The sequence below is a fragment of the Dasypus novemcinctus genome, chromosome 6 (genome assembly GCF_030445035.2).
Source record: "Dasypus novemcinctus isolate mDasNov1 chromosome 6, mDasNov1.1.hap2, whole genome shotgun sequence".
Classification (NCBI taxonomy): Eukaryota; Metazoa; Chordata; class Mammalia; order Cingulata; family Dasypodidae; genus Dasypus; species Dasypus novemcinctus.
This window is the reverse complement of record NC_080678.1, coordinates 107,937,925-108,008,542: the sequence shown is the minus strand read 5'-3', so window position 1 is coordinate 108,008,542 and position 70,618 is coordinate 107,937,925. Positions and strand designations below refer to the sequence as shown.

General features: G+C 47.9%; 1 protein-coding gene, 2 long non-coding RNA genes and 1 pseudogene across 3 annotated transcripts in view; 2 read left to right on the top strand and 2 right to left on the bottom strand.

Annotated features, from left to right (window-relative positions):
• Nucleotides 1-1,532, bottom strand: part of LOC131279016 (uncharacterized) — a 3,246-nt gene extending 1,714 nt beyond the window's left edge. Inside the window, exon 1 of the long non-coding RNA XR_009186358.1 lies at nucleotides 1,482-1,532. This is a non-coding gene — a long non-coding RNA (uncharacterized lncRNA). The remainder of the gene's footprint in view (nucleotides 1-1,481) is intronic.
• A 3,157-nt stretch (nucleotides 1,533-4,689) lies between these two features.
• On the bottom strand, nucleotides 4,690-5,505 carry LOC131278923 (E3 ubiquitin-protein ligase RNF146-like; annotated as a pseudogene).
• Nucleotides 5,506-37,717: 32,212 nt separating this feature from the next.
• On the top strand, nucleotides 37,718-54,330 carry LOC139439123 (uncharacterized). The gene is made up of 4 exons (XR_011648957.1): nucleotides 37,718-37,859; nucleotides 51,821-52,093; nucleotides 52,556-52,627; nucleotides 54,254-54,330. It is a non-coding gene; the product is annotated as an uncharacterized lncRNA (long non-coding RNA).
• Nucleotides 54,331-54,447: 117 nt separating this feature from the next.
• Nucleotides 54,448-66,891, top strand: LOC131279015 (anthrax toxin receptor 2-like). The gene is made up of 7 exons (XM_058299634.2): nucleotides 54,448-54,477; nucleotides 55,458-55,537; nucleotides 55,615-55,683; nucleotides 56,021-56,098; nucleotides 65,752-65,823; nucleotides 66,484-66,555; nucleotides 66,808-66,891. Exons 1-5 carry the CDS (start codon nucleotides 54,450-54,452, stop codon nucleotides 65,812-65,814), a joined length of 318 nt encoding a protein of 105 aa, XP_058155617.2. The 5' UTR covers nucleotides 54,448-54,449; the 3' UTR covers nucleotides 65,815-65,823; nucleotides 66,484-66,555; nucleotides 66,808-66,891.
• Nucleotides 66,892-70,618: the final 3,727 nt, after the last annotated feature.

Sequence of the window (70,618 nt, the reverse complement as noted above, 5' to 3'; positions counted from 1 at the left end):
TGCTAGAGGAAGCAGCAAATAGGCCTAAGAGGGTTCCTGGGCTGCTGCGGGAGAAAGGCCGAAAGCTGGGAGGAGGGTGGGCTGTGGGCAGAGGGGGGGCAGTGGGGGCGGCCTCACAGGCCCGCCCAGCCCAGGAGGTGGGGCTGGGACCCCTGGAGGCTGGTGTGCAGGTTCCGCCTCCCTGGGTAAGCCCCTCCTCCTGCAGGTGCCTCTTCCGCTAGGACCCCCCCTCCCTGGTCTCACTCTCCTGACACCCCAGCAGGGGCCACCCAGTCCCTGAGCTCTAGCCTCTGCCCCCACAACAGACCCTCCAGGACCCTGCACCTGCTGCCTGTAGCCACACGCTCTCCACACACCCCCAGGGGGTCGGGCTCCCTCTGCTCTCAAGTACAGGGACCCTGTAGGTCCTACCCCGCCCCTCTGCCCACCCTCCTCAGCTCAGGCAGGGAGCACCTGTGGGAGCACCAGTCCCAGGCCGCCCCAGCTCTGCTGCAGGCCATGCGCACCCAGGGCTGCTGCTTGAGGACTCGGGGCTCCCTGCATGTGTCCTTCCTGCATGGCTCCCACAGCCGCCCTGCCTGGGGGGGGCTTCCTACCGCAAGCCAGCTTCCCCTGGACACCACGGCCCCACCCAGGGGCCTTCCAAGACTTGCTTCCTTCCATCTCTCCAAACCCACAGGACACCCACTCCCCCTCCACACTCTCACCCCTGCCCAGAGCATCAGCCCTTGCAGCTCCTCCTGGAGCACCATGGGGAGGCCTGGCCCCCCCCACAGCACCCTCCCTTGGGTACTGCCTCCTGCTTCCCCTGCTGCCCTGACTTCCCTACAAGGTGCGGGCAGCGCGCTTCTCCACCCCCAGGTGCCACCCCCAGGCTGACATGTACCCAAGGCTCCTTTGGGCTCTCCACTCAGGATGGGGCCCCAGCACTGGCGCCCCAAGTGCCTGGACCCTGTGGGCACCAGGCACTTTGCCAGCCCCATTCCCAGGCTTTGTGACCCTATTCAGGCCACCACGTGCCCCCAGCTGTGCCCGCCCCATGCCTGTGGGAACCTGCCCTTGGGCTCCTCTTTTTGGCCCACTCTGGCTTCCCCGGACCCTTTGCTCCAGCACCCTGACTGCCCCCATCATCCCGCCTGGTTCGGACCCTGCCCCCCCCCCCAAATCTAGAGGGGGACGAGCAGGCACAGAGCTGGGCTCACAGCACAGGCAGGGCTGGGACAGGACACCCACGAGTCTCCACCAGCCCCCCTGGGTCCCTGGACTCTTCAGAGACTTTGATGAAGGGACATGCTGCCATGGGTGCCCGGGACAGAAGGAAGACAGGAGAAGGGGTGAGGAGAGAACACTGGGGGAGACAGTGCCAGGTGCCAGGCATCCCCAAGGAACCCGGGTCCTGAGTGAGGGCCAGCCTGATGCTGGGGCTCGCTCCTCGCTGCCCTGCGGGGCCTCCAGGTCCACTGAGGGCAGGGGGGTCTTACTCATCTGACGTGAGGTCCATGGACACGTAGCCCTGAGAGTCGAAGGTGATGAAGCAGATCCGCATTTTCGGGCTGTGAGGAAGCACCTTGTGAGAGCCACTCACAGCTGGAAGCCGCACACCCAGGCAGCCAGGCCAGGCCCCCACCCAGCCGCCCCCTCTCCACCACATCTCACATCTGGGCCCACTCCCCACCAGGCAGTTCCAACAACTTGAGTGAAGGACTTGGAGGCTTCACACAAGAGCGGGTGTCAAGATGGCATTCTGCCCACCCCTAGAGCCCAACACCCCAGAAGATGCACGCACACACCTGTGCACACCTGTGCACACCTGCACACACCTGCACACACCTGCAGTGACATCAAGACCTGCACTCGCATCTCTGAGGCGTCTCCCTTCTACTGTGATATTCTTGCAACTCTGTCCCTCCTTCCCCTCCCCCATCTCCCTTCCCCCATCACCCCTCCTCCAACAATTAGACCTCTCTGGGGAGCTGGTCACCACTTCCTGTCCTGGCCATGGATGGACTTTACTGAGCTCCCCCCCTTGGCACCACCCCTTGGCCACCACAGGGGGCATCCACTGGCATCTGTCCATCTGTCCTCTGCCCTGGTTCAGAGCCCTGGGCTCGGGGCTCCCACCCGAGGGACATGCAGGCCCCTGGAGGCTCCAAGGGATGTGTGCTCTGCCTGGCCTGGGCTGACCTCACACACCCCAAGGGGCCCGCAGCTCGGAGAAGCCATACTTCTTTAATTTATTCGTGATGTCTGCAACAAAGTTGTAAATGTAGTTTTTTTTTTGCCTACAGCTATTCATAGTATTCTCCCATTATCTCAGTTATTTCTGCAGGGTCAGTAGTAATGCTCCCATCTCATTTATTTATTTGTGCCTTCTCTCTTTTATTCTTTGTCAGTCTAGCTAATTGTTTGTTGATTTTGTCGATCTTCTTAAAGAATCAATGTTTGGTTTGATTGATTCTCTCTATTGTTTTTTGTCCTCAATTACATTTATTTCTATTCTGATTTTTAGTATTTCTTTTCTTTGGCTTAATTTGAGATTAGGTCGCTGTTCTTTTTCTAGTTCCTTCTTCGACTCACTGATTATTTAAGAGTTGATGTTTATATATTTATTGGTTTCCAGCTCCATTCTATTATATCAGAGAAAGTGTTTCATATAATTTCAATCTTTTTAAATTTATTGTCTTGTATTATGACCCAAGATATGGTGTATCTTGGAGAAAGATCCATTAGCACTTGAATGAATGTGTATTCTGCTGTTTGGGGGTACAATGCTCTATGGCTGTCTATTCTGTTTTGTTCCTTTATCATATTATTCAGGTTCTCTGTTTCTTTATTTATCCTCTGTCCAGATGTCCTATCCAGTACTGAGAGTGGTGTATTAAATCTCCAACTATTATGGTAGAAACATCTGTTTCTCCCTTCAGTTTTGGCAATGTGTGCCTCGTGTATCTTGGGGTACTCAGGTTAGGTGCATAAATATTTACTACAGTTATTTCTTCTTGGTGAATTTTTCCTTTTATCAATATATATTGACCTTCTTATCCCTTATAACAATTTTGCCTTTAAAATCTATTTTGTCCAATATCAGTGTCATGACTCCAGCTCCCTTTTGGTTGCTATTTGCATGGAATATCTTTTTCCAGCCTTCCATTTTAACCTCATTGTGTCCTTACATCTGAGGTGAGTCTCTTGTAGAAAATAAATAGATTGGTTATATATTTTTTGTGCATTCTGTCAGTCTGTATTATGACTAGGGAGTTCAAACCATTAACATTCAATGTTATTACCATAAAGACATTACTTATTTCATCCATTTTTCCTTTGATTTTCTATTGTCATAGCTTATTATTGTCTGTCTATTGATCCTTTAATTTATCCTTCCTGATCATCTTCATTTCTATACTCTTCTCCAAATCTCTCATCCTTGTTTTTTTCCTTTCAGGCTGCAGCTTTCCCTTTAGTATTTCTTGTAATTCTCATCTTTTGGTAACATATTCTATCAGTTTTTGTTTGTCTGTGAAGACTTTGAACTAACCCTCATTTTTGAAAGACAGTTTTACCAGATATAGAATTCGTGGCTGGTAGTTTTTCTCTTTTAGTACTAGGTACATCATACCTCTTTCTTCTCACATCCATGGTTTCTGATGAGAGGTTAGCAATTAATCTTATCGTGTTTCCCTTGTATGTGATGCTTAGGTTTTCTCTTGCTGCTTTCAGAAACCTCTATGTCTGATATTTGTCATTCTGAATAGTAGGCATCTCAGGATAAGTCTATTAGGATTTACTCTGTTTGAGGTGCACTGTCCTTCTTGGATATTGATGTCTTTCTTAAGGATTGAGAAGTTTTGGTGATTATTTCCTCAAATACTCTTTCTGCCCCTTTTCCATTCTCTTCTTCTTCTGGGATGCAGATATTGCATATGTTTGTGTGTTTCCCATTATCCTTCAATTCTGTGAGATCCTGTTTCATTTTTTCCATTCTCTTTCTATTTTCCTGTCTTTTCCAGTTCAGATGTTCTGTCCTTGAAATCACTAATCCTTTCTTCAAGCAAATTAAATCCACTCATATGTGCCTCTAATGTATTTTTTAATAAACTGTGGAATTTATTAAATTATAAATTTCATAATCAAAAGAATAATGCAGATTGAGAGAAACCTCAGAACTACAAGGACTAGACAGCAAAGTCTATGAGAATGCCATGAAGTGTATTACTGACAAAATCCCAAAGCATAAGGTATTAGCACTTTACTTTACATTTACATTTCAGTAACTTTTCTATAAAATGGTTGTTAGTCATCTATTTTAAAATCCCAAATTCACATCTATTCTCACATTAAGTTAAGCTTCCTGCTCATACTCTTACCAAATATCTCAAAGATACCAAATTTTATGAATGATTTTATGTCAATCCAAGCAAAAAAATAACACACAATGCAAGAGTCAGATGAGGTCTCTTAATGCACAGATAACAACACACACTGGTCAAAAGAACTGAAGAAAAAATATTTTATTCTTATAAAATAAGCAGACCTCAAGAAAACTGGGTTATTACCAAACAGCTCTCAACTATTAACACCCAAATTCCTTACATTAAATAAATTTTTCAACAGAGACATGTTAGACATTTTACTTATAGGTCTATCTTCCCATCCCCACTCCCAAAATATACTATTAGGTTGATTATAATGTTACATGGGCAGAAATTTGCAGATAACCATATCAGCTTTGAGCATGGGGCTGAAAGCTATATTTATTTTAACTTCAGTTACTGTGCACTGTCCATCAGGCATTCTAGATCTGACTCTGACACTCACTGTTGCACCCCCCTGCTACTGAGCAATCAGTTCCTGAATGATCTGATTTACCAATTACTATCTGATTTATATTAGAAACCAAAAGTTTCTGTTGGTTCAAGGGGTGCTATGCATCAAGTGCAGATGCATGCTCACTATCACTAATGGCATCTGATTCGATTTCCTTAGTAGGGGTGTTTGGAGCTGGTCCCCTGCTTGAAGATGTTGATTCTTGATCTTCTTCTCCTTCTCCCCTATGGCTCCTTTCAGCTATGCTGTCTCCTCTCAGTTGCAAATGAGCAAAAGAGTTGTCCAGAGAAGTGCTTGCATCAGAGGATGCTGCTGCAGGGTTTGTTAACTGACCATCTACAGAAGTTAGGAGCAGTAGCTGATCAGTTAAGGAAGCCTGCAGCACTACCTTTTGATGCAAGCACTTCTCTGGACAACTGAGGCTGAACTGAAGCTCCCCTCTGTGCTAATATACTGTCCTTTCTATCAGCAGAGCTCTCTCTTGCTAAGTTTGCAGTGGGAAAGTCACAGTCCAACCCAAGTCCAGCTACACCCTTTGGCATCTATGATATCCTATTTAATCTTCCTGCAATGCCCATGTTCATTTCTCCTACACTGAACCAAATTTTCAAGATCAGCAACATAGAGAAACCCAGAAATCAGCATTTCAGTGCTCTTTTTATCTTTGGAGAAAGCATGCATCCCTTTCATAATACCACACATTTTCACCATTTCCTCTTCTTGTAACAACAAGGTTAGTTTGTAAAGGAAATCCTTAGGAATTTATTTTCAGCACAGATAGAAAACATGTTTGCAAGGCAGACTGCCTGGGTGAACACGTTTGCAGACAAAGGACACATTCAGGGGCAGCTAGAGATAGTGTGGTATTAGAACAGGACTCGGCTTTCCTGTTAATTGGAAATGTGTTTACTGAGTGGTCAATTTCACCACAACCAGCCATCATTTCTATTACAGATCCCACAGATTCCTGCCACAAAAATACAACATCTTCTTCCCCAGTAGTCAGTTTACAGTAATTTCCCTTCCACTGCTTGTTGATTCTTTCTCTCTCCTGCCATGGCCGCAGCCACCTCACAGTTTTTTCTCTTCAGCCTTGGAACCCACGGCTGCCAGAGACATGCGCAATCATCATGTGACTGACCATAGGACCATAGGTGCAGAGGCTCACACTAACACACTTTTATCTCATCCATCGTGTCTTTCATTCCCGTAAGGTCTGTTACTTTCCTTTGCAGGCTTTCAAATTGTTCTTTGTGCTCTCCCAGTGTCTTTTTAATACCATATCTCTTTAGTAATATTTTCTCTCAATTCTTTGAACTGATTTAGGAGAGTTTATGATTTTCGCTGATTATCTTAAACCCTGTATGTCTTCAGGATTCTTGGTATGTTCCTTTGACTGGGCCATCTCTTCCTGTTTCATAATATGACTTGTAATTCTTCTCTGATGTCTAGGCTTCTGAAAATGTTGGTGAATTTGCTCTGATGACCAATTTCTCCCTCTTGCCTATTGTTTTTTTTTTCCCCCACAGCTCTTCTTTGATATTTCATTCAACTTATTCTAAGTCTTTAAAATTGCCCAGCTTAAGTTATCAAAATAGGGCCATGGACTCACTAATGGGGCACAGACTTTCTCTCAGGACACAGAGAGAAACAAAAGTAGTTTTTGTCCATATAATTTCCAGACTGGCCAGCAGATGGCACTCGTTGGTGTTTGTCTTGGCTTTCCTGTGTTTTGGTCTGGCCACAGCTGAGATTCAATGTGGGCTTTACTGGCCGAATTCCTGAAGAAAAGCCCCCTGGTTCCCCATCCCTTTTCACTTAAAACAGCTGACAGGGAGGAAGATGTCTGTTCCCTCTCAGTCACTACAGTGAGCCAGGGTTTTGCCCCAGCTTAATATACTGGAGTGGGGGAAGGGAGACCTTCCCAGCTGCTGCGGGGTTTTGGTAACTCATGTTTCCTGTTTCGGCTTCTTCATCTCTTTGTCCCTCACCCTGTTAGGAGTTGCACAGCACTGTCCTGGTCTGCTGATCTCCAAAGTAGGTCCCCCAGAGAGTTGGTGGCTCTTTCCCCATTTATTTTTGTGAGAAACTTGAGCCCTGCCTTCCTAGTCCAATGCCATCTTCGCACAATCCTCTCAAAGCATTGGAGGTTTTTCCCTCCTGAGTGGTATTTAAAATAATGGAATGTCTTAAATAAATGGTATATGCCCATTTTTGAAATCTGACATATTTCCCTGTGAGTGGTCTCTTGGTTCATATCCAATGTCATTTTTTTTTTAAGATTTATTTATTTATTTAATTCCCCCCCTCCCCAGGTTGTCTGTTCTTTGTGTCTATTAGCTGCGTCTTGTTTCTTTGTCCGCTTCTGTTGTCGTCAGCGGCATGGGAAATGTGGGCGGCACCATTCCTGGGCAGGCTGCACTTTCTTTCATACTGGGCAGCTCTCTTTCTGGGTGCACTCCTTGCGTGTGGGGCTCCCCTACGCGGGGGACACCCCTGCATGGCAGGGCACTCCTTGCGCACATCAGCACTGCGCATGGGCCAGCTCCACAAAGGTCAAGGAGGCCTGAGTTTTGAACCATGGGCCTCCCATGTGGTAGACGGACGCCCTAACCACTGGGCCAAGTCCGTTTCCTCCAATGTCATTCTTAATGTCATACTTTAATAGTTTGGCGTACATATTGGACGTCTCATTCATTGGGTCTTAACCAGCATTTCCCTAATTTCTGGTGGGAGAGGTCATCTGTTCACATGATTTGAGGCCTTTGTGTTTCCTTCTCTGTGACATGCCTGATCATGTCTGTGTCCATTCTTTGATTTGGGTGTTTCTTCTATATACTGATTCTTTAGAATTAGCATTTATTATGGATACAAGTCCTTTAGCTATCATTGCAACTATCTTCCATTTTGTGGCTTGTTTTTTCTCTTTATTTGTTGTGACTTTTAATAAGCAGATATTCTTTATTTTAACACACCTGAATATGACCATTTTTATAAACTTTAAGCTTTCAGCTGTTTTGTAGTGTATCTTGTTTAAGAAATTCTCCCCTATTAAAGGTGACAAAGACAGTTTCCCACCTTTTAAAGGTTTTGAAGACTTGCCTCTCACACTGAAGCCTTAGATTCACGTGGGGTGAATTTTTAAGTGTGAGATGTGCTCTGATCTGTTCCACCTTTCCCCATGGAGGTAGTGAATGGCAGCCCCCATGGTGGCACTTCCTCCTATCCTCATTGAGCTGCCACTGCCTCAGGAGTTTCCAGCTCCAAGCTCCTGGCTCCAGTCCATGTTCCGGGTCCACTGGTTTAGATTGATAGGCTCAGCCCCAGGAGGTCTGTTATCCATGTGGAAAGTGGTCGGGGGTCTTGCTGGCCCCTGCCCCTCCCCTCTTAGGGGAGAATCTCAAGCCATGTCCCCCTGGAGTCCATGACTCCCTTCAACCAGTGACATGCTCTTAAGTACCAGGCGCTGTAACATGTGGCCAGGAGCTGTCAGGGCCAGTGATGGACCGGTGGCCCCACTGCCTGGTGCCTGAGGGAGGCTGAGGCGAGAGTCCCCAGGGACCCGGGATGAGTACATGGGGTGAGCGGGAAGGAGCATGTGTGTTTTGAAGCTGATCAGCTTTGGGATGGCTTGTTACCAGATGACATAACCCAGTTAATTCTGACACGTCACGACTTCTGTAGCCAGCCCTGATATTTCTGTGATTTCATACATTTTTGGAATCAGCTTCTCAAGGCTCCCCACCCTCCAGGCCTCTCAATGATGGATTATAATGGTATTAATTATAGAGGTTCATCTGGGGGAAGGGGGTCCTTGCAGAACCATCCTCTGTGGGCACCTGGCGTGTCTCTACATTAGATCTTCATCGGTGCCTTTCACAGCCTCTTCCCCAAATACCCTATATTTTTGCTGCTTTTGTTATGGTAGTATTAAATGACGTTTGCCTACTCTTTATTGCTGTTGTGACATAATTTGTTTTATTTATTATATCTGGCCACCTTGCATACACCTTCTAAAAATTAACTGCTGAATCTTGGGTTTCTATGTAAGTTGAAAGGAAAGATCAACAACCGTGCTCTCCATCCTCAGTGAATTTTTAAATAGAAGCTGTGATAGAGGCAGGCTTGATTTTAGGTGGCGTGCTTCTCGCATGTTACTGTCAACAACTATGAAGAAGGCTATTGGCAGAAATCCTTTACCAGGGTAAGGGGATTCCCAGACCTTCTACATTTGCTACAAATGATGAATGAGTGTTGAATTTTATCTAAACTATTTTATTCACATTTTGTGACCATATTTTTTCTCCAGTAGTCTATTAATATGGTTAATTATATTAATCCATTTTTGAAAGTAAACCTAATTTAAATTTTTTGGAAATAAACCCACCTTGAATGTGATGATAATTTTTTTTAATTCTGAAGGACTGAGCTTTACTAATAGTTTAGAATTTTTATGGTCTAGGATCATGCATGAGGGATGCTGGCCTGTAATCCCCTATTTTTGTGCCATCCTTAACTGACCTTGATATTATGGTAGCCTCATTCAGTGCATCAGGGAGTGTAATTTCTCCTTGGAAAGATTTTGGGTGTGATCAATATAATGTGTTCTTGAATATTTGCTATATACCATCTGAGCCTAGTGTTTTCTCTGTGAGAATATTGTAAACTACGGATGCAGTTTATTTAGTAGCTCCAGGCTTATTCAGTATTTCCTTTTGTTTTAAAGTCAACTCAGTTTATATACTTTGGAATTTATTCATTTACTCACATTTGATCATTTATTGATATAAAGTGGTTCAGAATGTTTGACTTTTTAAAATATTTCTGTTTTATTTATAGTTAAACCTTATTAATTACTATTACTGCTTAAATTTGCCTTCTCTTAATATATGTATTCTCAACAAGGATAATATCAACCAAAGGTGGTGTATTAGTCAGCCAAAGTGGTGCTGATGCAAAATACCAGAAATTGGTTGGTTTTTATAAAGGGTGTTTATTTGGGGTAGGAGCTTACAGATACCAGGCCATAAGCATAAGTTACTTCCCTCACCAAAGTCTATTTTCATGTATTGGAGCAAGATGGCTGCCATCATCTGGAAGGGTTCAGCCTTCCTGGGTTCCTCTCTTCCAGGGTCTTGCTTCTGTTTCCTCTGTGAGCTTACTTCCCAGGGCTCCAGCTTAAGGCTTCAGCATCAAACTCCAACATCAAAAACCCTCAACTCTGTCCTGTGCCATGCATTTTATCTGAGTCCCCACCAAGGGGTGTGGACTCAACACCCTAATGCCATGGTCTAATCAAAGCCCTAATCATAACTTAATCACACCCAGGTACAGACCAGATTACAAACATAAATCCATATCTATTTTGAAATTCATAAACATATCAAACTGCTACAGGTGGCAAACATTGGTTTTTGCAGGGAAAGGAATCTTATTCTTTCTATGAATAAAGCACAGATGCACAAAAAGCACATAAGAGATAAAGAGCATACCTATGGTATTAAAACCCCATGGGAGTACTTACAGGAAAAAAATTGAAAAATGGTTCTTATGAGGGCACTATAATGAAAATAGAAAGGTTAATAAACACAGTTTGCTTTATCTTGAATTTCACCAGAATATTTCCTGTGTTAGGTTACTTTTCAAATAAATTTTGGCTCTTTTGTTAATCTCTATTGTGTTTTTTATTTATTTATTTGTTCCTTCTTTAATATCACCCTCTTTACTCTTTTGAATTCTTTGTTACATAATTATTTATGTGTGATTTAAAATTTTCTATTCAGTGTGTTTTCTCCAAGGAATTCTTTTAGGCGTTGATTTCCAAACTAATTGCACTGCCGTTGAAGAACATGATTTGTCTGGTAGTGTTTCTTTGATTTTTACTGATATTTGTTTGATTACATCACTGGATGGAAGATAATTTATAAGCCCATTAAATCAAGTTTATTATATTGTCCAAATCTCATTTTTTACTTATATTTTAGTTACTTGACCAGATTTGTGTTGAAATTTCTCACTGTAATAGTGGGCTTGTCAATTTCCCCTTAAAGTTCTCTCATTTTTGCTTTATTTTATGGATTTTTATAGGTGCATGTGAGTTTAGAAATTTTGTAACTTACTGACCAATGAGACTCTATTAGATACGTATTCTCCTGAAATCTGATCATGTGTGTGTTTGTGCGCGTGCGCTGAAGAATTTGTGCAGTTGCAGCCTCCACCACCACTGTGTGCCACCTCCCAAGCCTTTTGTCATGTTGAGGAAGTTCCCTTCTATTCCTATTTTTCTGTTTTTTTGTTTGTTTCTTTCCTTGTTTTATCATGAAAGGGTGTTGGATTTTGTCAAATGCCTGTTTTTTTCTTTTTTAGTTACCAGGGGCAGGGGATTGAACCTGGGACCTCACATGTGGGAAGCCAGCACTCAACTACCAAGTCACATCAGCTTCCCTGAGCTGGTTTATCATCTGTTTTGCTTGTTGTTCACTTTTGTTTTTTTTTCAGGAGGCACCAGCAACCGAACCCCGGACCTCCCAGGTGGAAGGCTGGAGCTTAACCTGTTGAGCCACGCCCACTCCCCTCAAAATAGCTTTCCTACATCAATTGAGATGATCAAGTGATTTTTTCCTCTTCATTCTATTTGTGTTGTGTATCACATCAATTGATTTCCATACGTTGAACCACACTTCCTTTCCTGAAGTAAATCCTGCTTGGTCATGGCATACCCTTCTAATATACTGTTGGATTTGATTGGCTAGTATTTTTTTGAGGATTACTACATCTATATTCAGAAGGAAATTAGTTTAATTTTTTTCCTTGTGATATCTATCTGGCTTTTATTTCAGAGTTATGCTGGCTTTATGGAGTAAATTAGGAAAAGTTCCCTACACTTTAATTATTTAAGTATGTTGAGATATTCTATTTCTTTTTCAGTTAGTTAAGCTGTAAATTTCTAGAAATATATCCATTTCCTCTAGGTTATCTGATTTATTGGCATACAAAATTTGCTCATAGTATTCTCTTATAATCTTCTTAATTCCTGCAAGATTATTAGAATGTCCTCTCTTTCATTTCTGAATTTGGTGATTTGCTGCATCATCTCTCTTTTCATTCTGTGTGACAGCAACTAAAGTTTTGTCATTTTTTTTGTCTTTTCAAAGAAACAACTTTTTGTGTCATTGATTTTCTTGATTGTGTTTCTATTTTCTCTCTCTGCTCTGATAGTTATATTTCCTGATTTCTGTTAACTTTACATTTACCTTACTTTTTTCCAGTTCCTCATGATGTGTAATTTATGGATGGTCTCTTTTTTCTTACATATAGGCATTTATAGCTATAAACTACTTTCAAAGCACTTGAGAAGACTTTGTATTCTGATGATGTTGGGTCATGTTTTATATATGTCTAGGTCTAGTTGGCTTATGATATTATTCAAGTCCTCTGTTTCCTTACTGATCTTCAGTCTAGATATTCTACCCACTTATGAAAGTGGTATATTGAAATCTCCAACTGTTATTGTAGTACTATCTCTCCCTTCAGTTTCATCAATGTTTACTTTAAATATTGGGGCTCTGTTATTAAGAGCACATATGTTTATATTTGTTATATCTTCTTGTTAGATTGATCTTCTTATTAATATATAGTGTCCTTTTTTGTCTCTTATAACAGATTTTAGCTTAGAGCCCATCTTACTTTCCTGGCTGCTGTGGCAAATGCCATACAGTGGGTTGGCGTAAACAGGAATTTATTGGCCCATAGGTTCAGAGGCTAGGAGGCTGCTTCCTCCTGGGGTTGGTATTGTTCTGCCTGGTTGGTAATCCTTAGGTTACTTGGCTTTCCCATCACATGGTGATTTTCTCTCCTTTCTCTTCTGGGGTCTACTGACCCAATTTCCAGCTCCTCCATGTGGCTTTTTCTTTTTAATAGGCCTCCAATAATAGAATTAAGACCAGTTCTGATTCAGTTGGACCTTAGTTTAACTAAAAATAACATCTTTAAATGGTGCTTTTTACCAAGTGTTCTCCCACATGAATGAGATTAAGATTAAAACATGCTTTTTTCCCCCTGGGGTACATAATTCAACCTTTCACAAAACTTATTTTCTGATGTTAGTATAGCCACCCTGATTCTTTTGGTTACTATGTGCATGGAATTTTTTTCATCCCTTGACTTTCATACTATTTTTGTCTTTGAATTTAAAGTGAGTCTTTTGTAAACAACATATAGTCCTATCTTGTTGTTTTATCCATTCTGCTAATCTCAGGTTTTTTAAGTGGATCTATTAATCCACTTACATTCAAAGTAATGACTGATAATACAGGATATACTACAGCCATTTTTTCTTGTACATCTTATACCTATTTTTGCCCCTCATTTACTCCATTGCTTCTTCTTTTGTGTATAGTTGATCTTTTGTAGTGAAACTATTCGATCCCCTTCTCATTTCCTTTACTATGAGTTTTATAATTAACATCCTATGTCTATAACAATGTAGCTTCAATTGATACTGACTTATCTTCAATACCACATGCAATCTCTGCTCCTACACACCTCTGTTCTTTCTCTTTATTTACTTCTGTTCACAAATTCTCTTTATATTTTGTGTTTCCAATAATGTAGAAATATGACTATTTTTATGCATTTGTAGTTTAGGTTATGTAGGAAATAAAAAATTAGAGTTACATAGCAAGACTGTATAATACTGCCATTTATAATTACCTATATTGTTACCATTGCTGAAAAACTTAATTTCTTCATAAGTCTTCAAACTACTGTCTGGTGTCCTTTTTTTTTTTTTTTTTCAACCCAAAGAACTCCCTTTAGGAGGGGAGGCTTTGTGGTGTTGAAATTTCTCAGCTTTTGCTCATCTGGGAATGTTTTAATCCTCATTTTTAAAGGATGGTTTTGCTGGATACACAATTAGGGGCAGTGTTGTTTTTTTCTTTCAGCACTTTAAATCCTGCTTGCTCATCTCCTTAGTTTCTCATGAAATATAGATACATAATCTTATTGTGGATCCATCCCCTTTTATGTGATTAGTCACATCTGCCTTGCTAAATTTTTTGGATTTTCTCTTTATTTTTGCCCTTAAGCAGTTCAGTTATAATGGGTCTCAGTGTGGATCTTTTTGAGTTTGCCCTATTTGAAGTTTGTTGGGCTTCTTGGATGTCTATATTCACATCTTTCATCAAGTCTGAGATGCTTTTGGCCATTATTTCTTCAAATGTTTCTTCTTCCTCTTTCCTTTTCCCTTCTAATGGAATTCCTATAACAAATATATTGGTACAATTCATGTTTTTCTCATATCCCTTCAGCTCTACTCACTTCAAAAATTCTTCTTTCTCATCTTCAGACTGAATAATTTCACCTAGCTCTCTTCCAGATCACTGAATCTTCCTTCTTCCTGATTAAATCTTCTGTTGAACCCATCTAGTATATTTTATATTTCTGTTATTGTGCTTTTCAACTCTAGAATTTCTGCTTGATTCCTTTGAAAATTTTCTAATTGCCCCTTTTGGTCAAACATCACCTTCCCAATTTCCTTTAGTTCTATGTCCATGATTTCCTTTAGCTCATTGAACTTATTTATGAGAGGCAACTTAATATCTCTGATCACTCATCCCAATGTCTGTGCTTTGTCTGTTGTTTTACCTTGTTCCTCTCAATGGCCCATCTCTTCTCTTTTCTTTGTATGTGTAGTGATCTTTTGTCAAAGTCTGGGTATTTGATTACTTTGGCTTTTTAAATCTGGAAGTTGTATTCTCTCTCTTCCACCAGATTTTAGATTATATTGGCTGTGCATTGAGGTTCTTCTTCTATAGCCAGTCCAGTTTATACTGAATCTATAGATCAGCTTGCAGTGAAAAGTTAGGTTGTTCTCAGGTTTTCTGAGCAGGTCTCTTGCCCTAGCATGTGTAGGAACTTTCAAGAAGTCTTCAATATGTGTAACTGTTTTTTCTCTACAAAAGGAGTTTCTCTTCTCAAATTCTCCTCTTGGCACCCTGGGCTGTGCTTTTTGTCTCAATTACAGTCTTTCACCCCAGGCATTACAGTCAACTAAGCTCTGCTCCTCCTTTCTGCACTGTTTCTATATCCCGGCAAATTCCTTGTTAGGAAAAACAAACATGTGCTTTAAGTCAGTCTTCCAAGAAGCAGATTGGAGCTGATGTACAAAGACATTTAGTGTGTGTTTGGGTGAGTTAATCACCAGGCATCAGGGACCAGCACTTCAAGTTGTGCAGAGTGCCAAACCATCAAGCCACAGACTCTGAGCCAAGCCAAAGGCTGGGGAGGGGCTCACAAGTAAAGGTGTTCTGCAGCTTTCCAACCAATTATAGGTTTTACTTTTCCTGATTTGTTGTTTACTAAAAAGTTATTTATTGTTGGCCAATTTCCAGAGTTCTGGAAAGTTGATTCTGACAGTCTGCCAGATTTCCACTATTTCTAAGGGGGGGCCATTTACCAGTAATGTCTTATTCCACCATTTTGCTGATATCACCACCTTAAGCTTTGGGTTCCTTTAAATAATTTAAACTTTTTTTTTTCATTTATTAAGAACTTTCATCTTTCTACTTATTTGACTCAAATTGAAATGTGAAAGGATTTGGCAGTTGATAAATCATGCAGAAATTAACAAAAATATATTATAGAGGAGTGTTGTAGTCTGTTTACTGAAAGAATTTTTTCAGTCTATCTATATCAAAGAACCTCAGACCAATTCATAATTAGATACATGGAACTTTGATTTGCAAGACTATTCTGTATTGATGATTTAAATTGTTTTTAAATCATTAACTATTGACCTGAATACCTCAATTTATCATAATTCTGGATGGGGGGGTTGTGAAAGAGATGCTTTTCAGATGATTTAGAATCATGTCAGCTTTGCCTAGTAGAATCCTTTTTCAGAAGTCCCATAGGTGGCAACTTTTCTTAAACCATGCAATCAGACAAAATTTTTCATACAAGCCTAATTCTTGCAATGCTTTTAAACATATTCTCCTTCACTAAGTAAGCTTGGTCTCTGTTTAGAAGGTCATTCTCCTTTCTAGTAGATGAGGCCATTGTTGGCATGTGGGAGGGTCTAGATGAGTAGATGTATGAACCATGAACTTCCCCTTGCCAGTGTGCTCCCACCAGCAAGAGGGGACTGGTAGAACACATGGGGGTATGCCTGTGACCAGAAGAGCACACAACTGTCTATCTCCCTGTTCTTCATGGTTCCACAAGCATTTAGAGTTCAATTCCAGGAGTTATGTTCAATAATACTGCAAAATACAGATCAGGACCCAGTGAGTTTATTTTTATTTTTTTATATATATGTTTTAGGTACCAGGGCCAGGGATTAACCCTAGGATCTTGTATGTGGGAAGCTGGCACCGAACCACTGACCTACACTGGCTCCCCCAAACTGGTTTTTCATTTGTTTGTTTGTTTTTATTTTTAGGAGGTAGCAGGGATCGAACCTGGGATATCCCTGGGAAGTAGGTGCTCAACCACGTGAGTTACAACTGTTTCCCCTGAATTTTTTTTCAAAGAGACATCAAAAAACCAGGAGTTACAAATGGACTCAGAGGTGCAGCTCAGGGGGCCCTGGACCTGAGCTGTCCAGGATGGGAGCCATGAGCCACCCAGACGATATAGAGATCAGGACCAGGGCAGGGAACTGACTCCTGATGCTAGAGGCCTTGCGCATCTAGGCGAATGCAAGGGCACCGGGAAACACATGGTCATTGTGACCAGCAGCCCGATGGCTGGCACCACGGGGAAGTTTACTGACATCATGAAGAGGCTGGGCCAGGCACAGGCCATTGGGGAGGTGACCAGTGGGGGCTGCCAGCCACCACAGAACTGCCATGTGGGCATGATGCACCCGTACAACACCATCCCTGTGGCCACTGGCCAAAGGTGGCAGCCTCTGGAGGGGTGGGTGTGGCATGCTACGTGGTGGTCCCTGCAAACATGGCCCTCGCCAGAGCCAAGGAGGCCCTGCGGTGCACCCCCCAGGGACAAGACACAGCTCAGGCCTGCAGAGCCATGGTGTGGGGCTCCCCGGCAGAGGCCCAGGGCGGCAGGACCTCTGGGCTGCCCATGAAGGGTCTTCTGCTCCAGGCCCTTCACTAGGTCCCCGGGGGGCAGCACAGGGCTGGCTCAGGCTCCTGTGGGGAGGATGGGGAGCAGGAAGAGGCAAACAGTCCCCCCATCTCTTTTCTGGGCAGCTGACCCAGAGTCTCTGAGCCAACTGGGAGCCCCTCTGCTCCTGGATCCGGTCCCTTAAACCCACTGTGCCCGAGAGTGAGCTCCTCCCCTCTGCCCTCCCCACCTTTGCCCTCACCTGCCCCTCCCTCTGCAGGGGACCCCACCTTACCCACAGGCACTCTGCCCCCAAAACCACGGCCAGAGACAGGTAACATCCATACTGCCTCCTGTCTCCGCCCTGCCCTGTGTCCACACAACTCCCAAGGACCAGGTGTGAGGGAGCTCCTGTCACTCTGCCCTGGGCCTGGGCCACCCTGCCTCCCCTCTGCCTTGTCCTGGGGTCCCAGCTCTGTGCCAAATCCCCACCAGCCCCCTACCCTCTCCACCCTGCCTACTGTGCAGCCTCTCCTCTCTCCACATCATCAGCCCCACCTTCTCCCATCCTCAGGGTTGGACACTGCCCCTGGCATGTCCCCCTTCACCCCCCACCCCTGCCCGGCACACAGGACAGGGGAAGGCTCAGCTCAGGCAGCCTGAGCGAAGGCAGGGCCCAGTTCCCCAGGTAGAGCGAGGCTGAGGGGGGTCTGCCTGGCCCCCCAGGGTCTGTGGGGAGTGAGGCTCAGCTGGGGCTGTGGGAGCCTGAGGCCTCCCTGTCCAGGTGGGCAGGGACGGGGGGCCTGGGAGGCCCCACGGGGTCGTGAGTGCGAGCACGGACAACGAAGGGACTGGAAAGGCCCTGAGTGCTCAGGCCTCACCCTGGCAGGGCCTCAGCTGGCTGTCTGGGCAGGGCCCTCGGGGGTCCATCCATGGGCAGCAGGAAGGAGAAGGGGTCTGGGGCATGAGACCCGGGGTCTCCCCAGAGGCCGTGCTCAGGGAAGGGGAGGCACAGGGGGGCTGCAGAGAGGACCCATGGAAGGTGGGACAGAGAAGAGCTGGGCCCTGCACCAGGGCACTGTGGGCAGCGGCAGGGTGGCAGGTCGGTGATGACCACCTGGGACCCAGGCGTGCAGGGCTGGGCTGGGCGCTGAGCCGCGTCCAGGGAATTTCCGTGGGGAACAGGCCACGCCTCTGCTGGACAGCGCATGGACAGAAGGACAGAGCACCTCACCTTCAGGGCCTGGGGGCTCAGCCTGGCCCTGAGGCAGGGGGACTGGAGAGCTGGGGAGTGCCGCACCCAGAAAGGGCCAGGAGGCCCCCAGCACCCATGCCCCCTCCTCGGCCCCTGCACGCTGCAGGAGGAACCCACAGGCCCCCAGCCCTGCTCCCCTCCTGCTGGGTGCACCCCTGCAGCCGCCTCCCGCGGGTCTGGGCCCAGGACGGCCGGGTCAGCTGTGGTGAGATCCCCGCTGCCCACGTGGCCTCACGCCGGAGAGAAGTGGCCGAGGGGAAGAAGCGCGGGCCCCACACGCTCCTCGGGAAACCTGCCCCGCCCGCACGCCCCCTGCCTGGGCTGCCCTGGTGGGAGCCCCTGGCCATGGCCCTGAAGGCAGCCCCACCTCCAGGCAGCCGGGGCAGCGGGGCGGGGCCCGCGGCATCCTGCCCGGTGGACACGCGTGGAGCGGAAGGCAGGCGTCGCCTTGTCCCTGCTCCTCCCGCCTGCCCTGCCCCCCGTCAGGGCGTTTCTAGTCCTCTCTGCTCAGAGCTGTGCCAGCTCAAAAGATCGGAGAAGGAGGTTTTCAATGAAAGGGTTCCTCTAGCGATTTCACATCTTGCTGCATGGTCTTTAGGCCCCCCAGCCTGCATCTTAAAAACTGAACCAAAATTACGCAAATCACCCATCACCTCCCCTCCTGGAGAAGCAGCCTGCAGGGGGCCTGCCGCCCCCCGGGGCGCCGCCATTTCCAAGGCCAGGGAGGTCCCGGGAGCCCTGGGAAGGGTCTTGCTGACTCCTCACCCCTAAGCCGGGTCTCCTGCGCCCGGGGGAGCAGGGTGCTCTGCGCGAGCTCAGAAGTCCCAGGGGCAGCCGGGTCTGCTGAAGGCTGGGGCAGAACAGAGTTGGGGTCCACGCCCCCTCCCCCTAGCAGTCCACAGCCGCCTCCCCCTAAAGGCCTCATTTCCGGCCTCCCCCAGCCTGTTATCTGCTGGTGCAGGGAGCCGCTGCCCCTTCTCCCAGGACATGGCTCAGGGGCCAAGGGCCCACCCCCAAGCAGGGGGCTCCTCGCACCTTCACCAACCTGCTGGATAGTCATCTGGGTGTCCGAACTCCCGGGTGGAAGGTTCTAGAATTGGCAGGTAGCTGAAATCTGGATTCCTGGCCTGTTGTGTTTTATTTCCCTCCCACATAAGATGGAAAGATGTAACCCTGACAGCATCCCCAGTACATAGGTGCTATCACCTCCACTGCACAGATTAGAAGCCTGGGACTCTGAAGGTTACACAGGCACAGCTGGTCTGGGAAAGAGTCAAGACTCAGGTGCAAGTTTGCCCGCTTCCGGAGTCCATTCTGCGTGTCCCCCTCACTGCCAAACGGGGCAACAAGAACGTTGATAGGAGCAGGCCCCTGTCTTGAAGATGCTAGAAGCACCTTTGGAGCCTATCGGTCCCAACACCCTGCATTAGCCCAGTGCACCCTTTAATCCCACAAGTTACTTCTCTCAACACCCAACGTGTGGGCTTAGCTGGCTTTTCCACATCGTGTGCTGCTCGTGAAGGAGGCCTAATGAGTGAATTTCTGCCCACAGCAAACCCAAGGCCCCTGCTGCCCCCAAGGCTGCCCCCTGGCCTCCCTAGCTGTGGGACGTCAGGTGTCAGGAGAGGTGGTGGTGCTCCTGGAAGTGCTCGCGTCACATGGGGCACTCAAGGGTCTCTTCCCTCCACTCTGCATGTGGCTCCGGCCCCACAGGCTGCTTCCTGTGGCAGGACCACATGTGGGAGACCAGGTTGGATGTCAGGCAAAAGCAGAGGTTGCATACTGCATACCAGTTCTGGGGGGACAAGCCTGGGGAGGTGAGAGTGGGTGGCAGCAGGGTCGGTGAGGAAGTGGGGGCCGGTGACGCAGGTGTGGGTGTCTCGGCAGCAGCGTGCTTGAGCCACAGTGTGGAGTCCCCCCAAAAAGCGCTGGAGAGGGGAGCATTTCGTGGCCACATCTGCAAGTGCCAGAAGCTGCCCACCCAGTGTTCAGAGTTTGAAAACCGACTCCAGCAGGGGATGCCTCCAGCGATGGCGAGTGACAGGTGCCACAGGGAGTCTCTGGGTTTGCTGGCTAGGAGGACAGCTGGCCCCGTGTCTCTGCTGGACACTTGGCGGGGTTGCTGAAGGCACTTCTAGGGCCACTTCGGGCACTGCTGGGCCACCCAGAGAAGACCACGCTGCCGGCCGGGTCCCAGGAGGGGTCCTGGGTCAGCTGCTGGGGGCCAGGCTGGACAGCAGGGTCACCATGCTCGTGCTCCAGGCTCTCAAGGCCCCCCAACCTCTCCTTAAGCCTCTGCACCTCTGTGAAGGCGCTCTGCCTCTGCCCCCAGCACGCTCTGTGGGGCAGTGCCTTGGCCAGTCTGAGCTTGCCCAGGGCCGCTGATGGGGCCAGCTCAGCCCGGGCCGCCACGTCCCAGCCACCACTGCCCACCGCAGTCTCAGAGCCCAGGCAATTGGTTTTCTCCAGCAGCACCGGCTTGCAGCCCCAGCCTGGCTCAGGCCAAGTGAGCTGCCCGCTGTCCCCAGCCGCTGGGCTTGGAGTAGCCCCCTGCTCAGCAACCATCTCCGTTAGCAGGGCGTGGGCCTGCTGAGCTGGGGGATGCCCCAACAGGGGGTCCACTCTGCAGGGCTCTGGGGTCCCCGAGGGCCTGGACCAGGCTGCAACTGTGAGATGAGGAGAGCGCCCCATGATGGCAGGGCCTGGCCATGCTCAGACAGCAGGGCCCTGCAGAGAGAGGAAGCAACAGGGAGAGAGGAAGACATTCAGAGGCACCCTGGCCACACCACACACCCTGCAGCTACATTTACCAGGCTACATTTACCAGGAGCAAGGACCGCGGGAACTGGTCTCATTTGGGGCCAGGTTCTACCAATCACTGGCCATGGGTAGTTAGTGCACTTGATCCTCTGAGCCTTCTAGGGTTGTCTGTAAAGTGGGAACAATGAACAACCTTGACCAGCCCTTGTCCTCACAGGAGAGGGGATCAGAGGTGTCGCTGATGTGGGGTGGGGAGGGAGGACTGGAGAGATAACAACGTGGAAAGAAACACATGGATTCTTGGGGCAGAAGCTCATGGTCGATGGGGCAAGGCTGTGTGCCAGGCTGAGAGCCACCGCAGCCCTGCTTGCCAAAAGAGACCCCCATGTGGGGGCCCACCTGCTTTACCTCTGCTCCTCCGCCAAGTGTTTGTTGACTGCCTACTTGAGCCAACTGGCTGGGTAGCACCAGTGGGGATGGACGCCAGACTCAACCTGTGCCCCTGAGGTGTCACAGTCAGGTGAGGAAGACGTTTGCTGACCACAGGCAGGACAGCGCAGGGTCAGAGGTCAGTGCCAGAGGAGAGGAGACACAGGGGTGCTGTCACACGTGCTTCAGTGGCTTCCATCCTCACCCTGCCCTCAAAAGCATGCTTCACATCACATTCTTCAAACTAGTAAAAGCACCTACAGGTTCCCCAGCGGCTGGCGAGTGGTTCCGTGCACTCCACTGAACACTCACCATGTCTTCACCACTGGGAAAACCACCAGGGGGCAGAATCACTGCACCCTCCGCAGCTGGTTAGGTGTGAACATCCTGGGCTCCAGCCAGCACCTCCCACTCACGCTGTCCCTGTCTAGAGAAGGAGCACATGGGTCCACGCTCTTTCTATGGAGAACGTGCAAGTGTCATGCCTTTTCATTTTCATCACATGTGGGGGGTTCCCATTGTCTTTCCCTAGATGGGGGGCCCTGGGTCTCTGAAACCTGAGCACCATGCTCAGTGACAGCAGGAAGTATGGGGCACAGCTTGGATGTCAGCCCGTCATGACCCCAAAGCCTTTCTGGTGGCTCCCTCCACATCTCCACCCCAGGGCCTGGCCCGGTGGGCTCCAAGACAACAGTGACATGCAAAGCCAGAGGAGAAGATGTGACAGCATTTGGTCTCCTCTTCCTAATTTCTCTCCAACTTTTCCATGTGCTTTCATCCCATCAAAGAGTTGGACTCTGAGCAATCTCCGCAGGACCGTCCCAACAGGTCCTTCTGAAACATCTCAACCTTCGAGCCATTCCTGGGCAACCCTTGGGGGTCAGGCTGAGAGGACGTCCAAACTGCATGCTGCCCAGGATACCAGAGGCACTCCTTCCCAAAGCAGTGGCTACACGGGGACAGCCGGTAACAGAGACTGGTAGTATCAGCTCATGTCTCCTCCAGAGGTGGGGGTGGCCTGCTCAGCTCACTGAGTGACCCTGAGCTTTGCTTCAATGTCCCGTCTGCATACTGTGGGCTAAGTTATCCATCTATCTTCCAGATCACCAGGGTGTCATATAATTCTAACTGGTCTGAAGCCAGTTCACCCATTTCTCAAAGAATAACCCATCTCAGAAGCCCCATCCCTGAGCTTCTGCAAGCTCGCTTGCTCTCCCCCATTCTCTTTCTCTGACTGTCCTCCAAATGACAGCTCCAAACCATATAATGCCTGTTCCCAGGCTGGGCAGGAGCCTGTCCCTGCTGTCCTTATGGGTGCCACCCCTTCTGTAGATGGCCCCCCAGGCTCCCTTCCCAGAGTCTTAGGAGCCCTTTGCCAACTGCTGTTGGGTGGGAGCCCCAATGTCAGAACTGTCCACAGGCACCCGGGGCCAGCGATGAGACCACCTTCTTCTCAGACAGAAAATCTTCCAAGAGGAGAGTATAGTTGCTAACAGGATGCTTCATGATATAAAAATAGAAATCACTGTTACTGAAATGCTCTTACATGCCAGCCACTGAGCACACCTGATTTAATTTTCACAACCACAACATAGAAGTCAGGGAAAGATCCAAGTGCTGATCTCCAACCTGCCAAATACCATCTTGCTAACTTGAGCCCAGCTGTCCAGCCTCCGAAACAAGTAAGGTTCTGGAGTCCATCAACTGCTGAGTTAGATATCCCATCCAGCCACACAACATCCCATAACCTAAGTAACACTCCATCAGTGCAGTCAACCAAAACTTAATAATTGGGATAAAAATTCTGAGGAGGAGGAAGGAAAGAGGAAGAGAAGAAGATACTGAACGGGCCAGCATTTCAGCAAACCACCAGGGAACCCACCTGGAGTCACCGCCATCACAGTCATCAGCACTGCTTGGGAGAAGATCACCTGGACACGTGCTAAGATGTTCTACAAAATGACCCTAACCCTGCCCCACTCCAACTGTGACAACGGCAGGCTCTCTGCTTGTCAAACAGACATGATGCTGGTCTGAGGGGGCTGGCTCCCAGGGACCCCTGCCAGCCCTCGTGCTCCTCTCCCCTCATCCATTAAAATGCCTTGATGTCCAGGGCCCCGGCCAATCCCAGGCTTTGGAGTCTCATTGCCTCCAGGCTTCTTTCCCAGCCCCCACGCCCTCCGACTCCTCTCAAGCCACTGCAGACAGGAGCTCTCATCTCATGGGCCCCTCGGTGCCCAGCTGGACTTCCCTGGGTCAGGAAAGCAACCCAGAACCACAGCAGCTCTAGGCAGCCTCCCTGCTCCCTCCCCACGAGGGCCTGCTGTGCGTTCCCATGGGAGAAATGGTGCCTGTCCAGACTTCCAGAGGCAAAGGGCAGCTGGCTGCCCCCTCTTTCTTGCTGCACAGATGCCAGCTGCCCTGGGGATAAGGAGTCCATGCATTCCTCATTCTTCTGGCTCCAAGTGCAATGCCAAAGACCCCTTTGTTGTCATCACACTTCTCCCTGGGCTCAGTTCACTCTGGGCTCTCGCCCCCTGGCACGATTTGCTGGTCCTCAGTGCTCCTCTCTGCATGTGCCCAGAGCACACATTGATCTTGTCATCGTTGGTTCTCTTCAGTCCCAGCTCAGCCACACAGGCACCTTTCAGTGCCACTCAGGCTCTCCCTGCTGGAGGAAACCTGCTTCAATCCCAAGACTCTGTTTTCAAGCCCTCGGATCATGAAGCCGGGTCTTGGAAACTGCAGGTGAGCTCCCCCAGTCTGCAGGGTGCCTGAGCCCACCCAGACACTTTCCCCTAAGGCTCCCATCCCCCTCCTATGACCAGCACGGCCAAGTCTGCCTCTGAGAGGCCCCCAGCACCCACCTCCCCACTGGGCAGGCAGCCTGTGGTTCCTGGTTTATCCCCACCGCCTGGGCACTGGCTGCAGAAGGCTCATTGTTCCTTCCTGGGGACCACTGCCCACATTCTCCCATATCCCCCCGGTCCAAGTCATAATCCAGGCCACCCAGGGAGCCATTGTGCTTTCAGTCCTCATAGTGATTGAGTGCTAAGAGCACGGGCTCCGGGGTCTGAAGGTCTGGGTTCAAATGCTGATCTGCTCTGTCTGACTGGGCACAGGATGTGCATCTCCTCTGGGCCTGCACTTCTTCACTGCTACGAAAGCATCTCTAAGGGCCCACATCATGGGATACTATTGTAAAGATTAAATGAGTGGCTGTATCAAAAGTGCTCATCAGCCAGGCTCAGTAAATGCTGGGTAGCCTCAATCTTATTCTCACACTTCCTGCAAAGGGTTAGCCACCCACATGCCACCTTCCTTCCCCTAGGGGCCAGCCAGAAGTTGGCACTGATAGCAGTTGATGAAAGACCAAATGGCCTGGGCATCTTTCTCCTTCCCCCTCCATTCACAGAGGAACAAAACAAAACAAAAGAGAACTCTTGGCAAACAATGAGATGAGCTCATATTCCCCAGAGATCTGAAGATACTCTCCACGCCCAGTCACCTGCCAACCCCAGGTGTTCTAAGCCACAGCTCAGAAATGACTCTTCCTTGTTGACACCATCTACCTGGCTGGCTGGCCCCTTCCTGTGTCTGCCTTCCTCTTCAGGGAAAACAAATACACGTAGAAAATGCCTCCTGGCCTCCTGCTGCTTTGGTGACCCTGGATGTCAACCCTTTTTGGAAGATTGCAGAGGATGATCATCAGTTGAACTCAAAGGCCTATGGGTGGCTTTTGGTAGGAAGGGCATGACTACACATGGTTTAGGCATCCTCCTAGCCCCGGCACACTGAAAAAATGACAACCTGGAGAGCCGGCCAGGCTTCTGTGGGGGCCAGCTGGATGCCTGGGGCTGGGGGCGAGGTCGGCTTCCTGCCCAGCCACCACGGGCTCCTCAGCCAGCTCTGCCTGCACCCCCGCCAGAGGGGATGCTTTGCTGGGTTCATGCCAAACCAAGGGCAGCCTTCAGGACACAGTCAGGCCCCAGGCTTGCAGGGACGGTGGCCTGAGTCCCAACACAAGTCAGCCGCCTGCACCCAAATGCTCACAAACTATCTTCTAAGGGGACATGCAATCCCATCGCCCACTCGGATGCTGAGAATCTGCAGGGGCAGGGCCAATGAGAGCAGAGGAGCAGGACCGGGGCTTCCAAAAGGCCCTGCGGGGGCATTTAGACAGCCAGCCATGGCTGAGGATGGCCAGGGCCCTAGAACTGGGAGTGTCCCACCACTCTCCGTCAGTCACCCGGGGCTGCTAGCTGGCGCCACAGTGCAGACACATCACAGGCCCAGGCTGCAGCTGCACAGGCAGTCCACAGTGGGGCTGCATTAGCCTCAGCACCCAGGGCTCCAGGGATGGCTTGGCTGGAGGCTCAGCCCCACCACTCACTCCCTCACTAGCTGTGTGGTCCTGGGCAAGGCCTCGGGGCCTCCGTTTCCTCATAAGTAAAAGGGGGGTGGTTATCTTCACTTCAGGGCTTACTGGTAGGATTACACATGTGTGCAGGGCAGGCAGCGAGAGTCCAAGAGCAGCCTGGCTTTATGACTAACAAACTAGAGTATAGCAGCTCCCCAGCCAGGGGTCTCAGTTCCGGGGTGGGGGTTGGGGGGCTTTCAGAGGGAAATCCGTGGTTCAAACATCAGGCTGCTCAGCCAGGCCCTCCCACTTGCCAACAGTGTCTTCCTCTACTTGAAAGGAGGACTCTGTGCTCTAAAGAGAGACACAGCTACAGCCAGGGAACGTAAGCCTAAGAGCATTGCAACTCAAGAATTAGGTATGTATCTGAAAATTGGTCTGATCACCTGTTTGTTAAGAGAAGTGGCCACCTCTGGGCTTCTGGAGAAGGATTCTGCTGAGCAAAGCAGATGTGGTGGTTCTGGATCCTTTGAAAAGCATCCCTTTTGCTCCCCCCACACACACAATAATGATAAATTGGAGGTCAATGGTTAATGATTGAAAAGGCACTAACTCTTCAAGAGCAAATAGGGTCCCCCAAATGAAAGCTGCCCACATGTACCCATGAATTTGTCTAGTCATCTTTGATCTAAAGTGAAAAAAATCTTTCCTCCTCCATCATATTTAATTTTGTTCACTTCCTCTGTGTGATTTATCTACTGCCAAATTCCTCTTCCAAATCAACTGAAGAATCAAATAGCTGAATTATCATTAAAGATTATAATAACCTAAAGTAGGTTAAAATGTTTATATGAAGCCAAAGCTTTAAGCTTTAGCTGCTACTTAATATCCTTAAAACAAAGAAGTTTTCTTTTTATAACTTAGCATATCTATCTATATATTACTTGTGTGTGTATCTGTATGTTTGAATATATAGATTTATATGTCATAGAAATATCATTAAATAAGGAAATCACATCTCTCTGAGAAGACTAAATTTTTAACACTCAGTAAAAATTTGCCTTGATATATACTAGATCTCCTTTATTCCTCCAAAATGAATCTGACTTCCTTTCCTAGATTTCTTTACTTAGTGTGTCTAAGACATTCTTTGATAGTAAGATGAAATATTTTCACCCTGACCCTCCATAATGTAAACAAAAACATTAATGTCCAAAGCCACAATTAATACTATAAAATGGTCATTGTCTCATCAGTAATTCTGTGAGTTGATTTCTGTCCAACAACAGCATTGTGAGTAGAGGTATTAGAAGTGAACAGTTCACTTACTTCAACTCTCACCCAGATGTTTCCACTGTGAAGCCCCAGCCTCTCTATTGTCTCCCCAGAACCTGTCTCTGAACCTCTCCTCTCTCTCCACCCCTCCCTGCCCCAGCCAGGCACTGCACCTCCACAAAACAGGGCATGGGCACCCAGTGCCCCCTGTGTGCCCCTGCAAGGCTGAGCTTCCTTCCAGGTATGCTGTCTGTACGATTATAAAGGCAAGATGTCAGGAACAGGTTTCAATCAACGCCTGTCTCTAAAACCAAGTATTTTCTTCCAGTTTACCCTGAAAATTCAGATTTATAATTTGATCATTTTTGTTTTTTTGCCTCAGGAAAGGCACTGAACAGTTTACCCATGCAGATCTATGAATACAAAATCTTAGAAAGTCTGAGACTGACGCATGCTTTTTACCTAGTGCTCAGCACAAGTCCTGGCTGAGCATGATGGGGGTGATATGGGATAGATGGGGGTGGAGGATGGTGGGGGACGGGGGGATGGACAACTGGATCATGCATGGATGATGGATGGATGGATGGGCAACAAAGACTGGAGTCGTGCGTGAAAAAGGAGAGGGGGAGAGGGTGTAGAGGAAGAGGAGGGGAGAGAGGAGATGGAGAAGGCAGGGGAAAAGAACAAGACTGACAAGAAAAAGTGAGGGGGACAAGAGGAGAGGGAGGCAGGCGGAGACGGGAAGACGGGATTGCGCCCAGGGCAGGACAGAGCGGGCCCACGGCCCCCGCACCCCTCGCTCCGGGCCGCCAGAGGGCGCTCCTCCCGGGGCTCTCCCGGCGCTCTCCCCGCGCGGGGCCGGCGGTGCGGGTGGGCGGGCACGTCCGCGGTCTTGACTCCGCCCCTCGCGTCCCCCGCCGCCCGCCGCCCGCCGCCGCGAGCTCGGCGGGGAGCCCGGGACGGCCCGGCCCCGCCTTCCTGCGCTGCTCCGCCTCCGGGGCGGGGTCTTCGGGCGCCCCAGACCCAGGGTCCCTACTCCCGGATGGGCCGAGGCGGCTGGGGGGCGGTTGGTGCGGTGGCCGCCCCGCTTTCCTTCAGGGGGGCGGCGAGGGGCGCAGCGTGGACCCCACTTCCCAGGCACGGACGCCAGAGAAGCCCACCGGGGCTCGCCGACCCGGGCCCCGTCCGGGGACGACGGCGGGGCGGTGAGACCCGGAGTGCGTCCTGGTGCCGCCAGCGCCACCCAGGCGGTGCCTCCAGCCGGGAGAGCGCAAGGGTCCTGTCTGGAGGAGCTCGGGACTCCCCACCGCCCTGGCCACGTAGCGGCCGGGCGAGGCGGGTCCCTCGGCCCAGCCCGGCCAGGGCGTCCCCGCTCTGGGGAGCTGTCCCTCCGCCTCTCTCCAGACCCCGCAGAATTGGCGGCGCTGCGCCCAGGGACCCCGGGAGTATACGGGGGTCCAGAGACCTTAACTGCCTGCGGAGGGTGCGAGGCTCGCGGGGCGGAAGCGGGCGGCTGCAGGGAAGGGCTCCTGGGCGCTCCTGGGCGCTGACGGGTGTGCCAAGGCTTGAGCGGCCGAGTGGGGGCTAAAGGGAGGTGGGAGCAGAATCCAGCAGTGGCTTACAAAATCATTACAACAAAGTTGGCTTTATTTCTAAATCTTACAGTGGATTATAGAGTTGAAAATGCACTAATGTAATGGGCCCTATCGTACACACTAGAGGAAAAAATAAGATGAAAAAAATGTTCAGATAAAATTCGACACATTCATGATTTGTAGCAAACCAGACAGCTCCTTAATTTGATAAAGAATTACCAGCAAAAACCTTCGGGTACCAGCTTTCTTCAGGGTGCTGTGTTAGAAGCATTCTCTTTAAAGCCGAGCCTACAGCGCTTCATGAGGATTGGGGAAGAGGGCAATGGACTAAGGGGCAGAGCCGAATGCCCTCACAAATACGGAGAAGGAGGCAGAAGCGCTGTGAGAGAGCTGCTGTGGGGTCAGCAGCCCAGGACAGTGCCACACCACTCCCAGAAGGGGGAGGGACAGAGAGGAGGGCGCGGGAGGGACAAACTTTGAGTTACCAAGCCCCTGTGGCAGTCAGGCAGGGCTCCCCTCCTGCACCCCCCAGATAATAAGCTGGCGTAAAACACGCGGTTCACTGCAGTGACAGAGGGGAACAGACATCGCCCTTCCTGTCAGCTGTTTCAAGGGAAAAGGGAGGGGAAGTGGAGTGCTTTTCTTCTGTGAATTGGGCCAGCAGAGCCGGTTTTGAATCTCAGATCTGGAGATTCCACACGGGAACACCAGAAAACGGAGACTGAAGCACCTCTGTGGAAACTGCATGAACAAAAACTGTTGAACAAAAACTGTATCCAGGGAAGCAGACTTGGCCCTGTGCTTAGGGCGTTCGTCTACCACATGGGAGGTCCACGGTTCAAACCCCGGGCCTCCTTGACCCGTATCGAGCTGGCCCATGCGCAGCGCTGATGCACGCAAGGAGTGCCCTGGCACGCAGGGGTGTCCCCTGCATAGGGGAGCCCCATGCGCAAGGAGTGCGCCCTGTAAGGAGAGCCGCCCAGCGCAAAAGGAAGTGCAGCCTGCCCAGGAATGGCACCACACACACAGAGAGCTGACACAACAAGATGCAACAAAAACAAACACAGATTCCTGGTGCCACTGATAAGGAGAGAAGCAGTCACAGAAGAACACACAGCGAATGGACACAGATAGCAGACAATGGGGGTGGGGAGGGGAGAGAAATGAAAACAATAAAAAATAAAAAAAATAAAGCAATTATGTTACAGGATTAAAAAAAAAAAACTGTATCCAGCTCCCTGGGAGAAAATCTGCACCCCACTAATGATGTCCTAGGCCCAATTTTGAAAGCTTAAGCTGGGCAATTTTAAAGACTGAGAATAAGTTGAACCAAATATCAAATAAAAGCTGTGAAAAAAATAGGCAAAAGAGAGAAATTGGCCTTCAGAGTAAATTCACCAACATATTCAAATGCCTAGACATCAGCAAAAAATTACAAGCTGTACTAAGAAACAGGAAGAGATGGCCCAGCCAAAAGAACAAACCAAATATCCTGAAGAGATACAGGATTTAAGGCAACTCATAATCAGTGATAATCACATAACTCTCCTGAATCACTTCAAAGAACTTATACAAAATATTGCTGAAGTAGTAATGGATATTAAGAGGACACTGGGAGAGCATAAAGAACAAGTTGAAAGCCTGCAAAGAAAAGTAACAGACCTTCTGAGACTGAAAGACACAATGGATGAGATTGAAAATACATTAGGGCACGAAGGAGCAGATTTGAATTGCCTGAAGACAGAATTAGTGACTTTGAAGGCCAAACATCTGAACTAGAAAAGACAAGAGAACAGAAAGAGAAGAGAATGGAAAAAACTGAATAGAGTCTCAAGGAAGTGAATGACAACGTGAAGCACACAAGCATTGGCATTATTGGTGTCCCAGAAGAAGAAAAGGGAAAAGGGACAGAAAGAATAATTTGAGGAAAAAATGACTGAAATCTTCCCAACCCTTATGAAGGACATAAATATCAATACCCAAAAAGAAAAACTCTCCCCAAACAGAATAAACCCAAATAGAGTTACCCCGAGACACCTACTACTCAAATGACAAATATCAGATACAAAGGGAAGATTCTGAAAGCAGCAAGAGAAAAGCAAAGCATCACATCCAAGGAAAACTCGATAAAATTAAGTACAGACCTCTCATCAGAAACTATGCGGGAGAGAAGAAAGTAGTATGATGTATTTAAGGTACTGAAAGACAAAAACTGCCAGCCAAGTAATCTGTGTCTGGCAAAGCTGTGCTTCAAAAATCAGGGTGAATTCAAAGTATTCACAGACAAACAAAAACAGATAGAATATGTAACCAAAAGACCAGCTTTGCAAGACACTAAAGGGGATGCTGCAGTCAAAGGAAAGAACAAGGGTGAGAGATTTGGAGAAGAGTTTAGAAATGAAGATTATTAGGAAGGGTAAACTAAAGGATAAAAAGACAATAGAATGGTGTGACAGTAGAGAGCTGAAGGGCAAAATGGATGAAGTAAGTACTGCCTTTCCAGGAATAACACTGAATGTTAAGGGATTGAACTCCCCAATCAAAAGACAAAGACTGAAAAAATGGATAAAAATATATATGAGCTGTCTATATGTTGTCTACAAGAGACCAAACTCACATGTAATGATGTAACTAGGTTAAAGGGAAAGGTTGGAAAAAGGTATTCCATGCAAATAGTGACCAAAAAAAAAAGAGCTGGAGTAGACCAGATAAATGTAAAATAACAATATTAAAGTATATGAACAATAATTACTCAAGGTAACTAACAAATTGTTTCTGGGATCAGTATTCTGTAAGTTTCTTCATACAAAATAAAGACTTGCTTTTTTTGTTGTTAATGAAAATAAGCTTTATTACATCAAGTGATGAATACATACAAAGATGAAAACAGTTCGTCATTTTTTTTCCAGGCATTTTGATCAACTTACAGGAAACATAAAACTGAAATCTACACATAGTCTCAGTATGAAAATTTTCAGGGGTCCTTGTTAGGTATGATTGATTGCTCTTCCGTATTTATAGTTTGTGTACTTTTTATTTGACTTCAAAGCACTAACAGTCATGCAAATGCTTAAGCAAAAAAGTTATATTAAACAGAAGCTACACTGTATGCCAAACTAGGAGGGGCCACTAAGTAAAGCGCACTGTTCGTATTTGCTAAAAACAGAATCCTTCAACCTGTATGAGCTTATGAAAAGAACAATTTATGTAACAATTGTATTCAAAAAGAGAGAATTAAAGTGAGACACTAGTATCTTGAAAGCAAACTACAGCTTGATGTAAGATAGGTAAACTTTCCATTTATTATTTTTAATCAATGCTTGGAGAAAAAAAAAAACACACAGGGACTTCCTAACTACTTAAAAGACAAATCCTAATCAACTGCAAAATCTTTTCTCAATTGTAAAGTCTGTAGGTTCTGAGCCTAATGAACCATGAGAGGGAATGGGGAGAAATAAAAACCAACTTAACATTTTGAACACAAGAGTTTCCTTTGAATAGGAAGATGAACTGTAATTTCTCGTCTTGTAAAAGCTGGAAAGCTTCAAGGCTAACAAGGCTGCTAGGCTCCGGCATTCCTGTTTCGGCCAGCTGCTCGGGAACCAGTCCTCTGGCTTGAAGGATGCCTGGTTTTAATCTCTCCCTGGCACTCTTGCTCCCTGCGACGATGTTCTGATCTTTTTTCCCAACTCTTCGATAATGGCCCGCAGCTCAGCAGATTTGCTTTGGGGCACCTGGCCGGTCGCAGCTCCCTTGATTCCATTAAGTGTGGAAAACTGAGATTTGGGGCCCATCCTTCTTTACGCTGGCCCAAGACATCGTGATGGAGATGCATGGGCTCCTTCTCCATCCAACAGGCCTCACTTCCGTGGGTGTAGCCAAGGGATGGCTGCCCTTAGTCACTCAGCAGCTGGCGCGACTGAGCGGATGTCACCATGCTAGTGGCAGGAGAATGGACACTTGCAGCCGCGCTGAGGGAGGCGGCGGGGGCGTGCGTGTTCAAGTTGGGTGTGTAAAATTCCCGCCGGCGGCACGGCACCCGCGTCCCTGCGCCGGTCCGCGCGCCCGCCTGGCTCCCGCGCACTTTCCCCGGTTGGCCGCCGCCCGCCGCAGGGTTCGCCCGGTCGTCAGGCGGGCAGGGCAGCGACTTTTCGCGGAGCCCTTGGGCCGGCTGGGCGGGGAGGGGGCGCCCCGGCGTCAGCTTCAGCCCCGCGCGCGCCCCGCGCCTCCCAGCGGGGTTGCAATTTGGCAAAGTTTTGGGGGCGGGGTACTGGGCACCGGGGTTGGAGGGGCCCTGGCGCTGCCCAGCTGCCAACGCTTGCTTTTAATTGGGAAGGACTGGAGAAGAGAACATTTGTTTTGGATACTTGATTTTTCTTGAACCCTTTCTTATGCATACACATTAATTAAAATAATCCATCCGGATCAATAATGATTTAACATAACTACTTTGAAAAAGACTTAGTTTTCTTGCCTCATAAAATTATGAGATAGTATACTGTTATCTGCTTCAGTTCATTCCAAGATATGAAGAATTCCTAAATATGAATTTGATTATCCAGAAAGAACTATGGCCTAAATGGAAATTAAATAACTAAACCAACAATTTAGTTCATTCTTAGAAATTATTATGTCCTAAAGTTAGAGCTCTGATATAAAAGTTAGAATTAGGTTATAAATAATTTCTATTATATTAAAATTATTATTTACATTTGTAAATGTTTGTTTCTATACTATCTATTTCTTATAATAGATTATTAAATCTAACCTGGTCTTCTACTCTCCTTTAAAATTTGTAATTTGTAATTTCTTTCAAACTATTTTTCTATTTATTTTACAATTTGGGAAAGATGCTGTGAAAGCCACTGTTGAAGACCTAAGAACGACGAAATGTGCCAGGTGCCCGCAGGGAAGGATCTTCTCTGCAAGGACTCCCTTCCCCCAGATGAACTTCTATAATTAATGCCATTATAATCCACCATTGAGAGGCCTGGATGGTGGGGAGCCTTGACAAGCTGATTCCAAAAATGTATGAAATCAGAGAAATATCAGGGCTGGCTACAGAAGGCTGTGACATGTCAGAATTGGCTGGGTTACATCGTCTGGTAATGAGCCATCCCAAAGCCAATCAGCTTCAAAGCACACATGCTCCTCCCCGCTCACCCCATGTACCCATCCTGGGTCCCTGGGGGCTCTCGGCCTCAGCCTCCCTCAGGCACCAGGCGGTGGGGCCACTGGTTCATCGCTGGCCCTGAAAGCTCCTGGCCACATGTTACAGCGCCTGGTACATAGGAGCATGTCACTGGTGGAAGGGAGTCATGGACTCCAGGGGGACATGGCTTGAAATCTCCCCTAAGAGGGGAGGGGCAGGGGGGCAGCAAGACCCCCGACCACTTTCCACATGGATAACAGACCTCCTGGGGCTGAGCCTGTCAACCTAAACCAGGGCCTGGAGCCGGGAGCTCGGAGCTGGAAACTCCTGAGGTGGTGGCAGCTCACTGAGGACAGGAGGAAGCTCCACCACGGGGGCTGCCACTTGCTACCTCCATGGGAAAAGGTGGAACAGATGAGAGCACAGCTCACACTTATAAAGTCACCCCATGTGAATCTAAGGCTTCAGTGTGAGAGGCAAGTCTCCAAACCTTTAAAAGGTAGGAGACTGTCCTTGTCACCTTTAATGGGGGAGAATTTCTTAAGATACACTACAAGACAGCTGAAATCTTAAAGTTTATAAAAATGGTCATATTCAGGTATGTTAAAATAAAGAATTTCTGCTTATTAAAAGTGGCAACAAATAAAATGGGAAAAAAAAACCAAGCTTCAAACTGGAAGAAGGAACTTACAACAATAGTGGAAGGATTAGTATCCATAATACATAAATAACACTAAAGAATCAATGTGAAGAAGATAAACACCTAAATCAAAGACTGGACACAGATATGAAGAGGAATTTCACAGAGGAGAGAACATGAATGGCCCCAAATCATGTGAATAGAAAACCTCTCCCTCTAGAAATTAGGGAAATGCTAAGTTGAGATCCAATGAATAAGATGTCTGCTTAACAGGCCAAAATATTAAAATATGACCATTCTAATACATGAAGGATTAACATATGACAATTCTAGTAATAGGAAAGAGATACCTCATAGGGAAATATGTTAGAGTTCACCAATTCTAAAATGCTGTTTATCTAAGATATACCTTTATTTTAAATATCACTCCAAAGAAGGAAAGACATGACAATGGAGGGATTTTTTAAATCACTTACTGTTCTGTTACACATATTGAATACACATTTTTGGAATTAAAAAAGGGCTTTTAGAAAATAATGTATCATACTTGTACATACCAAAACTACTTTGGTTAAGGTATTTCTACATGTTTTTACATGCTCAGCCTGACATTTTTGAAGTTCTTACAATGCAGAGTTGTCTGTGCCCCGTGTTGTGCGCAGTGGACTCTCCAGGCCACTGAAAGCACTGGGGAGGCAGCAGCTTTAAAACCTGGTGGAAGTGCCTTGGACAGCCTCCATGGAGAGGTGGGTCCTGTGTCCCCCTGGCTGGCCCAGGCAGGCTCCTGACTTGGGCCAGCAGGGTCCAGGGAAGTGACACGTCTGACGGGCCAGGTGATGTCACAAAGGCCAAACCCTTTCTGCCTTGTTCCCTGGAGGCAGAGCTCCTGGAGGCCTGAGCACCCCGTAGGCATCCAGTCCATCAAACCTCGGGGCTGGGGGGAGCCAGGTCAGCTGGCAGGCCCTGGGCGGGTGTCCCTCACAGTCCCAGCTGAGCCCACATTCCAGCCTTTCCCACCCAGGTCCCAGCCCTGGAGGGGAGAAGCTCCCAGATGAGCAGTCCCTGCCACTCGGGTGCTGGCAGCTGCTGGGGTCTTGGCGTCTGAGCCCCGGGGTGTGGAGCTGGGAGCAGCTGTCCTGTGTGACCCTAGAACCTGTGAGCATGACCCAAGGGCTGCAGCTGCGTGTCCTGAAGGCTGGGGGTCTGTCCCTCAGCCCTGACCCTGGAGCACCCCCATTCCACAGGCCTGGGGCCTCCCGCACAGCCCCCTCCTCAGCCCAGACCCTGCCACCACAGGGCGGCTTCAAGGCCAAGCCGAGTGACCTTGAGCACTCTGACCTCCCAGGCCACAGGCCTCCTCATGCCCCGTGAAGTCCACGTCCCCCACTCTGGGGTCCTGGCTCTTGGTGACACTCTGCACTTTGTGGACCCTGGAACCTCTGGCACCCTAAATCAACATCCTACTCTGATCGACCTCGGCTCCGGGGGCTTATTTTTAACCACACCCCCCCCTCAGCGTGACGCCTTCTCCCAGGGGCTCCAGGCACCCTCTACCTGCCCCTCCCCCCCCAGCAGCTGGGATCCCTTCAACAGCAGGAGCTCGCACCCCGAGCCCCTGCACGCTGGCTTCACGCTCCCTCCCTCAGCAAACACTTCAGCCCTGGACGAACCCCAAGTCCCCCCGGGAAGCCGCGTAGAGGAGAAAGACCCCAAAGGACCAGCCGGCCCCGCCGGGCGGCCCCAACACCGCCTCCACGAGGCCCAGCGTCGCTGGCATCAGACTCCATGTGCAGGGACGCTTGGTCCCAGCGCCCGCGTTCTGATAACGGCTGAGCGCGAGGCTCCCCTCCGCGCAGAGAACACTTCTGCGCCGCCCGCAGCCGGAGGGGACCGTGGTCGGTGGTCGGTGGTCGCAGTTCGCAGTGCTGAGCGCGCTGATGTGAAAGAAGAGCCCGTGCCCCGTCACTGCACCCCCAGCCCAGAGTCAGCTCCAGGCCAGTGAACTCAGAAGGACCCCAGGCCTCCGCCCTGCCGGCTTGGACAGCGGCGTGGCCCCGCGGCCCTGTCAGCGCTTGGCGCTGGCCAGGGGGCGCCAAGCAGGCGGGTCCCCACAGCTCCGCCTCCGAGCCAGGAGAGTCGCGGCTGGACCCCAGGGGCGCGGGCTCGCCAGCTCGGGCGGGGCTTTCTCTCCAGGAGAAAGGGCCCCTCAGGACAGACGGGCTCCCAGGGCCCCTCCCGCTCCCCCAGCCGACTTTCCCTCCCCACCCCCTCCGGAGGCAGCCCCCAAGGGAGAGTCTGGAGACCCTCGGAGCCCGCGGCTGGCCCGCCTCCCCCACTGCCTGCTGCAGGGCCTCGGTTTCCCTCTGGAGCTGGTCAGGGGAGGACCGCCTCCTGCTGGGTGAGGAGAGGGAGGCGTCCTCAGCCTGCGAGCACCCTCTGGGTCCCACTTGCGACCCTGCAAGACTGAGGGTAACTGCGGACCACAGAGATGCCTGAGCCCAGCCTCTGCCTCAAGGCTCTGCTCCCAGGCCAGGGTGGGGAGAGCGGGTGGGGGGTGAGGGAGTGCGGGGTACTCAACCCGCAAACACCCAGAACCCTTTGATAACCGCTATTAACCAAAAACGCAGAGATTTTGAGGTTCTAGTGGCCCCCTGTGAGGGTTGGTGGGAAAGGGGCGCCTCGTTTAGCCCCTCCCACCCCGCACAGATCCTGTGACCCCCCTTGCTATTGTGAACAGCCCCGCAGAGCTGCAGGTCACAAAGGGGCCACGTCAGCCTCATGGCCGTCGGTAATAACTGGGTCCCCCCGGGGCGGTGGAAGGGGGCGAGCAGGCAGGTGCGGCTGGTGCCCAGAGCCAGCCGCTGCCCCGCTTGGCGTGCTGCGCGGGTGCGCGGCGACCTCAGGCGGGTCTAGGCCAAAGGCCGCTCAACAAGTGGGAAGCAGCGACTGGAGCTGACTTGTGGTGGCCGCCTGAGAGCCCAGGGAGATGGGGAGCCGCGCCCCCCGGCAACCCCTGCGCCCCTCTGGCTGCTGCTGTTGATGGTGTTGAGCGCGGCGGGCAGACCTCACCATGTGCGGAGCTGGAGGGGCGCGTGGCTCCAGAATTCAGGGAGCCTGCCAGCCTTCCTTGGACCTCTATTTCGTCCTGGACAAGTAAGTCGCTGGGGGCGCCTGGTGCACGGGGGTGGGGGGGGTGGGGCGGAGAGGGGGAGGTGAGGGTCGTTGGAGCAGGTCCAAGCTCCACAGGGGGGTTCTGATTCCCCCCTCCCTGGGTCCAGGGCCTGGGGAGCCCCTGTCTTGTGGGCGCTGCGGGAGGTCCAGGGGTCAGGCACAAGAGAGACGGCTCCGGGAACACCTCGTTTCCCGAGGCAGAAGGATGCTCCAGGCTTTTGTGTCCTGATACTTTTTCTTTGGAGGTTTCTACTGAGAAATAGACTAAGCTGCAAGGCAACCAAGACGTTCATCTGGGCTCTTGAATGGCAATTCAGGGAGCAAAGATTCAGGTAGCACCCCAAGTAGTGTTTGTTGTAGCACTTCCAAGCAAGGGTTTTCAAAGAAAAAGACGAGCACAAAAGTTGATTGTGGCCGGAGGATATTTGGGCTTCTGTTAGGAGTTAACTGAGTTCTTTCATTGTGCTTTGCTTTTTGGTGTCGGGATGTCCCTGAGGTTTTGAGGAGCCTGTGCCTGAGGCTTTGCAGACTCTAGTGGTTTGTGACACCTGAGACCTGCCTAAGAGTCACCTCTGTGTGGCCTCCTGACTCCATTTGAAATCTCTTGGCTGTCAAACTCTGTTTTCTTTTAGTTCTTTATAAGGAAGGGAACATAAGCCACCACAATGTTTCTGAAGCTTCTATCCCTCCTTTTAAGTGGCCTCCAAGTGGGCTGATCTTTAGTCTATAAGACTTCTGTCTCTACAGGGTCCCAAAGAAGCAAGTTTGTGGCTTTCTTTGGGTATTTTAAGTGTCGCTGGTGCTTGGAAAATCCTTTGCTTTGCTTCTTCTGGTGGCTTTGCTTCCTTCTTCACAGTCACTTTCAGGAGCAGGTGGCGGGTCTGCTTGTGGCCTTGGCCCCTGGGCTGTGGCTCAGGTGCCTCCTGGCCCCTGTGAGGTTGTCCTTGCAAAGAAGGAAAGGGAGGTGCAGGGTCAGCCTTGGAGAGATTGTCTTGCTTCTACCTTCAACTCCTCCTGTTGGGTTGACAATGAACTGTGCATTCATTGAAGAGTAATCGAAGTGCAACTAATGGTAATTCTGCTCAAGCACTTACAGTTTCACCACCCTGGAATGGAGAGGAGCAAAGGAGTATGTCCATCCAATTCCAGGTGGGAGGGGCAGGGACTACAGAGGGATCTAATGTTTTCAAGGTTCATCCTGTTGCAGCAGGTCTCAGAACTTCATTCCTCTTTATCACTGAAAAATATTTCATTGTGTATATACTACATTCTGTTATTAAATTTATGTGTTGATGCCACTTTGGTTCTTTCCAACTTCTGGGTATTTTGAATATTGCTGTAATGAACAGGTTTAGGGGTATCTGCTGGAGACCCTGCTTTCACTTTCTTGGGTATATACCAAGGAGTTTAATAGTCAAATCATATGGTAGTTCTATATTTAACTTTTTGAGGAAGTGCAATACTGCTTTCCACAATGGCTGCACCATTTTATGTTGCCACCAGCAATGCTTTGGTGTTCCAGTCTCTCCACATCCTTTCCAATAGTTATTATTTTCCATGTTGTAAATAATAACTATTCTTGTGGGTCAGGGGTGGTAGCCATTTTGGTTTTGATTTACATTTCCCTACTGGCTAAAGATATAGAGGTTTTTTTTTTTTTTTTAAGATTTATTTATTTATTTATTTCTCTTCCCTTCCCCCCCTACCCTGGTTGTCTGTTCTCTGTGTCTATTTGCTGTGTCTTCTTCTTTGTCCACTTCTGTTGTTGTCAGTGGCATGGGAATTTGTGTTTCTTTTTGTTGCATCATCTTGTGTCAGCTTTCCGTGTGTGTGGCACCATTCTTGGGCAGGCTGCATTTTCTTTCTCACTGGGTGGCTCTCCTTATGGGGCACACTCCTTGTGTGTGGGGCTCCCCTATGTGGGGGACGCCCCTGCGTGGCATGGCACTCCTTGCGCACATCAGCACTGTGCATGGGCCAGCTCCACACGGGTCAAGGAGGCCCGGGGTTTGAACCGTGGACCTCCCATGTGGTAGACAGATGCCCTAACCACTGGGCCAAGTCTGCTTCCCTAGAGGTTCTTTTCATGTGCTTATTCTTCATTTGTGTATCTTCTTTGATAAGTTCAAGCATTGCCTAGAATTTGACTGGGTTATGTTTCTGTTGTTGCATTGTAAAAATTCCTTTATATTTTAGACATTAAGCCCTTGTTAGATGTAAGATTTGCAACTATTTTCCCCCTTTTTGTTAAATGCCATTTCAGTTTTTTTGATAATGTCCTTAATGAATGAACAAATTTTTAATTTTCATGGAATGGAACTTATCTCTTGTTTCTTTTGTTGTTCATACTTTGATATCATGTCTATGACCCCAGAGCCAAATGGTATATCATGAAGATTGGCCTTTATGTTCTCTTCTAAGTGTTTTGTGTTTTGTCTTTAGCCATTATAATTAGGCCCTTCATCCAATCTGAGCTAATTTTTGAATATGGTATGAGGTAGGAGTCCAGCTTCACTCTTTTCCAAGGGGTTATCCAGGTTTTTAACAACATCATTTGTTAGAGTCTAATCTTTCCCATTTGCATGTAATTGACACTTTTGAATGAAATCAATTGTCTATTTATGTTTGGGGATATTTCTATACTTTCAATTCTATGTCAGTGGTCTAATTATTCTTATGCCAGTACCACACTGTTTTGATTACTGTAATTTTGTATTATATTTAAATTTTGAAAGTGTTACTCTTCCAACTTTATTCTTCTCTTTCAAAGTTGTTTTGCTATCTGGGCTCTCATATAGTTGCACGTGAATTTGAGGATCAGCTTTTCAATTTCTGCAAAAATGACTGCTGAAATTTGACAGCCATTGTGTTGAAACCATAGATCACATTGGGCAGAATTGACATTTTAGCAATATTAACTCTTACAATACATGAACACAGGCTATGTTATGCCATGTTTTTATGCCTTCTTTAATGTCTTTCAAAAGTATTTTGTAGTTTTCACTATAAACATTTTCACATCCTTGATTAAACTTATTCCTTGATATTTTATTCATTTGTATGGTATCATAAGTGGAATTGTTTTCCTATTTTCTTGTTTAGATTGTTCATTGTTAGTGCATAAAGACATAATTGATTTTTACATGTTATCTTGTACCCATTGCTGAATTTGTTAATTCTAGTAGTTTTCTTGAGGATTCTTTTGGATTTTCTATTTAAAAGATATCTGCAAATGGAACTAGGTCTACTTTCCAATTTGGATGAAATTTATTTCTTCTTCTTTCTTAATTTCTCTGCCTAGAACTTCTAGTACAAAATTGAATAACATGATGAAAATGTGCATCCTTATCTTGTTCCTGATCTTAAGGGGAAAGCTTTTCAGTTTTCATCATGGAGCAAGATGTAAGATGTGGATTTTTCATAATTGGACTTTATCATAATGAAGTTCCCTTCTATTCCTAGTGTTCTAAGTGTTTTTATCAAGAAAGTGTGCTGGGATTTTTCAAATGTGTTTTCTGCACCCATTTAGATGATCATATATTTTTGTTTCCTTCATTCTATTTATGGGGTGTATTATATGGAGTGATTTTCATATATTGAACGATTCTTGAATATTGGGATATATAACACTTGGCCATGGGGTACAATCTTTGTCACATGCTGTTGGGTTCACTTTCCTGGTATTTTGTTAAGGTTTTTGGCATCAATATTCAAAAGGGAAATTGGTCTGAAATTTTCTTTCCTTATAATAACTTTTTCAGGCTTTCGTATCAGGATAATGATGGCCTTATAGAATGAATTAGGAAGTATTCCTTCTTCTTTAAAGCATTGGAAGGATTAAAGAAGGATTGGTGTTATTTTCTGCTTGTAATGTTGGTAGAGTTCCCTATTGAAGCCTTCTGTTCCTGGACTTTTTTTTTTGATGGGAGGTTCCATTTGTTTATTGTGTATAACAAAATATCTTTAAGATTTTCTATTTCTTTTTTTAGTCAGTTTAGGCAATTGGTATGTTTTTAAGAATTTTTCTAATTCATCTAGATTAATTCGTTGGTATAATATTTTTAGAGTATTCTCTTATAATCCTTTTTATTTCTATAATGTCAGTAGTGATGTCACTATTTAATTTTTGATTTAGTTATTTGTATCTTTTTTCTTTGACAATAAAGTTCAGTCCATTTTGTCATATTTTCAAAGAACTAATTTTATTTGTACTGATTCCCCCAATTGTTTTCCATTCTCCATTTCATTAATCTCTGGATTAATCTTTAAATTATTTTCTTCCTTCTGCTAACTTTGAATTTACTTTGCTTTCTTTCCAGTTCAGCAGGATGTAACATCAAGTTATTGGTTTGAGATTTTTCTCTTCTTTTTTATAAAGGAATTCATAGCTATAAAGTTCCTGCTCAGCACTGCCTTCATTGCATCCCATACATTTAGGTATGTTGTCCTTTCTTTCATTCTTTCTAAGTATTTTCTGATTATCTTTGTGATTTCTTTTTCAACCCATTGGTTTTGAAGAGTTTGTAGCTTAATTTCCACATATATTTTTCCAGTGATCCTTCTGTTATTGACTTCTAGCTTCATTCCATTGTGCTCCAAGAAGTTACTTTTTTGCAACTTTTAAAATTTACTGTGACATGTCCTCTGCCCTAACATATGTTCTTCCTATAGAGTGATCCATGTGCACTTAAGGGAAGTATGTATTCTATGTCATTGTGTAAATTGTTCTATATATGTCTATTAGATCTAGGTAGTTTATGGTACTGTTCAAATCTATTTCTATGTTGATTTTCTGTCTCAGTGTTCTATCTAGTATGGAAAATGGTGTGTTGAAACTCACTATTATTATAGAGCAGTCTACTTCTCTTTTCAACTCTTCCTAGGTTTTTCTCATGTATTTGGGGGCCCTGTTGCTGGGTGCACATATGTTTATAATTGTTACATCTCCTTGTTGAATTTGCCTTTTTTATCAATATATAACAGCTATTTTGCCTCTTGTAAGAGTGTTTGACTTACCACCTATTTTATCTGATATGAGTATATCCATCTTAGCTCTCTTTGGGTTATAATTTGCTTGGGGCATTCTTTTTCATCTTTTGACTTTCAACCTGTTTGTGTCTTTGTATTAAAATAAGTCTCTTAAAACAGCTTATAGTTAGAGCATACTTCTTTATTCCATCTACCAATCTCTACCTTCTTGTTGAAGTGTTTAATCCATTTATACTTAAGGTAATTATTTAAAAGGAAAGACTTCTAACATTGTGCAACTCTCTTTTCATATGTCTTATACATTTTTTAACCTTCCATTGCTCCATTATTGCCTTCCTTTTGGTTAAGATAATCTTTATCATGACCCATTTTTAATCACTTCTCATTTCCTTTGGTGTAGATATTTTGCACCCTTGTGTGATTGACATGTGGATTACATTTAACATCATAAACCTATTAAAATTTATTTGTAATGACACCAATTTAACTTCAATAGACTACATGCAATCTTTTCCCACTTCTCTCCTTCCCTCTCCTGTATGTTATTTTTATTGAAAATTCCTTCTTTATACATGCATGCTCTATAACATATGGTTATGGTTGGTTTTATGCATTTGTACATTAAACTATATCAGAAGTAAAAGATGGTGTTACAAATGACACATGCAATAATACTGGCATTTATACTTAACCATATATGCACTGATACCGCAGGTCTTTTATTTCTTTAAACACCTTGACATTGATGTCTAGTGTTCTTTGCTTTCAATGTGAAGGAGTCCCTTTAGCATTTTTTATGTCATGTCTATTTGTTAAGTTTTTGTTTATCAAGAAATGCCTAGTTTCTCCCTCATAATTGAGAATTCTTTGCCAGACATATTATTTTTCTTTGATAGTAATTTTTCTTTTAGTTTTTTAAATATGTCATGCCATTGCCTTCTAGCTTCCATATATTTGAATTAAGAATCAAGTGTTTATCTTACTAAGGATCCCTTTTACAAGATTAATCACTCTCTTTTGCTGTTTTCAAGATTATGTTTATGTCCCTGCTCTTTGCCAGTTCCACTATAATGTCTCATGATGTAGAGCTCTTTGAGTTCATCCTGCATGGAGTTCATTGAGCTTTTTAGATTAGTTTATTTGTATCTTTCATCATATTTGTGACATTACTGCCTTTATTTCTTCTAGTTTTTTCCCCCTTTTTCTCTTCTACCTCTGCAATTTCTATGATAAATGAATTGGTACCCTTGATTGTGTCCCACCATTTCTTTTTGCTCTCTTCACTTAAAATTTTTTTTCTTTCTATTCCTCAAATTGGATAATTTCAATGGTCCTATCTTCTAGCTTGCTGACCCTTTCATCAGCCTGTTCCAATCTGCTATTGGTGCTATTGATTTACTTTATGTTAGTTATTTTCATTTTTAGTTAAAGAGTTTCTATTTGATTCCTCTTTATAATTTGCCTCATTAGTGAAATCATAATTTTGTTAATATATTGTTTTCCTGATTTCCTTAGTTCATTTGTCCTATTTAAGAGACTTGACCTATGATCTTTGATTAGCAATTCAAGTGACTGGCCTTCCATTGTTAAAGTTTCTGTTGAATTACTTTTTCCTGCAACTGGGTCATACTTTCCTGTCTCCCTGCATGTTTTATAGTTTTTTAATTGAGAATTGGACATTTTGAGTAGTGTGATCACTCTGCAGGCTAGCTATCCCATTTCTCAGTCTACCAGACCAAGAAAAAGACAAAAAACAAAAAACAAAACAAAACAAAAAAAACAGAGGGGATACTGAAATAAGGGGGAAAAAAGAAAAACATAACAAAGAAATAAAACACCCCCACCCCATCCAAAATGTCTACTGCCTCTGTAGGTCTCTAAGTAGACGCTAGTGAGACCTGGAAGCTACTCTTGCCAAGGGAGACAAAACCAAGGCTTGTGTCTGTGCAGGTCCTTTGTGAACCGCCAGACCAGAAACACACAAAAAAAGAGAAAGAAAACCAACCAAATATAAAGATGCCTCGAATCTTTACCTCCGGGTAGAAGCTGTTTGAGACTAGAAACTCCTTCAACTGGAAATGCCCACACCAAAGTTAGCATATGCCCTGGAGTCTAAGGATTGCCTAGACTGACCTTAACCTCCAACCTGACTTTTGGAGAGTGAGGTATTCTTTGCCCACAATAGCCACAGCCACCTGCTACTGGAATCCATGCCATGTTCCATGTCCACTTCCAGCACTGATGCTTGCTAGTCTTTGCTAGTCTTTACTTACAAAAGCTCAACTCTCAGCCATTTTTATTTCATCCTGAACTCCCATGGTTGCTCTGAGTGTCCAGTCTGGTTTCAGGTTACCACCAGGTTACTTACACTCTCTTTTTCCAGCTCATTCATTTTATAGGTGGATGTAAGGCTTCCTACTTTACCATTTTGCTCCTACTAGCTCCCCTTTGGCTTCTTAAATGGGGAGAAGCAGCACAAGTTTCTCTACTATACTTGAAGGCAGAGGAGGTGGGGGGTGAGCAACTCAAGTCCCCTGGGCCTCCAGATAAGACCCTAGGATTGAGGATACTCTACAGGACCCCTTCCTCATGCTCAGTCTTTACATTTGGCAATCCATGATGCTACTGGATCATGAAAATAAAGCATATGCTGAGCCTCCAAAGAAATAGCCCTTGTAATCCATTTCCAGGCCCCACACTGGTATGTAGCCAGAGATGGATATAAAAGTCTTATCTTGATCAAAACAGACCTTAACCCCAGGGAACTAATGTGCCCTATTTCCTGGGCCCTGTGCTCAGACAGGTCAGGATTGGAGAAGATAATAATTGGCCATATTCTAAACCACATGAACGTAGAGGCCATGGAATTCTTGATAGTTTGTATGGGGAAGACAAGGTGAGACCTGGAATGGAGTACATGTAGGGAGGAAATTAATTCTTGGCTGATTCTGTTTGACAACACTCTGGGTAAATGGCATTACCCCTACTTTATAGATGAGAGGAGGAGGCATATGAACAGGAGGTGATGTATAGACACATCTAAAAGGAAGAATTGGAGGCAGAATAGAAACTCTGGAATGTGAAATGCCAGGACCACATGGCAGGGAGTCTTTGGGGGCTGCTGATGTGGTCTTGGGGGCAGAAATAATCTGTTAGCTATGTGGAAGCTCTCTAGTCATCTCTCCCATTAGGGGACACCCAGAATTTGGGGGAGGAGGAAGGATGGAAGCAAGGACCGAAGTGCAAAGGAGAAGAGTTAGCCCAGACTTCTGCTTCCATGGCTCTGCCCTTGCAGTCATTTTTTTTTCATTTCATCCCATCTCTGCCCCTTTCTGCCAAAGCTGGCAGTGCCTGTACTCAAAAAATTCTCAAAATTCTTGTCAGTTTTGCATGCAGTTCAATTTGGATACAATTTATTTCTTCTTCCTTCTTAATTGTTCTGGCTAGAACTTCTAATACAATATTGAATATTGAATAGCATGATTAAAATGGGCATCCTTATCTTGTTTCTGATCTTAAGGAGAAAGCTTTCAGTTTTCATCATTGAGCAAGATGTTAGATGTGAGTTTTTCTTTTCTTTTGTCTTTATTTATTTTTTAATGTTACATTAAAAAAAATGAGGCCCCCATATACCCCCACCCCCCTTACCCCACTCCTCTCCCCTTAACAACAACCTCCTCCATCATCATGAGACATTCATTGCATTTGGTGAATACATCTCTGAGCACCGCTGCACCTCATGGTCAATGGTCCACACCATAGCCCACACTCTCTCACAGTCCACCCAATGGGCCATGGGAGGACATACAACATCTGGTAACTATCCCCACAGCACCACCCAGGACAATTCCAAGTCCTGAAAACACCCCCACATCACATCTCTTCCTCCCACTCCCTACCCCCAGCAGCCACCATGGCCACTTTCTCCACACCAATGCTACATTTTCTTCGATTACTAATTACAATAGTTCATGAATAGAATATCAGTAATTCCACTCTAATCCATACTCTATTCCTCCATCCTGTGGACCTTAGAATGGTTGTTTCCACTCCACATCTATATCAAGAGGGGGCTTAGATTCCACATGCATGCTGGATGCAATTCTCCTGCTTTCAGTTGTAGGCACTCTTGGCTCCTGGTGTGGTGGTTGACCTTCTTCACCTCCATGTTAGCTGAGTATAGTAAGTCCAATAAACCAGAGTGTAGGAGTTGCAAGTCTGTTGAGGCTCAGGGCCTGGCTATCACATGGTCAGTCCAGAGATTCAGGTCCCCTGGGTATACATTAAATCCCAGCACCAACTACAGTTCCAGTCAAAGTAACAGGAGAGACTTGTGGACAAAGATCACATCTGAGTCCAGCTCCATCACACAGAAACACAAACTCCAAAGTAGGGCCAACTGACATGGCACTGAACTCCATCTGCCATGACCATTGAATCTGTGGGTCTCTGTAGCCCTCAGAAGAACCAATACCTGGGGTTGTATCTACTTTATCTGTCTCTGGGACTCTGCTGAGGTGTGCAGAAGGGCAACCCGTCTGATAACCTCCCAGCTCTTTTTGGAGACTCATAGCCATATAAACTCATTTGTCCTTTCCATTTCTCCCTTTTATTCAAGTCAAAAAGCATTTTTAACTCCTGTTATTATATGTAGTCTGAGATATTCTGCTGGTTCGAGTTGACCCTTTTATTCGAGGTCATTTTCTAGTGATCGACCTTTATCGTAAAGAAAAAGTTCCCTTCTAATCCTAGAATTCTAAGTGTTTTTATCAAGAAAAGGTGCTGGGTTTTTTTCAAGTGTGTTCTCTGCATCCATTTAGATGATCATGTATTTTTGTTTCCTTCATTCTATTTGTGGATTGATTTTTATATGTTGAACCAGTCTTGAATTTTGGGATATATACCGCTTGGTCATGGGTACAATCTTTTGTCACATGCTGTTGGATTCAGTTTGCTAGCATTTTGTTAAGGTTTTTGGCATCAGTATTCACAAGGGAACTTGCTCTATAATTTTCTTTCCTTATCAGCCTTTCATATCCTAGTAATGCTGGCCTCATAGAATGAATTATGAAGTGTTTCTTCTTTTTGAATGCTTTGGAAGGATCAGAGAAGGATTGGTGTTATTTTGTACTTGAAATGTTGGTAGAATTCACTATTGAAACCATCTATTCCTGGACTTTTGGTGGAGGGTTCTGTTTATTCAATGTCTTTATTTGTTATAGATTTGTAGAGATTTTCTCTTTCTTCTTGAGTCAGTTTAGGTAGTTGATGTGTTTTTTAAGACTTTTTCTAATTGACCTTGGCCCTCTAATTTGTTGGTATAAAATTTTTTAGAGTATTCTTTTATAATCCTTTTTATTTCTATAGTCAGTAACGACATCACTATATTATTTTGATTTTAGTTATTTGTATATTTTCTTTGATACTGTAGCTAAAATACAGTCCACTTTGTCAAATGATCATAAACCCAAGTTTCTTTGTGTTGATTGCCTCAAATGGTTTTCCATTCTCCATTTCATTAATCTCTGGTTTAATCTAGAAATTATTTCCTTCCTTCTGCTAACTTTGAGTTTATTTTGCTCTCACCAGTTCATAAGGATGTGAAGTCAATTTATTGACTTGAGATTTTTCTCTTCTTTTTCATATAGGAATTCATAGCTATAAATTTCCCTTTTGACACTACATTCATTCTATCCATGAATTTTGGTATGTTGGCTTTTAAAAAAAACTTTCTAAGTATTTCCTTTTTTTCCTTCTTCTTTATTTTTAAAAAAAAATTTTACATTAAAAGAATATGAGGTCCCCATATATTCCCTACCCCCCTCACCCCATTCCTCCCAGATCAACACCTCTTTCATCATTGTAGCACATTCATTGCATTTGGTGAATACATTTTGGAGCACTGCTGCACCACATGGATAATGGTTTACACTGTAGTTTACACTCTCCCCCAGTATAAACCGTGGGCCATGGCAGGACATACAATGTCCAACATCTGTCCCTGCAGTTCCACCCAGGGCAACTCCAAGTCCTGAAAATGCCCCCACATCATATCTCTTCTTAATTTCCTCTGTGATTTCTTCTTCAACTCATTGGTTTTGAAGAGTTTGTACTTTAATTTCCACATATTTGTAATTTTTCCAGTGATCTTTCTATTATTGATTTCTAGCTTCATTCCACTGTGTTCCAAGAAGTTACTTTGTATGATTTTCATTTTTTAAAATTTACATGTCTTATGCCCTAACATATGGTCTTCCTATGGAATGATCCATGTGCACTTGAAGGATATATGTGTTCTGTGTTGTTGGGTAAATTGTCCTATATATGTCTCTTAGGTCTAGGTGGTGTATGGTGCTGTTTCAGTTTTCTATTTCTGTCTCGATGTTTTATCTACTATGGAAAATGGAGTGTTGAAACTATTATTATAGAACTGTCTATTTCTCCTTTCAGCTCTTTCTAGTTTTCTTCATGTATCTGGGGCCCTGTTGTTATGTGTATATATGTTTTATAATTGTTATATCTTCTTTTTTAGTTGACTCCTTTATCAATATATAACAGCCATCTTTGTTTCTTGTAAGAGTGTTTGCTTACCATATATTTTTTCTGATATGAAAACTATCAGATATTCATCTTAGCTCTCTTTGGGTTGTAATTTGCTTGGGGCATTCTTTTTCATCTTTTCACTTTCAACCTATTCGTGTCTTTGGAATGAAAATGAGTCTCTTATAAGTGCATATAGTTGGATCATGCTTCTTTATTCTTTCTGCCAATCTCTACCTTTTTATTTGAGTGTTTAATTCATTTACACTAAGGTATTTATTTAAAAGGCAAGACTTCTAACATTTTGTTACTTGCTTTTTGTATGTCTCATATATTTTTTATCCCTCCTTTGCTAAGATGATCTTTTACCATGACCCATTTTGAAGTACTTCTCATTTCCATTTGTGTAGATACTTTGGACATTTTTGTGATTAACATATGGATCACATTTGACATAGTAGATCTATTATAGTTTACTTTCAATAGTTTACACATAATATTTTCCTATTTCTCTCCTTCCCTATGTTACTTTTATTGAAAGGTACTTCTTTACATGTGTGCTCTATAATGTATCATTATGGTTGGCTTTATGCATTTGAACTTTAAGCCATATAATAAATAAAAGATGGTTTTACAAATGACACATGCAGTAATATTGACATTTACATTTAGCCATTTATGTACCTATACCACAGGTCTTTAATTTTTAAACACCTTGGAGTTGATGTCTAGTGTTCTTTCCTTTCAATGTGAAGGAGTTCCCTTAGCATTTTTTATAAGGCATGTCTATTTGTAATGAACTTCCTTAGTTTGTGTTTATTTGGAAATGTCACAGTTTCTCCCTCATATTTGAGGAGCACTTTTATAGATATATTATTTTCCATTGACAGTCTTTTTTTCCTTTCAACTCTTTAAATATTTCATGCCATTGCCTTCTGTCTTCCATATATTTGAATTAACAACCACATGCTAATCTTACTAAGCATTCCTTTTACAAGATGTATCACTTCTTTCCTGCTGTTTTCAAGATTCTCTTTTATCTCTGGGCTTTGCCATTTCCACTAAAATGTGTCTTAATGTAGATGTCTTTGAATTTATCTTGCATGAAGTTGATTGAGCTTTTTGGATTAGTTTATTTCCATCTTTCTTCATATTTGTGACATTTTTGGCAATTATCTCTTTTAGTATTCTTTCTTTTCCTTTTTCTCTTCCACCTCTGGGATTCCTATGACATATGAATTGGTACACTTCATTTTGTCCCACCATTTCCTTATACTCTGTTCACTTTTTCATTCTTTTTTCTTTCTGCTTCTCAACCTGTAGAATTTCAATGCTCTTATCTTCTAGCTTGCTGATCCTTTCTTCTTGTTTCAGTCTGTTCATGCTATTGAATTTTCCTCATGTTAGAGTAATTTTAGTTCAAGAATTTCTATTTGATTCCTCTTTATAATTTCTGTCTCTTAATTGAAATAATAATTTTGTTAATATATTCTTTTCCTGGTTTCCTTTAGTTCATTTGTCCTGTTAAGAGAGTTGATCTATGATCTTTGATTAGTAATCCCAGTGACTGGGCTTCCTCTGTTAAAGATTCTTTTGAATTCATTTTTCCTGCAAATGAGTCATACTTTCCTCTCTCCTTGCATTTTTGTAATTTTTGGTTGAGAATTGGACATTTTGAGTTTTGAGTATTGTGGTCACTCTGCAGGCTAGCTATTGCCTTCCTCAGTCTGCCAGATGAAGTACATGACAAAAAAGTGAAGGGGTAGAATAATAAGGAAATAAAACATACCCCACCCCTTCCAAAAATGTCTGCCACCCCTTAATTCTCTAAGTAGATGCCAGTGGAAAGCTGGAAGCTATTGTTGCCAGGAGAGCCAAAATCAAGGGTTGTGTCTCTGCAGGTCCTTCATGACCCATCCACCAGAAAATCCACACAAAAAGAGAAATGAAACTGTGTTAGTCAGGCCTCATCAAGGTGATGCTTACTTCCCAAAATCTGGCATTTTGGGGCTGGCTGCTTATGATCATAGGTTCTGGGCTTCTTTCTCTCACCCGTGGCAACCTACATAACAGCCTTTCCTGGTCTTTCATTCTCTTCTGGGTTCTGTTGATTTCTAGCTTCTGGCTGCTTCTTTTGTGTGTGTGTTTTTGTCTGTGACCTTACTATAAAGTCTTCAGTCATAGGATTAAGACCCATCCTGGGCAATGCCTTATTGGAAGCAACTTCATCGAAAGGTCCTATTTGCAAGGTTCTCTCACTCAGAGGACTGGATTAAGTTTAAGAACACGTTTTGTGGGATACATAGCTCCAAACCACCAGAAGCGTGCACGTTTGTGGGTATGGAGAAGGGCCTTGCAGTGTATTGGTTCTTCTGATGCATGGCTTAGGAGAGACTTGAGTGGTCACAGATCCAAGGAGAGAGCCCAGCAGGGAATGAGGAGGCCTTGGACCAGCCTTGCCCCCATGACATACCTTGTGCAGGCCCTTAGCTTAATCATGTGACCTGTGCACCTCCCATTATGCTCCATAACCTGGACCTATGCCCATCTACATGATGCTGTGTGGGTGAACAGATCTGTGGGCTTGCAGAGTCCTTGAACCCTGGTAGGTCAGCAGATGTGAGCGGCTTCCCAACTGCTCTCCAAGGCTGTGTCCGAGAGGGAGGCACCTGTTAGAGAGGTTGCTGGAATTGGGGAACAGGTAGAAACTCTGCTTTCCTGACAGGGCCCCTCATGCCCCTGACCCATGCCCTGTTGTCCTCAGGTCGACATTTGTGGGGAAAAACTGGAAGAGCATTTGCAACTTTGTTGCCCACATCACAAATAAATTAAAGAAGTAAGGCTTCTCCGAGCTGCAGGCCCCTTGGGCTGTGGGAGCTTGGCCCCAGCCAGGCAGAACACACATCCCTTGGAGCCTCCAGGGGCCTGCACATTCCTCAGGTGGGAGCCCCGAGCCCAGTGCTCTGAGCCAGAGCAGAGGACACATGGACAGATGCCAGTGGATGCCCCCTGTGGTGGCCGTGGGGTGGTGCCAAGGGTGAGGGGGAGCTCAGTAAAGACCGTCCATGGCCAAGACAGGGAGGTGGTGACCAGCTCCCCAGAGGGGGCGAATTGGTGGAGGAGGGAGGAGGGGAGATGGGGAGGGGAAGGAGGGACAGAGCTGCAAGAATATCACAGTAGAAGGGAGACGCCTCAGAGGTGCGAGTGCAGGTTTCGATGTCACTGCAGGTGTGTGCAGGTGTGCACAGGTGTGCGGAGGTGTGCGCGTGTGCCATCTGGGATGTTGGGCTCTAGGGGTGGGCAGAATGCCATCCTGGCACCCGCTCTTGCATGAAGCCTCCAAGTCCTTCACTCAAGTTGTCGGCACTGCCTGGTGGGGAGTGGGCCCCGATGTGAGATGCGGTGGGGAGGGGGCAGCTGGGCTGTGGCCCAGCCTGGCTGCCTGGACATGCGGCTTCCAGCTGTGAGTGGCCTCTCACAAGTGGGCACTTCCTTGCAGACCAAAAATGCGGATCTGCTTTATAACATTCGACTCTCGGGGCTACATGTCCATGGACCTCACGTCAGACGAGTAAGTCCCCCGGACGCCCTCGGTGGACCCGGAGGCCCCTCAGGGCCGTGAGGAGTGAGCCCCAGTGTCAGGTGGGAAAATGGGGGCAGTCAGGGTGCTGGAGCAAAGGGTCCGGGAAAGCCAGAGTGGGTCAAAAGGAGGAGCCCAACAGCAGGGTCATGCAGGCATGGGGTGGGCACAGCTGGGGACACGCAGTGGCCTGAATGGAGTCACAATGCCTGAGGGTGGGGCTGGTGAAGTGCTTGGTGGCTGCAGGGTCCAGGCACTTGGGGACGCCAGTGCTGGGGCCCCATGCTGAGTGGGGAGCCCAAAGGAGACCTGGGGACATGTCAGCCTGTGGGTGGTGCCTGGGGGTGGAGCAGAGCAGGCTGCCTGCACCTTGGAGGAAAGCCAGGGAAGCAGGGTAAGCAGAAGGCAGCACCCGAGGTGGGGTGCTGGGGGGAGCCAGGCCTCCCCATGGTGCTCCAGGAGGAGCTGCAAGGGCTGATGCTCTGGGCAGGGGTGAGAGCATGGAGGGGGAGTGGGTGTCATGTGGGTTTGGAGGTGGGAGGAAGCAAGACTTGGAAGGCCCCTGGGTGGGCCTGTAGTGTCCAGGAGGAGCTGGCTTGCAGCAGGAAGCCCCCCCCCCTGGGCAGGGCGGCTGTGAGAGCCAAGCAGGAGGGACACATCCAGGGAGTCCCAAGTCCTCAAGCAGCAGCCCTGGGGGCACATGGCCTGCAGCAGAGCTGGGGCGGCCTGGGACTGGTGCTCCCACAGGTGCTCCCTGCCGGAGCTGAGGAGGGGTGGAGCAGAGGGGTGGGGTGGGTCCTGAAGGGGCCCTGGGCCTGGGAGCAGAGGGAGCCTGACCCCCTGGGGGGGTGTGGAGAGTGTGTGGCCGTGGGTGGTGGGTGCAGGGTCATGGAGGGTCTGCTGTGGGGGCAGAGGCCAGAGCACAGGGACTGGGTGGCCCCAGCTGGGCTGTCAGGAGAGTGAGACCTGGGAGGGGGGTTCCGAGGGGAAGAGGCACCTGCAAGAGGAGGGGCTTTGCCCAGGGAGGGGGAGCCTGCACACCAGCCTCCAGGGGTCCCAGCCCCACCTCCTGGGCTGGGCGGGCCTGTAAGGCTGCCCCCACTGCCCCACCCTCTGCTCACAGCCCACCCTCCTCCCAGCTTTTGGCCTTTCTCCCGCAGCAGCCCAGGAACCCTCTCAGGCCTATTTGCTGCTTCCTCTAGTACTGACACAAGCATCTAGTGGCACTGAGCCCACACCCCCCACAGGGGCTGCTGAACAGAGGAGGAGGTGGGCAGTGGAGAAGCTGGATGAGCTTTCCCAAACTCAGCCTCCCATGGGCCTCCTGCTGGGGGTCCCCCAGGAGTTCCACGGAAACACTGGTCCCTCGTGAGTGTTGCCTCGCAGCTGCATGTGCAGGGATGCCCCCACTGTGGAGTGGACGGTCAGAGGCAGGGCCTCTGGGGCTGGGTGCTGGGTGCTGAGGGTCAGGGATGCACCCAGCAAGCCAGGCCGAGCCCATGGTGACAGCGGAGCCCTGTCTGCGTGTGAGATGCACCCGCATCCTTGCATGTCCACGCAGAGTGACGGTGGGAGGGACACACCCAACTCCACTGCTTTTTCCATGGTGCATTTCAGAGAATATCTTCAACAAGGCCTTCGGAGACTCTCAGTTGAGCCCATTCTCATGACATTTTCATACATCAATGAAGGACTAGAGAAGGTACAGCTGCTGGAGCCTGGGGCGTTCATCCCGCCTCACCGCGTTCTTGGAGAGCTCCTTGTTCATCTAACCCCCTTGTGCCAACATTTCCTTCCTTTTTTGCAGGCAAATATGATGCTTCAAAAAGCCGCCGCTGGAGGTAAGCCCCCTCCTGCCCGCCGTGGTCTCAGGGGCCGAGGGCAAAGCAGGGCTTGTGCATCAGTGCATTCGGGTCCCGATCCCTCCACCACGTTCTATCTCTGAGTTGGAGAAAGTTCCTTACGGTCTCCGAGTTACAGATTCCTCCCCTGGGCAAGGAGGCTAAGGTAATACCCACTTCGCCTTTATGAGAACTAAGGTGCCTGCCTGCACCTTTGGTCTTGAGAGGCTGCAGGTGTGTCCAGGTGAGGCCACTTCCCTCTCTGACCTGCACTTGGGAAAAGAAAAGGAAGCAGCCAATGTTCCCGCACAGACGTAGGATTTGGTTTATGGATCTTCTCGATTGCTGCCCTTTGCTGCCCGCTGTGCCCTCTGAGCTGCACTGTGGCTTTCAGCTCTTCTTCCTTTCACCCTGTGCCTCCCTCCCTGATGGTGTTGGGTGCTGTCCTCAGACCAGGACTGATGTCCTTCCAGGCTTCCCAGGGGCCTGCACTGGGTTTTGCAGAGCCCTTAGCTGGGTGCATGGTCCCCTGTCAAGGGCCTTGGCCAGGGGCCCTGGGGCCCAGGACACTGGCAGGAACCCCTAGGCCAGCCTGGCTCAGGGATCCCTTACCCTGAACCTGCAGCCTACCCATTTCGGCAGGTCAGCCTGTGGTCTCCCTGCTGTTCTGGAGTCTTGCACCTGTCAGGTGCATGAGCTGGGTTTCCCTTCCCGGCACAGGTGGTACCATATGGTGGGGGAGGATGGGACAGCCAGGCAGGAGGGGCCCTGAGGTGGGCTTGGATTCCTGTCTGCCAGGTGGGTCCTGGCCTCAGGCCCTTCTCTGCTGAAAGCCTGCAGAGTAGGGTGGCCGGCACATGCGCCTCCCAGTGAGCTGCTCAGACCTTGCCCGCACAGACAGCCCTGAGGTTCTGCCGCCACAGCTCCCTGGTACACCCCAGGTCCCGTTCCCACCTGGCCCCTCTTTGCTTGTCCTCCAGGTAAGAAGGTCACCAGCATGGTCTATGCTCTGATGGCTGAAAAAATACCTGAAGGGGCAGACCGGTTGGCTGTGGAGGAAGTGAGTCCAATCCATCGTTACAACCATTATGCTGCACTGATTCTGGGGAATTCTACTCAACACCTTCTTTCTCTTAGGCTCAAAAGGCTCAGAAGATGGGAGTGATCATTTTTACCATTGGTGCAAATGAGTTTGAGCAAAAACAGGTAAGTGAGAGCAGGTAACACAGGGGCCACCCTTGAGCCTGGTTGGGGGCAGGTGTCAGAGGCTGCTTTCCCTGGGTAGCCCAGGGATGCCATCCTAACCCCCGCCCCAATTACTTGGGTCTACCCCGTCCGCTTTAAAGGATGGAGTTGGTGGGCTCGGTTGCACCCCAGCTGAGGTGGAGGCCGCCCCCCATGAGTTCTGCTGCAGATGAAGGATCTAGTTCCAGGGAAACACTGCCCAGACCCTGACGTGTTGGCCAGGCACTGTCCCGTTTGTGGAAGCAGCTGCCCCTTCCATGCCCTGGCTTGCGTCCCAACCACCTCCTCTCCCTCGTAGCTGGAAGGAATTGCAGACTCCAAGGACCATGTGTTTGGGGTCCCTGATCTGAACTCCCTGTCAAGCATCAGTTCCCAGGTGAGTGAGAACTGGCGTGAGAAGCTGCAAGTGAGGAGGGGCTTGTCGAGAATCTCCCCACAGCTCACGCCCTGCCCTTCTGCCCAATGTGGATTCTAGGTAATTGAGAAGAGCTGTATCGAAATTAAATCCCTGGAGCCTAGCAAACTGGAACAGATTTTGGTAATAAGAAAGTGGGTAGCTGCTATTGCAAATGCAAAAAATTTTTTAAAAGCTGTTAGATGGGACAACCAGCAAAATGGCAACAGAATAAGGAGCTCCTGGAGTCAGTTTGTGCTACAGCGCAGTTGGTAATCCCCCAGAGCTGTCTAAAACACCTGTTTGGGGCTTCCAGGAGACCAGACCAACATCCTGCAACATCAGGAGCTATTCAGTGTCTAGAACTGGAAGTTCCACTTCCAAGAACCAGGAAGAGACATTTGGGCACCAAATTCAACTACTAATTAGAAAATTCAGCAGGTTCAAATATAATCCTAAGAACTGCTAAAGTTTGAGCCAGTCCAAGTTTGAAAGAGGCCAGTAGCCACCATTTTGACTCCACCCCCCAGGATGAGGGTAAGCCAGGTTGACTGAAAATTACCGTGAAGGTAGGGACCAGCTTCTTTCACCAAGATCATCCTGCAGTCCTCGCCTATGCTTCAGCCCCACCTCTAGCAGTGAGGAAGCTGGCAGGCCCTGCACCAGCCTCTCCGGGTAACTGTGGGTCCATTTGGCTGGCACGGACCAAATAGTCAGAAGTCTACCAGGTCATCTGTCATCATTTTGGACCTGCATGGCATAGATTGCTGCCCACACCTGCCCAGAGCGACTGACACTTCCTCCCAAGCCCCCCACTCGACCCCCGCCCCCGGGTCCGATGCCTGGCTTGGTTTTCAGGTTGCAGCTCAGTGGCCTGGGAGCACCAAAAGGGTCCCGGGCCCGTCCCCAGGTGTTCCTCATGGGCTCTTTCCAGCAGGTGGCTGCCCCTCAGCCTGGGCTGGAGCCACCGCGCAGCCCTGGCCCCCGCCGTGGCACCGCTTCCGCCAAAGAGAACGCCGGGCGAGGCAGCCACCGCGCCCTCCCTGCCTTGACTCCTGGGGGTGTATTTTTGGGTCTGTGACGGTGAGTGCTGCCGGAAGGGGGCTGATAAAATCGCCTAGGATGGCCTGTGGAAACCTTCTCATTAAAACTAACAACTCGAAGGACTTCTTAGGGACGCCATGATTTAATTTTCATTTCTTAATGACCTTACCCAGAAGTAGGGGAAACAGCAGGAAAAAGAATTGTGATGGGTTTCTACCCGAGGCTGCCTTCTTGAGATACTCACAGGATGACAGCTGCTGCCCTGCCTGACCTAACAACCCTCCCAAAGCAGCTTGGGTGCCATTTGTGGTCATTGTGACCCAGATGAGGGGCTGGGTATTAAGGAAACCATTTCGAATTTTTTCCCTTCTTGATGAAATGTTCCCGTTTTTCTCTGCATATGGAAATCCCTTCTAGAGGCAAGAATTCATTCTTTTTACAGTGCTAACAGGGTTCTGCCTGTGAATCGCCGTGCCTTTGACAGAATCATGCAAGTTCTTTGGGTCTCAGTTTTCCCATCTGTAAAGACGGGTTTGAGACCCTTTCTGTTCTGAGGATCGGAAAAAGGGACATGGGAGGACATCCCCACCCCCAATCCATATCTCAGTCCCTATGGAGTATGAAGTCCCCGTGACAGCCACAGCCCCATGGGGTTTGTGGATGAGCAAATGACAGCCGAGCCAGAATGCCCACTCGGGCAGGGGCTGCTTGCCTTGGGCGTGGGGGGAGCCCTCCTTTGGATGGCAGCCTTGCCTCTGGGGCCAGCCTGGGATGGCTGGGTTGGGTCATTGGGAAATTTGTTGGGAGGCTGGGGGGTGTCCGAGTGTGGTCTGCCTGCAGCAGCTGCACCCCGACTGGGAATGGGGTTCCTCCAGTGACCCCTGTCCTCGGCTCCAGAGCATTAAAGCAGGACTGGCCTTCCATTGTTCCTGTCCCCAGGGTCTTTTCACTTAAGGTTGGGGCTTCCATCCCATGCAATGAACTTTCACCTAAGACCAAGTAGGCAGAATGGGGGTCTAATATCGACTCTTGTGCCTAAGATCACTTTTGTCAACATTAAAGCATTTCTCTGCCCAAGTTATATTGGCCAGCAAGAAATTTATCCCTGACCCATGATCCATTTTGGATCAAAACATATTTCTCTGAAGTCAGAGCATTTAGTATGGTCTGAACTTTGGTTTTAAATTCTTTTTGGAAATACGCTTGCTGTGGAGGGTTCAGTCAACATAGGAGAATAGAGAGTGAAAAAGGAATGACCCTCTGTCTCCAGAACCTCTCATTGCACTTCTTTCCCAGTGTGGTGGCTATAGGGGTTTGGGGGGTGGGTACCTCCCAAATCATTTTCTATGCATTTACATGCATTTAGTCTTTTAACAAAAACATGGGTCATACTGTATATGCTGTTTAACTTGCTCCTTATTAAAAAATAAAGCAAAAACTCAGTTTATGTGAACTCACTGCAGTAAGAGACAACATGACTTTGAAAGAATCTTAGCAGTATTCCAGAAAGGGAAAGTCAGAAGCTGGATATTTGTAAAGATTTAGGAACTGAGTTCCAGTGGAACAAGACAGATGGGAATGGTTTGGGATGGGACAAGTTCAAAATACAATCCTTGAGGATTGGTAAACAGCAAGGAGAAGGGTCTTGGGAAGTAAATTGTTTGCTCAGGTCAGCAGGCTACTGACTTGGATACATGACACTAGAAATTCCCACCATTTCTGGAACTTTTCATTTCTTTGTATAGATCCAAATTTCTACCTGGTTTCATATTCCTCTGCTTGAGGAATTTTCTGTAATGCAGGTCTGCAGGAAATAAATTTCCTCAGCTTTTGGTAGTATGAAAAGGGATTAATTTCAACTTTTTTTTTTAAAAAAAGTTTATTTTATTGTCAGGCTTTCTTTGTAGACATTTTAAGTCAAGTACCATTTCTTAAGCCACCTCTTAGGGTACCTTATCTGTTGATAGCACAGCTATACCTTTTTACAGTGTTATACACCATATGGTTGAAGTATCTGGACACAGTTACTTTAAAGCAGAAACTTTTTTTTTCCTCCCTGAGATTTTGTTATGTCCTTTTAAAAAAAATGCAGGTGAATTTTATGCAACATACAATTAACCATTTTAAAGTGTACAGATCAGTGGAATTTAGTATATTCAGAATGTTGTACAATCATCATCTCTATCTAGTCTTTATTACCCCCCAAAGGAGAGCCCACACCCATTCAGCGGTCACTTCCCATCTTGCCATGGCACAGCTCCTGGCAGCCATTATTTCACTAAGCTAAGTGTTTTCCCAGTTCACCCATGCTGTAGCATGTATCAGTACTTCATTCCTATTTATAGCTGAATAATATTCCATTTTATAATACCACCTTTGCTCTATCCATTCATCCTATTGCTGGATCTTTGGGTTGTTTCCCTCTTTTGGCTGTTGTGAACAGTGCTGTTTTAATGTTTATATGTAGGCATGTGTGGTACTTGTTTTCAATACTTGGAGGGTATATACCTAAGAGCAGAGTTGCTGGGCCATATGGTAATTCTATGTATGACCTTTTGAGGAACTTCACCTTCATCTTGGGAAAGTGTTTTCATTGTTACAGAATTCTGGGTTTACAGGGTTCTTTCTTTCTTTCAGGACTTTATAGATGCTGTTCCATAATCTTTTGAGGTGTCTGGATTTCTTGGATCTATGCTTTGTTGTCTGTAATTTTGGAAAATTCTCAGCCCTTAGCTACTCTAATATTCCTTCTGTTCTCTTTTCCTTTTGCAACTCCAAGTATGTTTGTTTGACATTATCCCATAGCTCTTGAATGTTCTGTTCTGGGATTTATTTAGTTTTTTCCCCACTTTTTTTCTTTGTGTTTCGATTTAGATTGTTTCTATTGATTGGTTTTTCAGTTCACTGATTCTTTCCTCTCCTGAGTACAATTAGCTGATGAACCTGTCAAAGTTATTCTTTAACTCTGACAGCATGTTTGCTATTTCTAGCATTTCCATTTGACTATTTTATAATTTCCCTGTATCTGGTGAAATTCCCCATGTGCTTATCTATGTTGTCTACCTTTTCCATGGGATCATTTAACAAATAATCACTTTTATTTTAAAAGTCCCCGCTGATAGTTCCAAGACCTGGGTGGTCTCTTGAGTCTGGTTCTATTGATTGCAATTTTTTTTTTTTTGAGGTACCAAGGCCAGCAGGGATTGAACCCAGGACATTGTAGGAAGCCATTGCTTAACCACTGAACCACATCGGCTTCCCTGGGCTGATTTTTCCATTTGATTGTTTTCTTGTTTTTCGAAGGCACTGGGAACCAAACCCAGGACATTCCCTTGGGGGAAGCAGGAGCTCAACCGCTTGAGCCACAACCTCTCCAGCAACTAGGTTGATTGCTTTTGACAGTGGGTTGTTTTAGGTTCCTTTTTAATAAATCTAGTAATTTTAAAATTTGGTTCTGGACATCATTGTAGAAGAACAGATAAGACTGAGGCAACCAGTATTTATGCTCACAAAATGTCATGCCTCTTCTGTCAGGCTGTTAGTATGGAGGACTGAGCAATAGTGTCCTGAGTTGAGCTGGGTTTTGGTTCCTTTGGTGCTGCCATTACTTTCAGTGCTCCACTGGCTTTAATGAATTCTGCTCGCACTGGGCTGCTGTTACCGTGTGCTTAGAGTGGGGTCTGGGATGTTAGAGGGGCCTGAAGGGCCACAGGTTTTTCTCTGTCCCTGCTGAATCCTCAGCTTTTAGCAGTCCTTGCATGCCTGTCTTCTCCATGTTCTTGCCTCTCAGCAACAGACCGCTGTTGTCTGTCACTTGGTGCTAGGCTCGTGTTGGGAGTGGTGGGGGGTTTCTACTTTCCTTCTCAGTCTTAGGCAGGTCCTGTGTGTGTGTGTGCGCATGTCTTGGGGAGGGGATTTCCCCCAAAACTCTGCCTTGTGTCTGTGGTTGGTCATGGTTGGTAAAGAATTTCCTGCTCTCTTCCAATCGCAGCACACTTGCCCTTGGTGTGGGTGTAGCATTTGAGTCCAGAGGTTTTTGCTTGTCCATTGCTGCCTGGTAGTCCAATCATTTGGATGTGTCTCAATCTAGTTTTTATTCCCATACTGATGATGGGCCTGTTTGCCATAAAGTGTCATAAAAATGATTTAAGATTCTTTAGTCTGCAAGTGGATATTCCTTTAGAATATATACCTAGATGTGTAAATTTGCTGGGTTGGATGGTACACAGTTTAAAGTTTTGATCCATAAAACTGAATTCCCCTTCAACAAGGCTGTGCTTTTTTGCATCTTAATTTTTCAAAGAAAATTTTTACTTAATATATTAAACTTCTTTGAAATTAGAGGGGAGGAAAAAAACACTTGTTATTGTGGATGGTTTCAACAATTAAAAAAGGCTCTGTTTAAAAGTTTTATATGCCTCTGATATAAAGAAAAGGAGAAATTGTTACTTAGTGGATGCACAAGGATGATCAGAGCCAGGCAAGGCAGCGTTTAATCTGTGCTCTCCCTTTCAGAGGGCCATCCAGGTTCTTCTATTTTCATCTTCTCAGGACCCCTTACAAGTCCACAAGGAGGCACCTGTGGCTGATGTGCAGGTGTGGAATAAAGGGCATTCCCGGGTATTGGGTTGATGGGATGCCTGGTCCCACCTGTAGCCTCCTGTCATTTCCTCTGGCACTCATGCTGTCCACCACTTCCTGCTGGGAGTTGTCATCTCACTGCCCAAGAAGCATCTGCCTGTTCCAGATGGTCCTCGTAGCCAAATGTTGGGGTCTCTCCCCAAGATGCTTGAGACCTAGTTGCTCACTCAATGCCTTTGCTGGCAGCTGGCCTGAGATGATTTTGTGGTCTGACCTCAGTAAACTCAGGTAATGGAATGATCAGGTGGGGAAGCTGCAGGTTTCGCACCAGAAGATATTTTCTCCACGCTTGTCTTGTTTGCTGCTTGGGTTTCAGGATTCACACCCCATATAATGGTTAAGGACCTCACAGGTCATCAGGCTCAATCTCCACCTAGTGGATGGAATGGCACTGGTGGTCTACCTCCCCTCACATATGTCCGGCTTCCAGGAGCACGCTCCTTATCAAGACACTGTGGAGAAACCTCTGAATTTTAGGGAATGCTTTCTTGCAGACAGCAACCTTTTTATACCCTGAAGTAATGGCCCCATCTAGACTGGATAGGAAGTTCCCATCTCTTGCCCTCCAATCCCACTCCCCAGAGGCAACCACTTTAAAATCATCTATCTTTTTCTTATGAGCCTTTTTGCACATTTTTCTAATAACATGGTTGTACTGACTGCAGTTCCTTGTTAAAGTTTATATATTACCTCTTGACTTAGTATGGAAAATAAATTTATTTTCTTATACCTTTGTTCCCCTTCACAATTTTGCCCCCAATACTTCCATTCTCTCAAAAGAGTTCAACCATTTTCTGTTACCTATTTACTGCATACATCTGTTACCTATTTACTGCAAAACAAATATTCTTTACAGCTGAGCTATGTATTCTAGTGTTATTTAATTTCTTAATTATTACTAATGTTTATTTATCTTTTTACTTCAGGGGGTCTCTTAGTTTCCCATGTTTTCTGCTTATGTAGAAGCTTCCCATTTATAAAGCTAGCTTCTTAAGTTTTTCATAGATATTCTCTTTGTATCTTATCCCACTCCCTGTATGCTCTCTGCATTCCCTGTTTCTTCTGAGTTTTTCTGGTTGTTACTGTAGTTGCTGATATTTTGGTCAAAAATTGTAAGAGTGGAGGTATTCCTCAAGGGTCTGATGATTTTTGTTTATCCGTTCTCATCTAAGAATGGGGCACAAAACACAATTGCAACTCTTCATGCTAGAACGCCTTTGCATTTTTTGCTCTTCCACACTGTGTCTTTCTCAAGACTTTCGGTATCCTGTGATCTATTTCATCAGCCATAAGCCCTTGCTCTCTTCTTTGTTCTGGAGTCTAGACCCTCCTTCCAAATCAGTTCAAACTGGAAACTTCCCTAGATGGTGTGTGTGCATTGATGACTCTTAGTTCCCATAAATCTTATCATTGTAATTCTTTTCTTTTTTAAAGAGTTATTTTTATTTTTATTTAATTTCCCCCCCTCCCAGTTGTCTCTTCTCTGTGTCTATTTGCTGCATCTTGTTTCTTTGTCCACATCTGTTGTCGTCAGCGGCACTGGAAGTGTGGGCGGTGCCATTCCTGGGCAGGCAGCACTTTCTTTCGCACTGGGCAGCTCTCCTCATGGATGCACTCCTTGTGCGTGGGGCTCCCCTACGCGAGGGAAACCCCTGTGTGGCAGGGCATTCTTGCGTGCATCAGCTCTGCACATGGGCCAGCTGCACACAGGTCGAGGCCCAGGGTTTGAACCGTGGACCTCCCATGTGGTAGACGGATGCCCTATCCACTGGGCCAAGTCTGTTTCCCCATTATCATTGTAATTCTTAGTTCATTTTCACTCAGGGCAAAAAGAAAGGAGTAGAGAAAAGGGAAGTTGAGAGTAGTGTTAGCGTTAGCTCGGAAAATGAGCAGAATTGCACTTTATCCCAGGAGCTGCCAATTGTATAATCTGTATTGTGGATGGCTTTTCAGAACCTTGTGCTTTTCTATCTAGCAGTTTTTAGATGCTGGGGTAAGACTGAGGCAGTTTGTGCCTCCTACCATGGGCAGAACAGGTACATATTGGGTTCATATCCATGTTAGCTATGGAAAGTGTGGCAGATGACTTGACCTGCCTGAGCTACAGTTATCTCATCTGCAAAATGAGAGGAATGCTGGGGTCATGGGGTTGTCCTGGAATTGGAAATCATGCATGTACAGTGCCTGGGACATAAGCTCCCCAAAAACGATAGTTCTGATGTCATGAGAAACATCTGACCTTAGTTTCCTCCTTGTTTGCTGACAGTTTTAGATGCAGCCTAGAAGAGGCAGTAAGGAGGCTGGGGAAGAGAAGCTGCTGTTGGGTGTATGGCAACACATATAAACAGGACATTGTGATGGTTATAGTTTCCTCATTGCTAGAGCAAATACCATGCAATGGGTTGGCTTAAACAATGAATATTTATTGGCTTATGGTTTGGGGGCTGAGAGAAAGCAAGGCCTCATCAAGGTGATGCTTTCTTCCCAAAATCTGGCATTTTGGGGCTGGCTGCTTATGATCATATGTTCTGGGCTTCTCTCACCCGTGGCAACATACATAACAGCCTCTCCTGGTCTTTCATTCTCTTCTGGGTTCTGTTGATTGCTAGCTTCTGGCTGCTTCTTTTGTGTGTGTTTTTGTCTGCGACCTTACTATAAGGTCTTCAGTCATAGGATTAAGACTCATCCTGGGCAATGCCTTATTGGAAGCAACTTCATCGAAAGGTCCTATTTGCAAGGTTCTCTCACTCAGAGGACTGGATTAAGTTTAAGAACATGTTTTGTGGGATACATAGCTCCAAACCACCAGAAGCGTGCACGTTTGTGGGTACAGAGAAGAAGGGCCTTGCAGTGTATTGGTCCTTCTGATGCATGGCTTAGGAGAGACTTGAGTGGTCACAGATCCAAGGAGAGAGCCCAGCAGAGAATGAGGAGGCCTGGGACCAGCCTTGCCCCCATGACATACCTTGTGCAGGCCCTTAATCATGTGACCTGTGCACCTCCCATTATGCTCCATAACCTGGACCTATGCCCATCTACATGATGCTGTGCAGGTCAACAGATCTGTGGGCTTGCAGAGACCTTGAACCCTGGTAGGTCAGCAGATGTGAGTGGCTTCCCAACTGGCCAGTAAGGGCCCTGAGTCTCAGCCTCCTTCAACCTCCTCACTCTCCTTCCAGGCACTGAATACAACCTGGAGAAGCTTCTCCATTTGCTCAGTGGGAGAAAGGGTTTGAAAGTGGGGTCTCCCCCTACTCATCCCCCTGGCAGTGACAGCTGGAGGAGGACTACCATGCCAGGCCTGGCTCCAATCTTCAGGTGGGTAAGAAAGAAGGGAGACAGGAAGGTCCAATCTGCCCTCCTTCTTCTGAGATGAGGGTTCTGTAGGGAATTCTTCCATAAGAAGGAAGTCGGGCAGAGTCTGAACCCCAAGAATGCAGGGGTCTAGCATGTCCTCATTAGGCCCATGTGAACTTTAGAGCTGGGCTATGGCCCCCAAGGGGCTTTGGATGGGAGTAATGCCAAAAAGCCCCCTCCCCCACTCAATCAGAGAGGAGCACACAACAAGAATGGCCATTGCCAAGGGGCGGTGGACCCAGGGGGTGAGGACCTTCAGAATCCACTGGGGCTTTGCAGCCAATCCATCGCCCCCATTCCTGGCCCTCTCGACCCTGTCCAGGGTACACACCTCCATCTGCCTGGGGCTGACTCGGCTTCAGCACTGGAAGGTCCCAGTCCAGGAAGCTCCTCTGACCTGGGCAAAAGGGCTGGGGGCACCCCCCTGCCCTGCTCACCAATTGCGCTGTGGGGCCTGAGGGCTACTGCTCTCCAAGGCTGTGTCCGGGAGGGAGGCACCTGTTAGAGAGGCTGCTGGAATTGGGGGACAGGTAGAAACTCTGCTTGCCCAACAGGGCACCTCATCCCCCTGACCCATGCCCTCTTGTCCTCAGGTCGACGTTTCTGGGAAAAAGCTGGAGGAGCATTTACAGCTTTGTTGCCGACATCACGAATAAATTAAAGAAGTAAGGCTTCTCTGAGCTGCAGGCCCCTTGGGCTGTGGGAGTTCAGCCCCGGCCAGGCAGAGCACACATCCCTTGGAGCCTCCAGGGGCCTGCACGGCCCTCGGGTGGGAGCCCTGAGCCCAGGGCTCTGAGCCAGAGCAGAGGACACATGGACAGATGCCAGGGGATGCCCCCTGTGGTGGCCGAGGGGTGGTGCCAAAGGTGGGGGGGAGCTCAGTAAGTCCATCCATGGCCAGGACGTGGAGGTGGTGACCAGCTCCCCAGAGGGGGCGAATTGGTGGAGGAGGGGTGATGGGGGAGGAGAGATGGGGGAGGAGGAGGAGGGACAGAGCTGCAAGAATATCACAGTAGAAGGGAGATGCCTCAGAGGTGCGAGTGCAGGTCTTGATGTCACTGCAGGTGTGTGCAGGGATGTGCAGGTGTGCACATACGTCTTCTGGGGTGTTGGGCTCTAGGGGTGGGCAGAATGCCATCCTGGCACCCGCTCTTGCGTGAAGCCTCCAAGTCCTTCACTCAAGTTGTCGGCACTGCCTGGTGGGGAGTGGGCCCCGATGTGAGACGTGGTGGGGAGGGGGCAGCTGGGCTGTGGCCCAGCCTGGCTGCCTGGGCATGCGGCTTCCAGCTGTGAGTGGCCTCTCACAAGTGGGCACTTCCTCGCAGCCCAAAAATGCGGATCTCCTTTATCACCTTCGACTCTCAGGGCTACATGTCCATGGACCTCACGTCAGATGAGTAAGACCCCCGGACACCCTCGGTGGACCCGGAGGCCCCGCAGGGCAGCGAGGAGCGAGCCCCAGTGTCAGGCGGGACGATGGGGGCAGTCAGGGTGCTGGAGCGAAGGGTCTGGGGATACCAGAGTGGGTCAAAAGGAGGAGCCCAAGGGCAGGGTGGGGAGGGGGCAGCTCGGCGGGGGCCCGGCCTTGCTGCCTGGGGGTGCGGCTTCCAGCTGTGAGTGGCCTCTCACAAGTGGGTGCTTCCTCGCAGCCTGAAAACACGGATCTGCTTCATCACGTTTGACTCTCAGGGCTACCTGTCCATGGACCTCACGTCAGACAAGTAAGACCCCCGGACTCCTTTGGCAGACCCGGAGGCCCTGCAGGGCAGCGAGGAGTGAGCCCCAGCATCAGGCTGGCCCTCACCCAGGACCCAGGTTCCTTGGGGACGCCTGGCACCTGGCACTGTCTCCCCCAGTGTTCTCTCCTCACTCCTTCCCCGGTCTCCCTTCTGTCCCGAGCACCCATGGCAGCACCTCCCTTCATCAGAGTCTCTGAAGAGTCCAGGGACCCAGGGGGGCTGGTGGAGACTCGTGCGTGTCCTGTCCCAGCCCTGCCTGTGCTGTGAGCCCAGCTCTGTGCCTGCTCGTCCCCCTCTAGATTTGGGGGGGGCAGGGTCTGAACCAGGCGGGACGATGGGGGGCTGTCAGGGTGCTCGAGCGAAGGGTCCGGGGAAGCCAGAGTGGGTCAAAAAGAGGAGCCCAAGTACAGGGTCCCACAAGCATGGGGCAGGCACAGCTGGGGGCATGCTGTGGCCTGAATGGGGTCACAAAGCCTGGGGGTGGGGCTGGCAAGTGTCTGGTGGCCACAGGGTCCAGGCACTTGGGGACACCAGTGCCGGGGCCCCATCCCGAGTGGGGAGCCCAAAGGAGCCTTGGGGACATGTCAGCCTGGGGGTGGAGCAGAGCATGCTGCCCGCACCTTGGAGGGAAGGCAGGGCAGCCGGGGAAGCAGGAGAAAGCACCCGAGGTGGGGTGCTGGGGGAAGCCAGGCCTCCCCATGGTGCTCCAGGAGGAGCTGCAAGGGCTGATGCTCTGGGCAGGGGTGAGAGCGTGGAGGAGGAGTGGGTGCCATGTGGGTTTGGAGGTGGGAGGAAGAAAGTCTTGGAAGGACCCTGGGTGGTGCCGTGGTGTCCTGGGGGAGCTGGCTTGGAGCAGGAAGCCCCCCCCAGGCAGGGCGTCTGCGGTAGCCATGCAGGAGGGACACGTTCAGGGAGCCCCGAATCCTCAAGCAGCAGCCCTGGGGGCGCGTGGCCTGCAGCAGAGCTGGGGCGGCCTGGGACTGATGCTCCCACAGGTGCTCCCTGCCGGAGCTGAGGAGGGGTGGGGCAGAGGGGTGGGGTGGGGCCTGAAGGGGCCCTGGGCCTGGGAGCAGAGGGAGCCTGACTCCCTGGGGGGGTGTGGAGAGTGTGTGGTGGTGGGTGGTGGGTGCAGGGTCATGGAGGGTCTGCTGTGGGGGCAGAGGCCAGAGCACAGGGACTGGGTGGCCCCAGCTGGGCTGTCAGGAGAGTGAGACCTGGGAGGGGGGATCCAAGGGGAAGAGGCACCTGCAGGAGGAGGGGCTTGCCCAGGGAGGTGGAGCCTGCACACCAGCCTCCAGGGGTCCCAGCCCCACCTCCTGGGCTGGGCGGGCCTGTGAGGCCGCCCCCACTGCCCCCCCTCTGCCCACAGCCCATGCTCCTCCCAGCTTTTGGCCTTTCTCCTGCAGCAGCCCAGGAACCCTCTCAGGCCTATTTGATGCTTCCTCTAGTACTGACACAAGCATCTAGTGGCACTGAGCCCACCCCCCCCTACAGGGGGCTGCTGAACAGAGGAGGAGGTGGGCAGTGGAGAAGCAGGATGAGCTTTCCCAAACAGCCTCCCGTGGGCCTCCTGCCGGGGGTCCCCCAGGAGTTCCACGGAAACACTCATCCCTCGTGAGTGCTGCCTCACAGCTGCACGTGCAGGGATGCCCCCACTGTGGAGTGGACGGTCAGAGGCAGGGACCCTGGGGCTGGGTGCTGGGTGCTGTGGGTCAGGGATGCACCCAGCAAGCCAGGCCAAGCCTATGGGGACAGAGGAGCCCTGTCTGCATGTGAGATGCACCCGCATCCTTGCACGTCCACGCAGAGTGACGGTGGGAGGGCCACGCCCACCTCCACTGCCTTTTCCATGTTGCATTTCAGAGAATATCTTCAACAAGGTCTTCTGAGACTCTAAGTTGAGCATATTCTAGTGACGTTTTCCTACGTGAATGAAGGACTAGAGAAGGTACAGCTGCTGGAGCCTGGGGAATTCATTCCACCTGCTCGCATTCTTGGAGTGCTCCTTGTTCATCTAACCCCCTTGTCCCAACATTTCCTTCATTTTGGTGGCAAATATGATGATTAGAAAAGCCACCACTGGAGGTAAGCCCCCTCCTGCCTGCCGTGGTCTCAGGGGCCGAGGGCAAAGCCAGGCATGGGCATCAGCGCGTTCGGGTCCCGATCCCTCCACCATGTTCTATCTCTGAGTTGGAGAAAGTTCCTTACGGTCTCCGAGTTACAGATTCCTCCCCTGGACAAGGAGGCTAAGATAATACCCACATCGCCTTTATGAGAACTAAGGTGCCTGCCTGCACCTTTGGTCTTGAGAGGCTGCAGGTGTGTCCAGGTGAGGCCACTTCCCTCTCTGAACTGCACTTGGGAAAAGAAAAGGAAGCAGCTGAGGGCCCTGCGCAGATGTAGGGTTTGGTTTTCGGATCTTCTCAATTGCCGCCCTTTGCTGCCCGCTGCACCCTCTGAGCTGTACTGTGGCTTTCAGCTCTTCTTCCTTTCACCCTGTGCCTCCCTCCCTGATGGTGTTGGGTGCTGTCCTCAGACCAGGACTGACGTCCTTCCAGGCTTCTCAGGGGGCTTCACTGGGGCTTGCAGAGCCCTTGGCTGGGCACATGGTCCCCTGTCAAGGGCCTTGGCCAGGGGCCCTGGGGCCCAGGACACTGGCAGGAACCCCCAGGCCAGCCCGGCTCAGGGAGACCTACCCTGAACCTGCAGCCCACCCATTTCAGCAGGTCAGCCTGTGGTCTCCCTGCTGTTCTGGAGTCTTGCACCTGTCAGGTACATGAGCTGGATTTCCCTTCCTGGCACAGGTCGTACCATCTGGTGTGGGAGGGTGGGGCAGCCTGGCAGGAGGGGCGCTTAGGTGGGCTCGGTCTCCTGTCTGCCAGGTGGGTCCTGGGCTCAGGCCCTTCTCTGCTGAAAGCCTGCAGAGTAGGGTGGCTGGCACATGCGCCTCCTATGAGTTGCCCATGCCTTGTCTGCGAGGACTTGGTGTGGGGCACTGGGCTGTGTCCCGGCATGGGCAGCCCTGAAGTTCTGCCGCTGTGGCTCCCTGGTGCACCCCAGGTGCCGTTCCCACCTGGCCCCTCTTTGCTTGTCCTCCAGGTAGGAAGGTCACCAGAGTGGTCTATGCTTTTCGGCTGCAAAAATACCTGAAGGGGCATACTGGATGGCTGTGGAGGAAGTGAGTCCAATCCATCATTACAGCCATTATGCTGCACTGATTCTGGGGAATTCTACTCAACGCCTTCTTTCTCTTAGGCTCGAAAGGCTGGGAAGATGGGAAGAGACCATTTTCGCCATTGGTGCAAATGAATTTGAGCAAAAACAGGTAAGTAAGAACAGGTAATTCAGGGGCCACCCTTGAGCCTGGTTGGGGGCAGGTGTCAGAGGCTGCTTTCCCGGGCAGCCCAGGGATGCCATCCTAACCCCCCCCAGAAATTCCCATCACCTTGGAATCCTTCCTTTCTTGGTCCCTAAGTCACCAATGCCCACTGTGCTAGCCGTTTCCCTTTTTATTCTCACAGCCACTATAAGCTATGTTTAGGCTCTTATCATCAAAGGCTGGAATTTTGGAAGCCTCCTGCTTCTTTGCCTTATACAGCAAGGCTAATCTTCCTCAAACACTTCTTTTTTTTTTTTTTAAAGATTTATTTATTTATTTAATTCCCCTCCCCTCCCCCAGTTTTCTGTTCTCTGTGTCTTTTTGCTGCATCTTGTTTCTTTT

Coding starts and splice junctions, on each gene's coding strand:
- LOC131279015 (XM_058299634.2), top strand. CDS start 54,450: ATGATGCTTCAAAAAGCCGCCGCTGGAG. Junction 54,478..55,457: donor TCAAAAAGCCGCCGCTGGAG/GTAAGCCCCCTC, acceptor CTTGTCCTCCAG/GTAAGAAGGTCACCAGCATG. Junction 55,538..55,614: donor ACCGGTTGGCTGTGGAGGAA/GTGAGTCCAATC, acceptor TCTTTCTCTTAG/GCTCAAAAGGCTCAGAAGAT.